We start from the raw sequence: 60,948 nt of genomic DNA on the forward strand, positions 1-60,948 counted from the left end.
GGTCTATATGGCAGCTATAGGAGGAGGAGCCTAACACAACCCACTGTCCCAAATTTCGGCACAATTGGACAATAAATGCGCCTTTTATGGGCACAAAACCTTAAATCGAGATATCGGTCTATACGGCAGCAATATTAAATTCTGTACCGATCTGGGCCAAATTATTGAAAGATATCAAGTGATCTAACACAACTCACTGTCCCAAATTTCAGCAAAATCGGATAATATATGTAGCTTTTATGGGCCTAAGACCCTAAATCAGCTGATCGGTCTATATGGCAGCTATGTCCAAATCTGGACCGATCTGGGCCAAAATGAAAAAGAATGTGGAAGGGTCCAACACAACTCACTGTCCCAAATTTCAGCAAAATCGGATAATAAATGTGGCTTTATGGGCCTAAGACCCTAAATCGGCGGATCGGTCTATATGGGGGCTATATCAAGATATAGTCCGATATAGCCCATCTTCGAACTTAACCTACCTATGGACAAAAAAAGAATCTGTGCAAGTTTCAGCTCAATTACTCTATTTTTGAAGACTGTAGCGTGATTTCAACAGACAGACAGACGGACATTAGATTTTTTCGCTGATCAAGAACATATATACTTTAGAGGGTCGAAAATGGATATTTTGAATGACAAAATGAATACACCCCCATCCTTTTATGGTGGGTATAAAAATGGACGTAGTCCGCCCATTGTTTATCTGCGATAAGGTTAAATCGTATAAAATATCAAAATTCGAAGTAAGACAAAGAAAGAAGCTAATGGGACTCAACAGATGGAATCCTAGAGATGTTAGGAAGATTAAAATCATCCAGAACGATGATTAAGACCCCAGAATATGTATTATGATTTTCATGCCTAATCTTCGTTGCATAATGGTTGTACAGTTCAGTATGTTTGGTTGAGGATAGGCCAACAAATAACAGACATGTGTGCATAGTATATATACCCAGAGATAGGGAATTTCTATGATAAAACCTTAGATCATAAAATGAGCACATGTTGGAACACTTATGTAGAAGTAAGCATTTGTATTGTTTATCATTAAGTGTATCGTTTATCAGTAAGTGATTTTCTAATCATTAAGAGTACATGTGTTTCAACTAAGGCAGGTAGCTAGTTCACTATGTAAATATCCTGTGGATGGAAATAGGATCAATGTGTGTTGTATTTGTTGTCCTTAGATATTTAAGATTGTACAGTTTACAGAAGTTTAAGTATGTATTAGGTGTTAAGATAGTTTTTGTAAGAAATAAAGAGCAGTTCTGTTCAAGACACCAATCAACACGGTCGTTTCTCTAATTTCTCGGCTAAACATTTGGTGACCCCAAGTTTTACGAACGCGCGGAAAAAAAAGAAAGTGCTTTTAAATGAAAAATTCTTAAAAAAAAAAAAAAAATCTTAGTGTTTTGTTTTGGAGCGTGAAAATTTTTTTTTGTGTTGGTACTTAGTGAAAAAAAAGCAAGAGTGATAATAATAAAAAAAATATTTCAAAGAGAAATATTCAAAAGAAAAAGAAGAAAACATAAGATGAGTGTTAGCGCCAGAATAGAGCGACAGGGTGTTGTAGGGCAAAATATTGCTGGCTTGTACACGAAATTGAGTCAGGCGGGTGCAGGTATAAGAGAATCGGAGTTGGTGGCGATGTGGGCGTGTTTCAAACAGTTAGTCGAAGAGTTTGAGAACACTGATGACGAAATCAGGCCGCCGTCGCATACGATGCAAAATGACGCATACTTCACAGGAAATTTCGTAGACGGAGTGCGGGATTCGATGAAGAAATTTGAGGTTTTATATTATCAGGTCAGAGATGGCATGGGAATCGATAATAGGCTTGCGACAAACGCTCCGAAAGCGGTAGGAGACGGTAAACCATCCAATTCTAAGGGCCAGAAGGGGGTGGAAGTTGGAGAAGATGCGTCCCTGAGTCCCACATCTGAGCAAACTCGAATGATGGAACCCAGGAAAGACTCAGATGGTGCTGGAGCGTTCTCCTTGCCCACATTTGGCGTGGGTGCTAGACAGACCCAGGAAAGGCGGGATGATATATTTGGGCATATCAGCCAAATGCGACTAGGACGGCCTGCTGATGTAAGGAAGAGCACTGGTCTTATTCGGAAATTCCAATATGTCTTGGACGAGCTAGAGGCCAAGATTGAGGGGTTGAAAAGTAAAAGGGTTTCTGCTGATGTGGTGAAGGAGAAGTACAGGCTAGCTGAGACTGTATTTTTGCAATACATGGAAGAGTTTCCGGACGATGACTTGACGGAAGTTTTCTATGGCTTGAGGGATTCCTACTCGGACATTCCTGGAATAGAGAATAAGGCTACAACTCTTCCATTTACGTTGCCCTCTATAGAAATTCCTGTATTTACCGGAAAGTTTGTAGAGTGGGAGACGTTTAGGGAGTTGTTCGAACAATTGGTGATGGAGCAACCGATCTCCAATACACAGAAGATGTGTGTATTGAAGTCGAAGATAAAGGGAGAAGCGGCGCGGAAAATTGCGAAATTGCCGGTTAGGGATGAGAATTTTGAGACGGCATGGAATTTGTTGAGTGAACACTACTCAAATAATAGAGCGACGACATCACTCTATTTTAAGTCCATATTGGATGCTCCTGGCGTATTTTTTAACTCACAAAGTGTGAGGAGATTTGTAGAGGTTGTAAACGAAAGTTTACAGGGTTTAAACGCACTAAAGCTTGATGCACAAGAGATGTATCAAGCTTTCTTGTGTTATGTGTTGCAGAGAAAACTGGATGAGAATTTGAGGATCCAGTTTGAGCAGCACTTAGGAAAATCCCGTGAGATTCCAAAAGTGGATAGTCTCATGGAATTTTTGAATCAGATGCAGTATTCCTTGGAGGCAAGCCAACAATTCATTCAAAGGAATGAAGAAGGGTTGGTAAATCCTTCGGGAATAAAGGTATCGGATGGTGCCCAGAGGAAGGGTGATTTCCAAGGGGAAGAGATACCGAATGCTAAGGAGCAGACGACTAAAGGACACAAATGTGTTCTTGGTTGTCTGACGTGGCATCCACTCTACAGATGCTCGAGATTTAGGAACCTTGAAATCAAGGAGAGATGGGACAGGGTAATGGATAGTGGTGCTTGTTCCAGATGTTTGGGCAGTGGTCATACCAAAAGGTTATGTACCACCAAGTTCAATTGCAAAAGTTGCAACGGTGAGCATCATTCACTTCTTCATAGGGCGAAGACTGGACAGAAAAGCGCAGTGGTAAGTGACAAGATTGTTAAAGATGATACATGTGTATTATTGGCCACGGCGGTTGTTCAGGTGAAGAATGGAGATGGACAGTGGATAGACTGTCGTATCCTGCTGGATAGTGGGTCACAAGTGTGTCTTATGACCAAAGAATTTAGGAACAAATTGAAGTTATCTGGTGAAAGCACCAGAAAGGAAATAGAAGGGTTGGCGAGTCATAAATCCGTGATTGATGAAAAGGTAGGAGTCAATCTTCGATCGCGAACGTCAGATTATAGCGCTAGTGTGGATGCGTTAGTAATAAAGAATATTTTATCAAATGTTCCGGAGTCGAGGGTTAGGACGGAGAGATTTTCGCAGAAAGTGTTACTGGCAGATCCCCAGTATAATGTTCCAAGGGGTGTTGATATGTTAGTAGGGGCGGAAATATTTTTTGATGTTTTGGCAAGTGGTCAATTGCGCAGTGAAAAGCGTGGGATAAGAGTGCAGGAAACTTTGTTAGGATGGGTAGTAAGTGGCCCTGCAATAATGGACCATTCAGATTCAAGCCCTAAAATTGTGGCAACGATTCACAAAGGTGATGAAGTGCTGAGGAGGTTTTGGGAGATAGAAGAGGTTCCACAAATGAGGAGGTTAACAGTGGACGAGAAGGAGTGTGAGGAAATTTTTGACAACAGCGTTAAATTGGCAGCGGATGGAAAATTTCAAGTGAAGTTGCCATTGAAAAAGGGATGTAGTGAATTAGGAAGCTCGGCGGGAATTGCAAGGCGACGATTTTTTGCTCTCGAGAGAAAGCTTGAGAAACAAGAATCGTTGAAAGCGCAGTACCACGAGTTTCTTCGGACATATCTAGACATGGGACATATGAAAAAGTTGACAGAGGTGCCCAGATTGGAGGATGGATATTATTTGCCACATCATTGTGTATTACGCCCGGAAAGTTCGACTACAAAGTTGAGAGTGGTATTTGATGCGTCGTGCAAAACCACTTCAAATGTGTCGCTGAATGACGTATTATACACAGGTCCGAAGGTGCAGGAGAATTTATTTAATATTTTGCTCAGATTTAGGAGGCATAGGTATGTGTTCTCTGCTGATATTGAGAAAATGTATCGACAGATTTGGGTAGAAGGCTGTGATACAAAGTTTCAGCGGATATTTTGGCGTTGGAACGATAACGAGCCTATTGGAACATATGTCCTCAAGACGGTTACGTATGGCACTGCGGCAGCTCCATATTTGGCAGTAAAATGTTTGGAGACAATTGCCAAGTGGAATAAGGATGAATATCCGATGGAGTCTGAAGCAATTGGATGTGATTTTTATGTAGACGACTTGATGACAGGAGGAGACTGTCTTGAGTCTGTTAAGGCATTTCGAGACAACATTGCACTCATTTTACAACGGTATGGAATGCCTTTGAGGAAGTGGTGCGCAAATCACGAGCTAATATTGGAAAGTGTCGATGAAAAGGATGTGGAAAAAACATTTAAACTTGAATCGGGCCTGGTTAATTGTGTAAAGGCTTTAGGTATAAGTTGGAGCCCATCAAGAGATGTATTTAGCTTCAACTATCACCGTGAAGAAATGACAACTGTAACGAAAAGGACGATTTTGGGTGAAATTTCAAGATTGTTTGATCCATTGGGGCTGATTGGTCCTGTTGTGGTGTTGACAAAAATACTGCTGCAGGATTTGTGGAAATTGAAAGTCGATTGGGATGATGTGATTGATAACGATGTATGTGCAAGATGGGTAAGGATAAAGGAGAATTTGATATGTCTTAATGAAGTAAGGGTGCCGAGGCATGTATGTTGTGTGAAACCAATGAAAATTCAACTATGCGGGTTTAGCGATGCGTCAATGAAAGCGTATGGTGCAGCTATCTACGTCCGAACTATTGATAGCGAGGGCAATGTAAGTAGTAAGTTGGCGACATCGAAGTCAAGGGTAGCACCAATAAAGGTGATAACACTGCCACGTTTGGAATTGTGTGCTGGTGTGTTATTAGTTGAGCTCATGAAGGCGGTGCTGGAAAGTTTAAAGGTAATGGTGGGATCTGCTGATGTTTATTATTACACAGATTCGACAATTGTTTTGAACTGGCTAAGATTGGATCCGGCAGTATTGCAAATATTTGTATCAAATAGGGTGTCTTTTATACAGTCTATGACAGAATTGTCACAATGGAGGCATGTAAAGTCTCAAGAAAATCCTGCGGACTTGTTATCTCGAGGGCTGTTGGGACGTCAGATCGTGGAAAATGAACTATGGTTTGAAGGTCCGGTTTTTTTGAAGGAATTGGTTGAGAAAGAGACAACGTTTGAGCAGATTGTGGACGTACCTGATGTTAAGAAAGCGGCGAAGATTCTCGTTATTCAAGAAGGAATTGTTTGGTGGAAGACCATTAATCACAGAAACAAGTTTTCTGTGCTGCAAAACGTAGTGGCGATGGTCTTGAAATTTGTTAATATTGCGAAGAAAAATGGTCATAAGTCTATTGTACATTACAGAAAGGAAGCACTCAGGCTAATAATACGGGATGTTCAACAGGAATATTTTTCGGCCGAATTGGAGAAGATGCTAGCAAAAGGTAAGGTACATGAAGCATCTCATATTCGCACATTATGTCCTATACTGGACAGTTCGGGAATTTTAAGAGTAGGAGGCCGGTTGGAAAATAGCGCATTGCTGTATGAGGCAAAGCATCCTATGTTGTTGCCATACAAATGCAAAGTTACAGAGATGATAGTGGAACAATTACATAGGGAGCATTTGCATGTCGGTCCGCAAGGGTTGTTAGCAATAGTAAGACAGCAATTTTGGCCTCTTCGTGGAAGATTATTGGCGAAAAAGATAGTAAATAGGTGTTATAGATGCTTCAGGGTAGAGCCAAGGAAAATTCATCAAATGATGGGGAATTTGCCAGGAGACAGAGTTATAAGAACTCGCCCGTTCTTGAATGTGGGCATTGATTATCTTGGTCCAATAGAAATACACCATAAAGTTAGAGGAAAGAGAATAGACAAATCGTATGTGTGCGTTTTTGTCTGTTTTGCCACGAAAGCAGCGCATTTGGAAGTGGCACCAGATTTGACGTCAGCGGCGTTTATTGGTGCATTAAAAAGGTTTGTAGCAAGGCGCGGATGTCCAACTAGGATTTATTGTGATAATGGGACTAACTTTGTAGGGGCCTCAAACAGTTTGCACGAAATCTACAAATTGTTTGCAGAAAAACAACATAAGGAGAAGATTGATGAGTTTTGTCTGCAACGGGACATAGAGTGGATTAATATTCCTGCACGATCACCGCATGTTGGAGGACTATGGGAGGCATGCGTGAAATCAGTGAAGAAGCATTTTCATAAGGCGGTAGAGGGAATAATGACATACGAAGAGTTATGTACATTAATCGCTCAAATTGAGGCCGTTTTAAATTCCAGGCCGTTAACACCATTGTCTGAAGATCCAAATGACAATAGTGTATTGACTCCGGGGCATTTTCTAATAGGAGAGGCCTTTACGACAATAGTTGATTCGTCGGAGAACAAATGCTATAAAGGGCTGCGAGACCATTGGAGGGCAGTACAAGAAAATGCAAATGCGTTTTGGGAACGTTGGTCGATGGAATATCTGTCCGAATTAAATAAGAGGTACAAGTGGAATAAACCTCAATCGAATATGCAACCGGGTACTTTGGTTCTTTTGAAAGAGGATAATCTGCCACCTCTGAGCTGGAGGCGGGGCAGGGTCATCCGAACGATCATAGGTTCGGATGGGTTGTGTAGAATGGTGGACGTAAGGACCAGCACGGGAGAAACAAAAAGATCGATCCAAAATGTTTGTCCTTTTCCCACTGAGAACAATGAGGAAATAGTCGGAGAAGATGAAGCTACGATATTGAATGCAGCTTACAATGAAAACAAAAAGCCGACTATATGCAAACGAAAAGGTTCGGTCTCACCGACCTTAAGAAGAGAGAGGATAAAAAATAAGAATTTCATAGTTTGTATTATAAATTTATTGTGTCTAATAAGCCCAATTAGAGCTAAAATTGATATTATTAAATTCACGGAGAAATCTAGCATATTCTTCGAAGAGGTTAGTACAGTGGGGCTAACGAAATCATCGTGGGATATTGTGGTGCATATCAACATATCAAAATATGCAGCTTCAATGACAACTATAAATAATGCGATGTCGGATTATGGAGTTTTTGTGGATAAGGTGTTGGAAAAGCAGCAAGTCTTTCTGCGGAACGAGCTGGAAGAAGCATATCATCAAGTGCAAAATAGGAACGAGCTTATAATGTCATCAATGCCTGATAGAAGGTCGAAACGAGCGGCACTTGCGTTTGTTGGAGGTATTTTTCATTCACTGTTTGGATTGATGGACGAAGAACACGCTGAAGTTCTTTCTGAGAAGATACGGAATGCTGCGGAAAATCAAGAGTATCTATTGAGTTTGGAGAGGAATTATACTTCTATTCAAGACATTACCTCTGAAGTCATTAAAAAGCAAAATGAGGTAATATTCGACAACATCCAGAAGTTCAAAGGCTCTTTCGATTCCTTGAATGCACGGGTGAATAATCTAGCCGACCGAGAAGCTATTGTGAGGAAAGCAACAAGCCTATTAGCAACATTAGAAGCGTTTGGAGAAATTCAGAAGAATTTAATCACTGTGATGACGAACACGAAAGGAAGCTTACTGCATGAATTAATTTCTGTTAAGAAATTGAAGGACGAAATTCTGCGGATAAGGTCCACAGTCAACAAGAGGTTGCGATTGCCTACTGAGAGGCCAATGGAGCTTTCAAAACTGGCACATGTTACAACAAGAACAACAATTGGGTTTATTCTGTTCAACGTACGATTACCGCTAATTAATGCTGATTTGTTTACTTCATATGCAATTCATGCATATCCGGAGATGCATGATGGTTTATCTGTACGAATACAACCTAGTAACAGTTATATGTTAATTGACGAGAGGAAAACAATGTTTTATTACATCAGCGAAGAGAACTGGGCACATTGTCAGAAGACTGAGGATATGATGATCTGTCCTCAAACTCATCCCTTATACAACACACGAAATACGCAAAGTTGCGAGGTGCAATTGTTTCTGAAGACTAGACGAGTACCAACTAGTTGCAAGGTTGAGATCAAGGCTTGGGCAAATTATTGGAAACAAGTTCAAGCTCCAAATACTTGGATATTTTCGATTTCGACACAAATGGGAGCTGAAGCTGTTTGCGACAACAAAAGGCATGCTGTTATTATAGAAGGTCAAGGGCTGATAAAACTACAGCCAAATTGTCATCTCGAAACTGAAGAGACCACTTTATGGGCGTACGACAGGTACAGCAGCGATGCTGATTTTATGATTCCAAACATCAATTTGACGTCATTTTTACCTCCATTGTCACATTTGAAGTTGGATAACGAGATTGCAATTTATAAACTCTCAGACATCCCTAAGGCAACTTCAATTCTTGGCTGGCCCACGCATTTAAATATTCATCATCTGGCACATTATGGCTTCAGCGTTACTACATGCATTATCATCATTGTCATCATTATTGCCGTGATATGGATTTTGAAGAAGGTATGCAACATGTCATCAAGATACCTGCCAGCATCCATTGTACTACCTCGTTTAAGATAAAACAAAATAATTGCTATATAAATGTACAGATATATATTACTTTGCTCAACTTTATTCAACTTAGACTGTAATTATAAGTAATTTTTCTGTATGTAACAATTCAATGTTCAATAGATATAATACTCATAAAAAGACTAGGATCTTTTAAGGCGGGGAGAATGTACAGTTCAGTATGTTTGGTTGAGGATAGGCCAACAAATAACAGACATGTGTGCATAGTATATATACCCAGAGATAGGGAATTTCTATGATAAAACCTTAGATCATAAAATGAGCACATGTTGGAACACTTATGTAGAAGTAAGCATTTGTATTGTTTATCATTAAGTGTATCGTTTATCAGTAAGTGATTTTCTAATCATTAAGAGTACATGTGTTTCAACTAAGGCAGGTAGCTAGTTCACTATGTAAATATCCTGTGGATGGAAATAGGATCAATGTGTGTTGTATTTGTTGTCCTTAGATATTTAAGATTGTACAGTTTACAGAAGTTTAAGTATGTATTAGGTGTTAAGATAGTTTTTGTAAGAAATAAAGAGCAGTTCTGTTCAAGACACCAATCAACACGGTCGTTTCTCTAATTTCTCGGCTAAACAATGGTGATACAGAATCAGATCGGAACCAGCAGCAATGTACAAAAATACCAAAAATAAATCAAGGCTAAATATTTTGACTTTGACACAATGGAACTCGCCCCCAACATTACCTGGAACTTCATGCACAGGCGAAGGCTAAGAACAATAAACTGCTATAAGCACTGCCTCCACCTTTGCACAAGAGGCAGTCTTTCGTAAAAATATGAAACTCATCTCAAAAAATTTCCTATTAAGTGTGCGAGGTTTAATCCAGGTTTCAGTAATGGCAAGAATTTTAAAAGCTAAAGTAAAACCAGTAAGGAAGTGCAAAAGTCGGGCGGTGCCGACAGTATAATATCCTACACCTACCCTATAAGTACATTGTATGAGTTATATCCAATTCTGAACCAATTTGATGGAGATGGGTTAATAAAAAATCGGTATCACATTTCTAGCAAATATGCTCAAACTGTACAACCTACTGTTGACAAAGCATATAAATGGGGGCTATATCTAAATCTGATCCAATTTCGAGCAAACTTCCCAGATATTGTGGTAGTTGTGGAGGAAAGCGTAGTAGGATTAGTCAATAAATGCACTCCAAGAGTCACTGCAGTGCATTTATTGACTAATCCTACAGCTATATCTAAATCTGAACCGATTTCTATGAAATTCGAGAGTCATAAGACAATTCTTCCTGCCAAATTTCAAGAGAATCGGTTAACAAATGAGCACTTTATGGCAATATTTCCCAAAATCGGACGGACATATATATGGAAGCTAAATCTGAACCGATTTCGAGCACAATTACCAGATATTGTGGTAGTCGTCGAAAAGAGCGTTGTGCAAAATTTTGGCAATATTGGTCAATAAATGCGCTTGCTGTGACTCTAGAAGATAAAATCGGCAGATATATATATATGTGAGAGCTATATCTAAATCTGAACCAATTTCCATGAAATTCACTAGTAATGCCGAGAGACAAGAGAAAATCCTTTCTGCCAAATTTTGAGAGAATCGGTTAACAAATGGCCATTTTATTGTATTATAACTGCAAATCCGACGAACATATATATGGAAGCTTTATCCGAATCTGAACCGATTTCTTCCAATTTCAATAGGCTTCGGCACTAGGCCGAGAAACATGTCTGTACCAAATTTTAAGATGATCGGATGAAAACTGCGACCTGTATTTTGTACACAAATTAACATGGACAGACGGACATAGCTAAATCGAATCAGAAAGTGATTCTGAGTCGATCGGTATTCTTATCAATGGGTCTATCTCTCTTCCTTTTGGGTGTTACAAACTAATTCACTAAGTTATAATACCCTGTACCACAGTAGTGGTGCAGGGTAATTTACCATAATATTGTCATTTGTCAACCGCAGTTTTACAGTTTGAACATATTTGCTCACCGAGGTCTGTCAAAATTGGTTCAGAATTGGATATAGCTCCCACATTGTACTTATAGGGTAGGGTATTATACAGTCGGCACCGCCCGACTTTTGCCCTCCCTTACTGGTTGGGAGATGGATTCATTGACCCCCTTGCGATATTAATTGCACCGTAACCGCGATATGGGTGGTCTTAACGCTTGTTTCTGGTAGTATGTTATTCCCTACCCTATGGGGTAGGATCTAAAACTTGTAGGACAAAGACATTATAGTTAACCCAAAACTCGTATATAATGCCATTGGATTGAGGCAATTGAAATGTTTACCCTCAACATTCCAGATACTGAGGCATTGTTTTATATGACATTGGTGACATCTCTGACTAATTAATTTGAATACATACACGAAAAAAATGTTAGGATTCAAGCCTATCGGCTTAACCAAAATTATCATGTTCTAACTTAGTGGCTTACTCAACCCCGACGATAGGTCAAGTCCAATATTTTATAAATTGAAACTTAAACTCTGTTTATTTCGAGAATAAAATGAAGTCCATTTCCTGACAAAGGAACACATCATTGAATAGATACTAGAGAGTTATAGCTGCATAAAAACTTTTTCATTTCAGTACACAACCCCAATACATGGACATGTAAGCAAAAGCCAAACTTATGCAGAGAGTTGAGAGTTTGAATGAGAGCACAATGTAGAACTCCATACAGTGGGCTTAAAAAGTCACAACACCAGAAAATATTTACAGACTATTGGGACGAATGCAAAACAGTCCATGAAATCATGCATATTCTGTTCAAATACTATGAGTGTGTGTGTGTGTCTGTGTGTGAATGTAAGTGCTTTACAGCAATGGCAGCACACCAACAAACAATGGCAACAACAGCAGTGCGACAGCGTCGACGGGCCAAAAACCCAACAAACACTCACTTGCTTTGTAGCCAAAGAAATCCAGTGAAGCGCCTAACGCGAGCATTTGACTTGCAACAACAGACCGCCTTAGACGCAACACAAAAGCCACCGCACCAGCTCCAACAAAACTCCAACGCTCCATTGCTTCAGCGCTCCAGCATAAAGTACGAAACATTAACAAATGAACAGCCACTTTCGAGTTATTTGCTAACAAAACGGGTTGTGCGGGGCTGCAAACGCGCGAATATACAAAAACAAAAAAAAATATACCAAATCGAAGGTTTCATCCAAAAACCATTCAAAATTATCCGACTCCTTAGTGGAAGGGCAAAGTATTCTTGGAGCATTTTCGCCTGAAAAATTTTGAAAACAATTGATTAACGACTCCACAAAGGCCACAACGAAAGCGATTAACGCAAACGGCCGCAAACACAGCGCGAAGGTGGCATTTTTCTCGCTTTGTGGAGTGAGACTGCTCGCAGTTGGGCGCAGTTGATCTGCATTCCTTAACGCTGGACTATTGAGCTATGCAAAGTGGCAAAGTAATGAAGTGATCTGCAGTTGTTGGTCAATTGGTCGCTTGATCGGAATTTTGTGTTAATTTCATAATCATACTCGACCGGTTGGACGGACTACGACGAGAGTCGCTAGATCGGAATGCCAGTTGGCCTTTGAATGTTGGTGTTCGGAGTTCGCTAAAAACCCAAACCAAAATTAATAAAATATATATATATACGTATATATATATAAAAAAATATATATAAAAATTGGAAACAAAAAAAAAACAGTCAGACAGACAACCAAAGAAGCAAAGAGCACCAACAAAACATAGTAGTGGAAGAAATACTAAAAGTCGATCCAAAGTTGTGCATTGGTGGTGGTGGTGCTGGTGCTGGTGATCGTAGTAACAAGAGCTGTGCGATTGTCGTGATCTCGTCTCGGGCGCGTTGCTTGTCGGCTTGTTGGCTTGGCTCGAATTGCTGCTATCAGCAGGCTGGTTGGTGGTGGTTACTCGTTAACGGATGCAGTAGAGTGTGTGTTTCATTGAAATCGCTTTTCGATATTTAAAAAGCTCATCATTTTGCCATTTCTCGTTCGGCTGCCAAAGAAATCGAAAGTGACTGCTAGGCAAGCGCACCGCCAAGCTAGCTACTCGACTACTTAATTGTAACAACGCCGCAACACCTCGCGCAGTGCATCTTGGTACAGTGCAAAAAAAAATCTAATCAAATTTCAAAGAAAAAAAAAGAAAAAATTGCAAACAAAGCAACAAAAAAACAATAAAATTGTAAAACTTCAACAACACACAGACAGACACACTAAACAACAACAAAAACACAAATCCATTCGGATACATTCGGATACATTCATTCATTCATTGCCACAAACAAACGGCCGCACATGTGAAAAAGAAAAAAAGTCACCTCCAGCCGCACACATTGGAACCAATAACGATAAATATTTTTGTTTGAAAAACATTTGACGCTCATTTGTTGACAATTGGCAATTGGCAATTTGCAATTGTCAAAGTGAAAGTACGAGTGCAAGTACTTGGACGCGGTTTCCTTTCGTCGTCAACTGGCGTGATACATCTGTACAAGCACCCATCTATCGATCGATCCACACTGTACCAGTCAATAGAAGCAGTAGCAGTAGCAGCAGCAGCAGCAAAACACTCCTCTCAAGCAAACAACCTGCCAGCCCAAAGCACATCAAATCAATTACAAAAATGATTTTCAAAATGTAAGTTATTTTTCTTCATGTTTTTCTCCCTCCCTATTTTGCTTTCCTTCGTTTTTCAACATTTTCGTGCAGTGCTCCCAAGCCTTCAGTTGGGATGATATTGAACAGCATCGATCAATTAGTCATTGCATGATTTCTTTGCAACATCTTCCTGCCTGCCTCCTTAGTTTCCCATAGAGGACTCGCTCAGAAGGGATGGAAGGGGTGCACGGGTAAAACATAGCACAAAATCATTGGACCATTGATTATTGCGCTGCACAAGATCTCTAGCGCTGTTAGTTAGCGGTTCATGTGCCTTGAACTCGTTCATGTGTATAATTCCCACATTCACTGCGTCTATCCAAATGGAGGCGCATGCGCGGCAGCCTATTTGAGGAAAATCTTAAAGCGTTTGCAAAGCTTGAAGATTCATCATTTCTTTCTCTTGTGTGTGTGTGTGTTTTTTTTTTTTTTTTCTTTTGTTTTGGTGTGCCTCCAATTCTTCGCAAATCTTTGGTTTTACCACTGACAGCAGCACAGCAGTGTGAGTGTATGAGCGGAACGGCCCCAACATGGGCGCACAGGTGTAATTAAATTATGCCATTGGCAATTAACAAACTCCACTTACACACAGGTACACACACACACACGCATACGCACACACCGAAACAGACCCACATCTAACAGTGACATAACATCCGTTGCCACCAATCTCGGTGTGCGCTTCCATCACCGCCTCAGCCATGCGTCTTCTGTTGTCTTCTTTTTTGTCTGCATAATATTCGCATATTACGATGATTTAGGATAGTTTTTTTTGTTTTTGCGTAGTCTTGCCTTTGTCTAGATTTTGATGTTAATGTTGCTGGTGATGGCGGTGATGATGATGATGATAATTCGAGCATTACAATTGTCGATTGTATTTTGGGGGATTTTCCCCGAAACTCGTTGGCAAAAAGCGTTTACAACCGAAACAAAAACAGTGACGCCAATTTGCTTCAAATTTGGCTGGAGTTCCCACATGTATGTATATCAAATGTGACATTTCACTTCGAGTCTGGTATTAGTCTTAAATGTTTCCAATTGTCCACATTAAACTATCCATAAAATCACCTGTCACCGATGTTGTGGTTTATGCAGCATATGCAATTTATGGAGTAAAAGTCACCATAGCCATAGTCGAAATGTAATGATCTTCCTTCCGCTCCACACTCTCCTGCAAGTCAGATGCACTCCATACCTCTACAGTACAAGCTGCGAAGCCATCGATGGCAAAAGAAAACATTGGATAACTCGCACCTTTTGCAGCATTTATCCATACCCATCACCACAGTGGATGTCAGTCCAAAGCAGTGTAAAAGAAGTCTGAGAACTGCAATTTAAAAGTCTGAGGAATACAATTAAGAAGTCTGAGCAATACAATTTATTGAAATTCATCGATGGTGGTCAAACTTGAAACTCTAACACATATGCACGCAAAACACGCCAAGCAGCCAAAACAAATTCAAAAATTTTATTTTTTTTATTAAAATTTTTGAAAAAATATTTCATGTGTACTGTAATGCATACTTTTCGGTTTTCGCTTTCATATGATATGACGTTTTTCTCTTCCAATTTCATTGTTTTCATTAAATTCTACAGCATTGTTTCTCACTCGCACAGTGGTAAGGCTATGAGAATGAACATTTTACAGATAGTGGTCGCCATTTAAGTGAGTGAGTGACTTTCGTTCATTCGTTGAAATTGTCACACACCTTACTGGTCTTGGCTGTTAATCTCTGCTTGCCTTTCGTTTTCATTTAGTTGCTCATTACTAGTCGATAATATTGTTCTTTAATTTTACAGTTTAACGTATTTACATTGATCATGTTGTAGTTATCATACAGTAAGGTAACTGGTTTCGGATTTAGCTTCTCTTAAGCCAATCAATATATTGAACACAGTTTTCTGACCTAAACTGTCGACTAGTTGATTTGCATAAATTGCCAATATATTTACATACAGTAGCACAAACAACACTTCAGACGCATCCAAATATGGAATTGAGATGTTACACGCTACGGCAAGACATGGATGGATTAATCCAAGGTTATCGGAAAGTAAATACGGAGATATCGAATGAATTTGTTTTTGTTTGACCCAGTTTTTTGGTTTTATTTTCTTACAGTGAGTGATTTTGTTGCCTCTGCAAGCAAAAGTTCTGTTTTTTACATTGAACAAAACATTCTGTAGTGTTCACCTCCAATGGTATAAATTGAAAATTGCAAATTTTTGATATTGTAATGGGGTTTTTTTTTGCCACACTCATTCCAAAAATAGGAAAAAAATTGTGAAATGCAAATTTTGCCCATTAACATTCTACTAAGGAACAGGAGCAAAGGAGGAAAAATTGCAATTTTCTGAAAACAAAAATTCAAATTAAAAAGTTGGTAAAAAAAAAAACAAATAGATATATCTAATTTTTTTTTTTTCAATTTTCAGAAAAAAGTTTTGTTAAAAAAGGAAATAAATACTGCCCGAAATTGTCCACCAAAATTACTATTTCGGGCAGAGATGATTTGCAAATCGGCATTCTTTACTAAATTGGCTGTGGAGGCTACGAATCTTGTTTAGATCACATATGAAGTAGACAAAACATAAGCCCAAATAAAGGACCTGGACTTGGCTCTTTGTGAACACAAGACGTTTTTCAAATTTTTGGATAAAAAATGTAATGTTTTTACTGTTTTTTTACTACATTTAACATAAAAAAATACTCAAAAATTCCTGAGATCAGAAGACATATTGTAGACCTGACTGACTGTTGTCAAGCTGACTTCGAACCATTAACATTTTCAAAGATTTATCTCTACAAGCTCTCAGACGACAGATTTTTTACTAGTTTTATTTCGCTTCTATCCCCATGTGAGTTGTTTGCAGCAGCCAAACCGAAATTGTTTGGTGTTTGTTGTAATTGGGAGAATTATTACTCACATTTGTTAAACATCGGAAAACCTATAGAACACTTTTTAGGACCAAAAGACTTTTAATACACTCGAAGAGAAAACTAGATATATAAACTGCTACAAATGTACACTACAAGACATCAATCCCAAGGCAGCCGGTTGTACGTACCGGATTGACCCGATGAAGTACTTCATCGGCAAGGGCTGCCGCCTCAATGTACAACACACTGCTACAACAACAACTACAAGACAATAAACTTTGCTTTGTTAAAATCCGTCTACCCAACACAATTTACAAGACAACAGCAAAAAATACTCGCCCTAAACGCAAAATTTCGTAGATGGTTGCACCGATTTAAGCGAAATTTTGTATGACACCTTATGGTACCTCAAAAACACAAAATTGGTATAAAATTCTTTCGTCAAATAACCTGGGAGACGCCCAAATACATAGGGTGAAATTTGTATACCAAATTCGAACTCTAGTCTCTAGTCCAAATCGGTTAACATGTTTGTCCGGGTGGGTTTTGGGATGCCACCCGGACAGACATGTTAACCGATTTGGACAGTATGGGTATCAAACGAAAGGTATTTAAGACTAGAGTTCGAACATGGTATACAAATTTCACCCTATGTTTTTGGGAGGTCCCCCAACCCCAAAAAACCCCCAGCAGGACTTTTTCACCCCTTTGGCAATATGTGTATCAAATGAAAGGTATTTAAAAGTAGTGTACAAATCAGACATAAACATTTATTTCTTGGTGTTTGAGGGGCCTCCCCACCCCAAACCCCACAGCCGGACATATATACCGATTGGGACAATATGGGTATCAAATGAAAAGTGTTTGGGAGTTAAGTTCACATACGTTATAAAAATAAGGAGTCAACGGGGCCTTCCCAAACCCAAAAAAAAACCCAAACGGGCACGAATGTCCAACGTCATAAAATGGGTATAAAAAAAGGTCTTTGGAACGGCCCACCAACTTAATATCCTTCAATAGAACGTCCTGCCATCCTCATGTCAGCACGACATGTAGATCGCGACAATAAAGAACTCAAATAAACTGTATTTTGGGTATTAGCGTCGGGGGGACCGACCCTCTCCGCCCAATAAAAACAAAACCAAACTGCCATGTAGGATAATCGAGAATATATTTTACTCAAATGAAATGATGTGTCAGACGGCAATCCCCCTCCCCTTATCCTAGCCAAAAAAAAAAGAAACTAAAAATAATATAAGAAGGCCGATCAGGATAGAATAGGACAGTAATAAAAAGTCATTGGTAGTAGAGTACACTTTTTACCCTCAAATTGGGATAGACACAGGAGGACCTGGGGATCTTTAAAAATATGGTATCCCAAGTGGTAGCTTTGAAATATGATTTTGAATGAAGATAACCAATACAAAACAAGTAAAAAGGCAGTAAGTTCGGTCGGGTCGAACTTTGGCTACCCACAACCTCGGGTATATATGTTAACTCCCTTTCGTCACAATCTGGTGAAAACTGGATAACTTAAGCACCCAAATTCGGACATTGAGTGGTCTAATATATATGCCACTATTCAATTTTGTAGTACAAAATATTGGTCTTTTTGGCAGCTATATCCAAATATAAACCGATCTGAACCACATTAAGGTCGGATATCGGGAAGCTCAGAAAAACTCATTGTTTCATATTTTAGCGAAATCGGGTAAAAATAAAGCTTTTATGGGCTTCAGTCACCTTAACGGCAGATCGGTCTATATGACAGCTATATCTAAATATAGTCCGGTCTTAACCATATTTGGTTCAGATGTCGGAAGGCTTAAAATATCCCACTGTTTCAAATTTCAGCGAATTCAGGTAATAAATAAAGCTTTTATGGGCTTCAGACCCTTTATCGGCACATCGGTCTATATGACAGCTATATCTTAATATAGTCTGATCTGATCCATATTTAGGTCGAATGTTCGAATTTCAGCGAAATCGGTTAAAAATAAAGATTTTGCGGACATTAGACCCTTTATCGGCAGATCGGTCTATATGACAGCTATATCTAAATATATTCCGATCTGTACCATATTTAGGTCGGAGGCCCTGTTCCCCGAATATCTTGATAGCCTCCTTCAAAATGCTTGACAGGGTCAGCCCCCTAAACTTCCTTCAAACCGGGCATGTTTCCCTACTATGGCAATAAATAATAGGTAAACTCCCACTAAACCAATGCGTGGGTCACTCTATTTACCCCAAAACTAGACATATTTGTGGATTATGGCAAAAAGGGGCTCAAATATGATATATGTTTAATGGCCAAGTGCTTCAGGGACGCCTCATCTCATAAACCACACATATATACCACCTATAGCAATATATAGCTCAAATGTGATTTTTGAGAGTAGAGTATGAATCTGATATCCATTTTCGGGGCAAAGGGTTTGGCTTCGCCAATCCACTACCAAAACTAAGCGAATGAAGTAGATCTAACATTCAAACTATAAGGGGCTGGCCTTCCCCTTACCTTATTTCCAAAAACGCCAGATCTCTAAGAGGGGTGGGGCGATTGAAGCGAAATTTAGTTTGTTTATAATAACTCAAAACCATAATTTTTTATTCAGGGTGGGATATCGAGGGGTACCGCGTTACCTCCGAAGCCCTTAAAATAGAAATTTAAACCGATAGTGACAATATGTGACTCAAATGAAAGGTATTTGGGAGTAGTGCAGCAATATGATATCCATATTGGGGCGAAATATCTGAGAGGCCCCAACATCATCCCAAAACAGGACTTCCAGAACGTGCCACTATAGGCTCAGATAAAATAAAAGAGTCAAGACGCAGCGGAGCGGGCCCTGTCCAGCTAGTAGTTTATAAACTGAGATTTAGTGCAATCTTTTGAATCCATGCGAGTATGCTTGAAGTGCACTGAAAATAATTTTTTTCGCGTGAATTTTTTTCAACATTTTTTAACATCTACTCTCCTGCTATAATACCAACAACATTCCAACATCACTTATTACTTCTGTTCATGAAATTAATTTCGAATAATTGAAAAGTGATTTTCCGCGAAATATTCTAGAAATTATTTAACACAATTTCAAAATAATGTTCAACGTTCAAATGTAATTATGGCCTTGTTATGCTCACGTAAACATACTGTAAATGTAGGAAAACGTGTCAGCTGGTTTGCTTTGCCTTATGAAAACACATGCAAACGATTACAGATCAAAGTGGTAATCAGCAATCAGACCCACTTAGATGTTTTCGTCCATTTTGATACCACCGGAACAGGAGAAGAAGAATGCCTTCTAGTTCCTAACGTTGAACCATCTAGACGCTGAAAAAGAGACCCTCGGACAAAGGAATTTCTGTGTGTTGTTGCCCATCTTCGATCTTAAACCACATTAAGCACATTTTTCTTAGCCACAATAGAAGAACGAAAAATATTAAATGTCGGAAAACCCTTTCGAAAACACTGACTTTTATTTCATCAAGCATATAAAATTCGAGCTACTTTTTGTACACATCAAGTATACAAAGTCAAATTATTATTCGTAACATGATAAAGGTGACTTGTTTGGTCACAAAAAGGAGCTGCTTTTATTCGCAAAGAACTGCCAACGCCCAAAACCATTGAATGCATTAATATAATGGCCAGTGACTCATATGGCTCATTACCAATGTTTTGGAATGACTGCTCTGTAAAATTGCATTTATTATTCCCGCCATGGCTTCCCTAATTGGCCTATTAATCACATCACTTTATTAACTTTGAAAAATAAAATCAGATTTTTGCTCGTCACACTTAAGTTAAACGGCCTTTATTTTACGCGGACAAAGCGTACAATGTCTTCAAGTAACATAAAGGGAATACATCGTTTTTAAATTCCAAACACTAAAAAAAGTGTCGATGTAATACTTCCATGACACGGCATAAAAATCTCTTGAATCAATGAATTACAAGGCTGGCTTTTATGTAAGCAAATCTGCAAATAATGAAAAGAGTTTCTTTTGTCACCTACAATTGAATTAAAATAAACAAAGGCAAAAGATAACACAAATCGCACAAAATAAGGCTTCACTATTAGACAACAAACGTATTCATGATTTTATTATCCTATCCAAAAGGTTCGGATGGAAATTATGATATTTTGTGATGTTAACCACTTTTGATACCCAACACCGTAGGATAGGAGGTATATTCATTTAGTCATTCCGTTGGCAACACATCGAAATATCCATTTCCGACCCTGAAAAGTTTAAACATTTCGGATCGTCGTAAAATTCCAAGACGATTTAACGATGTCCATGTGTCTGTCTGTCTGTCCGTCCGTCTGTTGTAATCACTCTACAGCCTTCAAAAATTGAGATATTGAGATGAAATTTGGCACAGATACGTCTTTTTGATGCACGCTGGTTAAGTTCTTGAACGAGCCAAATTGGACCATAATTGGATATAGCTGCTATAGAGACCGATTTTCCGATAAAGTGTCTAATGTTCATTAAAACTCTATTTTTCATCCGATTTTGCTGAAATTTGAAACAGTGAATAGTTGTAGGCCTCCCGACATCTGACCCAAAATATGGTTCAAATCGGACTATATTTAGATATAACTGTCATATATACACCGATCTCCCGATTAAGGGTCTGAGGCCCATAAAAGCTTTATTTTTTAACCGATTTCGCTGAAACTTGAAACAGTAAATAGTTTTAGGCCTTCCGACAACTGACCCAAATATGATTCAGATCGGCCTATATTTAGATATAGCTACCATATACCGATCTGCAGATAAAGTGTCGGCAGACCATAAAAGCTCTATTTATTACCCAATTTCGCTGAAATTTGCAACAGCGAATAGTTTTAGACCTCCCGACAACTGACCTTAATATGGTTCAGATCGGTCTATAATTAGATGTAGACCGATCTCCCGATAAATGGTCTGAGGCCCATAAAAGCTTCATTTATCACCCGATTTCGCTGAAATTTAAAACAGTGGGTTATTTTAAGCCTCCCGACATCTCACGTAAATATGGTTCAGATCGGACTATATTTAAATATAGCTGTCATATAGACCGATTTCGCTGAAATTTGAAATAGGGCGCAGTCCAATTTAATTAAATGTAAATTAATTTACATCAAATGTTTAAATTAGATTGTGCGTATCGAAAAGGAGGCCAAGTTCAATTTAATGTTGTAACATGATTCAAACTCCAACTTTTACGAATTATAAGCTGATCTCAGTTTATTTGGATTTATTTCGATGTTATGATACACAATTATATTAAAAGCCTACCATTTTCGCACTACTCCATTATGGTCTTGTGTAATGATCTGCTGTATTCGTTATTCTATTAATAAAACTAAAAATTGTTGTTGTTGTTTTCGCACATTTAAATACCGACTTTGTGACGGATATGTCTTTGTCGCGTAAATGTTACCAAACAATGTATGTGCTTTAGAAATTCTTGTTTTGTTTTCTTTTACCTGGCAGTCGTTTGTGTGTTGGTCTTATGATTTTGATCATTGGACATACCAAAATTTTTGTACCGACATTTAAAAAAATTGTCACTTACCACTCGGCCGAGCTGCTCAATTTACTGACTGCTCTTTGGTTAGTCAAAACAAAAAGGAAAATATGTTGTGTGTGAGAATGTTTCTATAGCTGAGGCAACACACAATTGCAATTATTCGCAAGCATAGGGGTCTGCTTGGAATAACTTTCTTGTGTACGTAATGAGTAATGAGCAAATGCTCATCGTTTCTCTCCAGTAGGACAGACACAAGAGTATAATTATTGGTCCAGTACATGAATAATCGTATGCCGCTATCGAAGCACTTTTGCAATTAAAGAGTTTTTGGTTTTACAACAAAAGGAAGGTCCTTTTACCGTAGACGAAGCTGCTTAAGGGTTAAAGATAAATAAAGTTAGTTACGTTCAATAATACTACCTTTATGGCTATCGTTTGATACGTTGAAGCGAAATGTTACGCTGTTGCAAACTTCATGATGGTTGATTGCAAAGTACTAAAAACAAGGAAGACAATTTAAACAATAACCTGGTCTTTCCAAGATTGAATAAAATCAGTTGTTTCAGTTGTGGTGTTTTACAAAAGCTACTATTTAAACTTAAATCCCACTAGTTTTTCTAGTTCAATACGGCCCTCTGTGATATGTCCATGCAGAACCAAATTTCTCTTAGTAAATCTGGCATTTATACTTTCATCGCGTCATTAATGCTCAATTTCCATACAAGTGGTCCCTACCATTTGTCTACAATTCTTGATGTCATACTTGAACTACACCCATAAAAAAATATTCTGTTGAATATAGCAAACACGGTCTGCTGGCTGTTAGAAGTTAGGTTAGGTTGACAAGAGGGTGCAGATATTAATCCGCCCATGCCACTATGGACGTATACCTAAGCCAGTAATCGGCTTGTTGTGAGCTCTTAAAACTATAAAGTAACTTCGAAGTTAATTTTAGCAGTTAATTTTGATGCTTTTACAGCCGTAGTTGTGTAGTTTCACAACCGCAGGCTTAATGCAGAAAAGTCTGTTGTTAGCTGAAAATTACTCTTGCTTAATTTATGATGGTTTTCTTAAAGAAATAAAACGAAAAGAACTTTTTTGGAAAAAATGAGAAAAAACTGCATTCGTGACGAAAAGATTACTTGAAAATGCTTTAGATATTCTCGCTATGCATCAGGGTAGCTATAACCATAAATTCATGAAAGTTTAAATAGTTGTACGATTTGTTGTACGTTTTGCTTGATTTACGTACTTGGTTTCGAGGCATATTTTCCGGCAGGCCATCTCGGTTCTTGAACCTCATGACATTTTAAGTCAATATAGCCAAATAGGTATATTTTAGATATTGCTCCCATATAAACCGATCTCATGATTATACTTTTTGAGCCACTCGCAATTCTTGTTTAATTCGGCTGTAGTTTTGTATGATGATTTATTCTATGACTACCCATAACTATACTAAGCTTGGTTTAAGTAAATCCTTAATAGCTAATTTGTATAGCTTCCAGGACGATGCCTTTAAATGTTGATGCCAGATCCGTTCCTACAGTAATTAACCTATCATTTAAATTCGATACCAGTTCTGACCGGAATATATATATAGTTCTTCTTGGTTAGTTTTAGTCGGAGTCGACTCCTTCGAATCTTTGGAATGTCAAATTTGTAACTTGCTGGTCCAAACTATTCTTTCGCATTACTTATTTTCCTGAAAAATTCTCATATGAAGAAAAGATTCTTGTTGAAAGTTGGCTATGCCTCCCATACACGCAGAAATCAAAAATTGTTACTCATTTTTCAATACAAATCTATATCAGCATTTGTAGATACGAATTAGTAATTCAGGCAATTTATGCAAATGAATGAATGGTGTCACTTTGGCTTTAATAATTCTGGTTTTACCAAATCTTATTAAAAACCACAATCTGTTAACTGGAAATTCATTTCAAGGATTTATCAGCTTTTTGTAGTTTTACGTTTTGAGAAGCTTTGCGCCATGTGCTGACTAATTTTAAATCAGTTAAAAGTCACGTCAATCAATGCCTTGGTATTTTACAGTTTTATGCGTCATATACAAGAAGTCCATAGACGCTAATCAGTCTCAAGCATTTCGGGTTGCCCCAATCTTCTTGTTCGAATCATTTCATGGAACGCATTAAAAAACCACGTCGGAGAATATTGTTGTCAAATTCAAAGCAATCATTAATTATGCTTTTTCTTGAAATTTGTTTCATTATTCTTTTTTTCATATAGGCATACTTTCTTGGAATTTACCACATATGCTAACTGAGAAAAGGTTCTAAAATCCAGTTTTAGCATTTCAATGTGGTCAAATTCGATATATTTCCAATTAGCACAGTGAGCATGTTGTGTTTGGGAATCGCTAGGCAAAATCTAAACTTACACCCAAAGAAAGAAATTAGTCTGTTGAAGTCAGCAAACACTGTCCGCTGATAAACATCGTAATGAATCCATTGTATAGAATTTTGAACTTCTAAACATCAATAAAATTAAGGCATTTGCTCTTTATTGAAAAAAAAAATATATATAATTTTAGGCGATGGTTTTTTGTTAGAAAGCATAAGCATAACATTAGCATTCATTCAAAAATTAGCCAATTGTAGATATTTTGAAATATTGTCCGTTATATGCTTGAGAAATTAAAAGATTGGATGGAATATAAAATTGTTTTAAATATTCATGGCATTTTTGAGCTTATTTTTAACTTATACCATTTAAAAACAGCAGAAAATGTTTGCCGTTTTACCAAAAAATGTTACAGCTGTCTTATTTTAAGCAGACTTTTTGCTGTTTTTATTAACAAATTTCTCTGAGTGCGCGGTACATTAGACAAGGGTTTGATTCAAGTAGTTTTATTCAATTACAGTACTAGCACAATGCTAAGTTTAACACTCTTCACGGAAGCAGTCGAACAGCGTCCCACAATCGAACAATTAAACCTCCATAAGGAATATTGGGTTGAGAATAAGAGACTTGCCCGCGGCAAAGATCATAATAGTTAGCAGCTCCAGATTTTAACATCGTGATGACACATGACCACATGATAGTCATTTAAAAACCAAGAATATAAATCCCATTGTGATAGACTACAGGCATTTACGCATCGTACCATCGATCCAAATAAATCCTGCAAAAATGGGATTCGTTTTTGTATAACAAAAAAAAAACACAGGATTAGCACTTAAATCTCGAAAAGGACATAAATCTGGATTTACTGGCCAATGTAAACGTACTTGAAGATACAGATAAAGCGGAGGTATGAAGAATATTTTTAAATGCAAAATTGGCTCACTTTTTTATCATACCACCCCACCATCTTAAAGCCAATATGGCTAATATTTTTTTGATAAATTTCAAAAGTTTCCACATTCCCGCTTATTTTTCCCCTTTTTTGTATAAGAATAAAAGCTTGAAATGGTCTATATATCCTAGCCGACTATCAACCAATGTTTTTCTGAATGTTAAAACCCAAGTAGAACATCACATTTTATTGCAAATATGAATAATACACTTTTATTCTCTATCAGAAACACAAAAATATCTATATTCTATTCGATTTTATGCCTCCGGCATTATCAACGACCATTTTTCAAAAATGTATAATTTTTCAAATTGTGTTGTTGTCGTCACCATTAAACATGAAAGAAGACCACCTACCCCAAAGCGAAGTCCATCTAGACTTCGCTAAATTCGGTGCAAAACTCTATTTGTGAAATGTACCATAGAAGCTAGTGTAAAATATCGATCGATTCGTCAATGGATTATACTTTCGCCAAGCCGAGAAAAAGTTCTTTACACAATGTGAATTTCAGAGCAAAAATACTGAAAATTGGGGGTACGTTAATATGGGACCTGCATTTAAAGTTGAACCTATCGATATGGACCATAATCCATATATTCGCATTTCATAGGCTTAAAATGTTTATTATGGAGATCGATCTATATGGTAGCTACAACAAAATATTGACTGGGATGAGTATATTACTTTACTCTACTTAAATTGACCATTACAAAAAATTTATTCCTCTAGCCAAACGTAGAATAGGTGCCCAAGCGCATCGATCTTCTGCGGCTCTTCTCCAATTTCTGACACCCAATTTCGAGATGTCGATCTCCAATTGGTCACTCCATTGAAGTTTTGATCATCGCCTTTTGCCTTTATCTTTTATGGTCGCCTTCTAAAGACTTCTTTGCTGGAGCTTCCTCATCCATTCTGACAACATAACTTAGCCCACGCAAACGTTGTATTTTGATGGGTTTAACTATTCTATCATCACCATACAGCGCCTTGTATATTATAACAAAATTTTTCCAAACTTAAGCAAAATTGGACATTAAATACCCCTTTTAGGACCTTAAGATTTCAAATCTGGAGTCTAGTCTATGCGGGGCATTGAAAAGATATAAGGACTATGTATTTTCAACAGCCCATCCTCGAACATAATGGATAAAAAAACTACATTTGTGCCAAAATTTAGCTTCCATAAACATAAAACTATTTAGATGAATCTGACACATATAATGACGTAATCCCAAAATTTGACTTGGGTATGCTGTATGACTGGAACTTGGAAACAGTTCTTACCTAGCAACCTAGCAGCAACATTAGCAAAGCCAAACTTGTATCTCTGTGCAGCTTTTTTGGACGTTTGGACTTCAAAATGATTATACAGCTTTTTATCATTGGAAGTTGACTTTGACTTTTTACCCAAAAAGTCGAATAATCGATTTGTAGAAAGACCCTCCCAAAGTGTAAAATATGCAAAAGAGGAAATGAAATAATCCCCATGTCCTCACAGCTTTCTTAAGAGGATGCTCCACAAGTAGGTCAGAATGAAAATCGTCCAGTTTATAATCCGCATGTCCTCACCGCTTTCTTAAGTGGATGGTGCACAAGTGATTTAGTGGCGGTGCAAGAAATCTAAAAGTGCTCTTTATCCCTTTGAGTAAAAGCTCTTAAAGTTGCCAAGTTGATCAAATAAGTAAATCCACGGCAGAGAAAGTAAAGATAAAGATATAAAACGATTTCAAAGATTCAATTCAATGTAATTCAGTTATAAATATATGTAATTTTTGTTGCAATAAGAATAGTTTTGTTGAACTGGCTTCAACACTATCTGCTGACTGTTAGCAGTTAATTTTACTGCTATTGCAGCAGTAGTTCTGCTATTACAGCAGTAGTTCTGCTATTACAGCAGTAGTTCTGCTATTACAGCAGTAGTTCCGCTATTACAGCAGAAGTTCTGCAATTTCAAAACAGCAGATTGACTACTGCAATGTCTCTTGCTTGTTGTTTGTTAGAAGAAATAAAATGATAGAGAAGATTTTCGGAAAGAAAATGGGGAAAAGGAGGTTCCGATCACACATACTGGTGTTATCCTTTTGTTGTTGTTTATTGCATACGCTGTGTGTAAAAGAGTTCTGAGCTCAGGCCCATGTGTGCTGTGTTATATGACATACGCACAATACGATACACAATATGTACCCAATACACAACATACATGCTCCAGAAGCACTTATGCTGCATTTCCCTATTTAAAGAACCTTGGCACTGTTGTTGTTCTCCTTTACTGGGCACGAGCGGTGGATTGTTGTGTTATAAGGCAAAATATTAGAAACACCAAACAAATGATTTTCCTCGCAGAAACGGAGAGTAAAAAAGGACAATACGTAGGTAGAGCAAAAAAAAATTTGGCGCAGCCAGATTTAAGAAAGTCCTTGAATGAGTTATTGACAACTAAAGATGCGTGTCTCAGTGGTTGTTTACATTCCATATGAGTTTTTCATATAACATCGATATAAGTAGAAATGAGCTACGAAGCCAGTACCCACGACAGTGTGGGCATTAGCACAGCAAAATTGGCGAGAGTTTTTTCGCCACCTTCCAAAATGAATACCAACGGCCGCAAAGTCTATATATATAAGAATATATTGATCAGGTGATATCCTTTTAGCAATATTCCACAAATTAAATCATATATTCTCTTTCTGATTTGTGATGGTCATTAGCTAGACTCCCTTTGTATAAAAGATTTACGTGACTGACTGACTGATCATCTCGGAGAAATAGTACGTTTAGTACCACAATGGTACGTTCTGGCACATTCCTTGTTAATTGAGCTAAGGCTATGAGTTTTGGTATATAAGCAACCGAAGTTGGGAGTCATGATGCCCTTTTGGACATTTTTACATTCAGGTACTTAAAAGTACCAAAAGGGTAAGAAATAGGTGTACTTTGCAAAAATATGAAAAATAGTATTGGAAACGGGAGAAAGCGTATGTTTAGTACCGTATTTGGTACCATTTCGTACTTTTTTTAAGAACTGAGCTAGAGCTGTGAAATTTTACATGTAGGTACTACTAGGAAATATATGTGAGGTGACTAAATGACATTTTCACAATTCGGTATCAAGAATTACTAATAATCTACTTATCTATTATCTACTTTTACAATGAACGGGAACAGGTAAAATGATCGTAGTATTGACAAAAATACGATAAGTTGTATAAAATACGAAATGCTGTAAGCGCGCTAGAAGTGGAAGTTTCGGATACAGGTACACCTTAAAAGTATATATTGGTCATCTAGATTTTTTTTTTTTAAATCGTAAATGGGACCTTCTTTACGTACCTTGGCAGTATATATTGGACGACTAGAAGATTTTCTTTTTCAAATTTGAAGATTTATGTACTTAAATGTAGAATATGTTACTTTCTTAGCGGATTGAACTAGAACTCTAAAATTTTGAATATAGGTACACCTTGGCAGCACTTAAAATTTGGATACTGTTACACCTTGACTACCGGGTGGCAAGAAAATTTTTTTGAAATTTGCACATATGGTATTATTACGTACAAAATGATACTTTCTTTAGAGAGTGAGCTACAGATCTTAAAATTGGAATACAGATACGTACAAAATGGAGCTTTCTTTACGGATTGAGATAATTATCTCTAAATTAGGATACAGTTACATTTTGCCAGTATATATTTGGCGTCTACAAATTTTAAATTTTCGGGAAATTCGTATACTTAGGTACTAAAAGTACAAAATAGTACTTTAGCTCTCGCAACTGGTATATAGGGACACCTTTCTTTTCTTCACCGATTGAGCAAATACTATCAAAATTAGGCATTAAAACATATTGGAAAAGCAGTGCCAAGGTGAGTGTGTGTAAGTGTTGTTTTTCTTGGTACTTTCGGTTACGTTGTTTACGGATCGACAACAGATTTCTGAAATTTCATATTCAGATATGACAAGACTTCATAATTTTATAAACTGTGTGACTCATCACCTCTCATCTTAGCCAATGTTTTTGAATGTTTTTCAATATTTTGGCAGATTTTTGTATTTAAAATTTAAGATTTTGTTAGCTGAAATAGCAGTACGACACGTTTGCTAAAACAGCAGCCAAGTCTGCTTTCTATTTTGCAGCAAACAAAAACTGCTTTAGCAAACAAATTTCGTTGGATGAAGGATGCCCCTGTACGACCTTGTATGGAAATACCTCTGAAGACAAAACAATCCTACAGTCGGCAGCAACGCGCCATGCAAAGGGAAATTAGAGCAGAATTGAAAGGAATGAAATGACATGAATGCGAACAAATCGATGGTTTGGTGCTTTCGTAATTTCGACAGCGGGATATCCATAATTACGATCCACAATCCAAATTCACATTCTTATGGGCTCTTAGTTCAATGCTTCAAATGGTTATTTACGGAATAAATACAAGCTATGCAAAGCGTAGGCAATTTTTTAAATTCTTTATCTCAATCGTATGGTACTGTAAATCAAGATTTTGCGCTCTTATATGGCATGAAAAGAAAAACAGAATGATTACAAGAAAATATTTAAAATGAAGTGCATAATAACACCGGTTTTAGCCAGAGCGGTGCAGTAATACAATGTGAAATAACTGTGAAAAGGGTTCCTCTGCCGCTGCACCTCAAACAAGTTGGTTGCACATGCGCAGTGTGGCGGCGAAAAAACCGGTTGAATGCAACCACTGCACGAAGTCAACATTACATGAGAGCTTTTATTTTGACAATAAAATGTTAAAAGTTATTCAAAAGGTTCAGCTCTTTTGAATTGCAATTAGCTAATATCGTCTTCCTCCACCGCATCGCCGCCAACGCAAAAACTAAGCCATTGAGCAATGACTAAAGCCAATGTTAACAAATCGTGGATATAATGCGGCAGCACATAAGCCAATTGCACCCAAAAAGAGCTACACAGACAAAACGGTTTACATTTACGTCACTTATGATGGTAGTAATTTCAAATTGCATTCCTTGAAAACTCCACTGCCCATCCCCTGCTGATGAGTGATGGATGTATGCATCCACAAAGTATTTGTTGGTGAAGCACCCATTCTCAGTGGTGCATATTTTTCGAAACACCCTCCAATCAACCATGCCAATGAGTCTTTCGATGGACTTACCAATCGACCGACCGGTTTGACCAATATGCGGTCACCTTAAAACTATGCTGCCGACAGCTGAATGCAGCGCCATACTGCGGTCGCATCGCTGTTAAGAAACTCCCCTGACGACAGAAGGTAAACGAGATAAAACGACAAATGCCAGCCATTAAACAACCTGACAGTCCAGTCTGTTGCCTATTGAAACAATCGCATTTCATATGCGCATGTCAAGATCCCGGTTGCTCTCTATTTTTCGCAATCCAAGACTTCGATATTTCATAGGTACAGACGAGGCGAGACGATGCGACGCAACTGCAAGTGAGAATGTGTGTGGCTGTGATTTTGATTTTGATCTTTCCAAGTACATAGCCATTAGTCTCCATCACCCTGCCAGCCAGCCAGCCAGTCAGCCCTCCCAGCCATAGCTGGTCTTGTCATCATGCCTTTCACAATGGTCAGCTGGCTCATAGGTTCGAGCCATTCATCTATCTGCGCTGCATGGCTTATGTGTAGCATTTAAGTCGGCCGATAGCCTTGAGTTTTAATGGCTAACAAAGCCCAGACCCGTTGCTATCAGCACCCAGTCGCAATGCGCGCAATCGCATAGCCTTTGGCATTTAAATGCGAAGAAAAATGAGAAAAGTAAGGCACGTTAACTGCAAATTGAAACATTTTGCATCAACGCGGCAGTTGCCCATGCTTGGATCCATCTACCAATACATCCCCCCTCCTGACTTCATTCTCTGTTGCTTTAAAGGCACAGAACCGCACTGGTCTTTGGTCTTTCTGGTTCTTTGTTTGCGGTCTGTTGTAACTCACTTTCGTTCACATGGTGAGAATACGAATTGGCAAGCGAGAGAGTAATGCACAATGAGGCACAGTGCGGAATGTTGACGCGTCAGCATTACCATAACAGACCCGTAGCAGATTACAAGCCAATTTGCCTGCCTGCCTTCCTGTCCGATGAACAGTAAAAGTACTTGACTTGAGGCTTCTAGAGTTGCCGGACAGACGAATGCTGCAATTGCATGACTGCATCGCAAGCAAAGGAACATGTTATTCAAACGAACATAATAGCATCTTCAAGGACGCCATTGGGTAATTAATCCTGTTTTCAAGCAGCATCTGGAGGTTAAGAGCATCCAAACTGGTCTCGACCATCCATGCACATACATTTGTCCGTCCGCCCATGTGGCCCTTCATCATCTGCTTACACTTCACTTGAAATCGAATCTCATCTCAATCACAAAATGTTACTGCTGTGTAAAAATATGAACTTTTGAAGGGATTAAATGATGGTTTCATCTTAAATTACATTACAACAACAGTAATCTTCAGTGGACTTCAATCAATGGAAGAAGGATAATTACCATGCAGTTAAACGGATAAACAAAATAGGAAGAAAACAAGTACATATGGGCTAAAGTCGACCATTTGATACCTTAGACCAGATTATTTGAAATGTGGAGTTTCGACCAAAATCCCTATATATGGCAGCAGTCATAGAGGTTATCGTTGTGCCAAAATTTGAGAAGATCAGCTGATAAATGCAAAGGCCCCACAAGTGAAGATCAGGGGATACATACATTTGGGAGCTACTTGCAAATCTGAGTTGATTTCGGTGAAATTCAACACTGATCAACAATTTTAGGAAGATCGGCTAACAAATTGCCAAACTATTGCGGTATTAGCCAAAATCGGACAAATATGTATATGGGGGCTTTGTTAACATCTAAACCGATTTCAAACTAAATCGGCACACATAGGTAAAAGCCATAAATGAAGACACTATGCAAAGTTTTGAATTATCCCTCTTTCTTCTGGATGTTACAAACAAATGCACAAAGTTTTTTTCCCCTATACCACAAAAGTGGTGTAGTGTATAAATATTGCAAAGTTGAGACATAACTCGAAGTTATAGTATATGCGAAGGTACCTTCCTTTTTCTGTTCCTGTGGTAACACAATGGACGAAAACGTCTAAGTGAGACTGATGGCAGACTGCCTAAGCTAACCTATATGCGGAAAAAAGTAGTGGAGAATGTTTAAATAAAGTACGAGTGTATTTAAGAGGCTTCTCAGCATGCATTTATTTCAAACTATTTTCATTTTAAATGCTAGTTGGAAACTGCTCCCCCTATGGGCTCAATATTAAAATATGGAAATAATCTATATCCGAATTGGCTGAAATCTAGCATGCCGAATGAGTTTCTCATCCGTCTTTAATGCAAAATCATTCTTTAGACAACAATACACCATCATTCCATTGGCAACACATCACTACCAACAAAGTATTGAATAAATATTCTTTACAAATTTTTAAGGCGAATTTTCATGACAAATTTCTAAGGCGAATTAGAGTTTTCCATGTATTTGTCGGTAGTCCGCCTGTTGCAATCACGCTACTTACTTTAATTGGCTATGAGAGAACATTTGCTCCACTAGTCGAACGTAGAATAGCGTTCCAAGCGCCTCGATCTTCTGCGCTCATTCTACAATCTCTGACACCAAGTTTAGAGATGTCTCCCACCACTTGACCTTTCCATCGGGCTTTTGGTCTTCCCGGTTCTTCGCCATTGTATTTTGATGCGTGTAACTATGCTATCGTTGTCATACAGCTCGTGGTTCATACGTCGCCTATATTTTCCATTAACGCGAACTGGTCCATATATTTTATGAAGAATATTTCTCTCAAACACTCCAAGTACTGCCTCATCTGCTTTCACAAGTACCCATGCCTCAGAAACATATAACAGCACGGGTTGTATCAGTGTCTTGTATAGAGTAATCTTCGTTTGTCGAGAGGTGGCCTTGCTTTTAAACTGCCTACTTAGTCTAAAGTAGCATCTGTTTGCCAGTATTATTCTTCGCTTTATCTCAAAACTGATGACATTCGTTTCGGTTACGGCGGTGCCGAGGTAGATAAAGTGGCTGACCATCTCAAAGTTGTGGTTCCCAACTTTCTCCAGTTTCTTCTTTCTTTTCTTTCTTTTTTATCTCCATTTACTGCCAGACCCATTTTCACTGACTCTCTTTCGATTCTTTCAAAGGCTGCAGTTACTACTTCCGGTGACCGACCTATGATGTCGATGTCGTCGGCATAGGAGAGTAGCATGTGTTCTCAGTGTGATTAATGTGCCATATCTATTCACTTCTGCATCTCGTATAATCTTCTCCAGCAGAATATTAAAGAGATCACACGATAGGCTGTCTCCTTGTCTGAAACCTATTTTGGTATTAAATGGTTCGGAGAGATTCTTTCCTATTCTCACTAACGAAAGCGTATCAGCAAGTGTCATCCTGCAGAGTCTTATTAATTTTGCAGGGATACCAAACTCAGACATGGCTTGAAATACCTTTGAACATAAAGGAGTATCGAAAGCGGCTTTGTGGTCAACAAAGAGATGGGTGGTGTTGATTTGCCCTTGTCGGGTCTTTTCCAGGATTTGGCACAGTGTGAATATCTGGTCCAGGGTAGATTTAACAGGTCCAAAGCCCCATTGATAGGGCCCAATTATCTCATTGACTTTTGGTTTTAATTTTTCACACAGTTCGCTCGCAAGCACTCTACAGCCACTGTAAATTGAGATATTGAGCTGAATTTTAATCTCTGAACCGGCAACAACGAACCTGACTTGCGTTGGAATCTATGAAATGTGCATTTATATACCGATTTCGCTGAAGTTTGAAGCAGTTAGTTTTTTTTTACCGCTTGAAAGTTTCGCAGTATATGGTCCAGATTGGAACCGATCGCCCTATTTGGAGTGAATTTTTTTAGATTCCTCGTCAATCCCTGTCAAATATGATACAATTATTATCCAATGTTTAAAAGAGTGAGTTGGACTCCTAGATATCCGTACCACATAAAATCAAGATTGGACTATATTGAACACAGCTGGCGTAGAGACAGATCCCTAAATTTGTGGCATAAGCCCATAAAAACGCTTTTTAAATGCTTTTTGCTGAAATCAACAACACACATCGATTATTGACAAAATATGGAACAGTGAGTTGGTCTAGATCGAACTATTTCATGTGTTCATTAAGGGTCTTTTTGTCATCCGATTTTAAACAAATTTAGATAAGCTATATACTCATTGAATTTTTTAATTCCCAATGTACAGAATTTACAAGGTAAGGCCATTTAAATCAAACCTATTAATAGAAGGCCTACGTGGCGCAGAAGATAGCATGTCCACCAATGACGCCTAACGCAGTGGTTATCCCCTTACTAAAGCTGGCTACATTTGTGAGGTATCTCGACATGTTAAAACTTCTTTGCTAAGTTGTGTTCGGACTCGGCATAAAAACGAATGCTCCTTATCATTGAAATTAAACTTGAATCGGAATATGAGAGAAGTATTCCCTGTTCCTCAGTGGATTGTTTATGGAAAATTTAGTATTTTGTACCTAAAAATAGTGGGTCATCACAGTAAACAACGAAATCACCTCTTCATTATTTTTTGCATTTAACCTCCACTGGTAATTATAATTTATCGCTTAACCGAAAAATGTGGTCAACATTATGCAGATAAGCCAAATATCATTCTTAAACTTGTTATTGGTAGAGGAAACATTGTACCAGTTTACCCAGTTGTGGTAAACGATTTATGCAAATCGTTCACTTTTAATTTGCTCATCTATCGTAAAATGGAATTCGTTATCGACGTCATGCTGTGGTCAATGAAAGAGACTTGAAAAAAGTAGAAGCGGAAGGTGAAACGGAAGGTGAAAGAAGAACATAAAACTTTATGTCTATAAATAACAATATCTAAATGTTTTATACCTCCACTATAAAATGGGGAATAAAGCAGCACCATTTATTACGCAACCAACTATTGTTCTAAGACCCTAAACATATATGCACTCGTACACCTTCTTGAACGGCATGATCTATGTCGATCTGGTTATGTTCGTGCATCCGTTTGTCATTTCTTGAGAGCACACTAACATTCAATGAATTAATTTACACGGCCTAAAGATTACACTCAGAAAAATAATTCATTCACCATAAACGAAATATTCGACAAGTACACCTTGCTTGCGAAAAAGGCTTGGACTTTGTTTACGATAAAATTGCTAGATCTTTTATGATAAATTCATGCAAGAATTAGAGAAGAATACAAAGTTTCATTGCCCAAAAAATGGCATGTGATTATTAAGGAATTACATCTGGCTTTTCTTTATATCCTCATCAGTAAAATTGTCTTTTATTATTCCCACCACCGTAGGATGGGGGGTATATTCATTTAGTCATTCCGTGTGCAACACATCGAAATATCAATTTCCGACCCTACAAAGTGTGTATATTTCGGATCGTCGTAAAATTCTAAGACTATTTAACGATGTCCGTGTGTCTGTCCGTCTATTGTAATCACTCCACAGGCTTCATATTGAGATATTGAGCTGAAATTTGACACAAATACGTCATTTTGATAGACGCTGGTTAAGTTCTTGAACGGGCCAAATCGGATCACATTTAGATATAGCTGCTATATAGACCGATTTTCTGATAAAGGATCTCATGCCCATAAAAACCTAATTTTTCATCCGATTTCGCAATTTGAAACAGTGAGTAGTTTCAGGCCTCTCAACTTTGAACCTAAATATGGTTCAGATCGGACTATATTTAGATGTAGCTGCCATAGAGACCCATCTGCCGAAAAGGGTATGAAGCCCATAAAAGCTTTATTTTTTATTCGATTTGGCTGAAATATAAAACAGTGAATAGTTTTAGGCCTACCAACATCTGACCCAAATACAGTTTAGATCGGACTATATTTAGGTATAGCTGCCATATAGACCGATCTGCCGACAAAGGGTCTGAAGCCCAAAAAGGCTTTATTTATTGCCCAATTTCGCTAAAACTTTAAACAGTGGATTATTTTAAGCTTCCCGACATCTCGCCTAAGTATGGTTCAGATCGGACTATATTTAGATATAGCTGCCATATAGACCGATCTCCCGATAAAGGGTCTAAAGCCCATAAAAGCTTTGTTTTTTAACCGATTTAGCTGAAATTGGAAACAGTGAGTAGTCTAAGGCCTCCTAATATAGGATCCAAATATGATTCAGATCGGATTGTATTTAAATATAGCTGCCATATAGACCGATCTGCCGATAAAGGGTCGGAAGCGCATAAAAGCTTTATTTATTACCCGATTTCGCTGAAATTTAAAACAGTGAGTAACTTTAGGCCAACCAACATCTGACCAAAATATGGTTCAGATCGGACTATATTTAGATATAGCTGCGACATAAACCGATCATCCGCCAAAGGATCTGAAGCTCTATTTATTACCAGATTTCGCTGAAATTTTTAACAGTGGGTAGTTTTAGGTCTCTCGACATCCGCCCCAAATATGGTTTGGACCGGACTATATTTAGATATAGCTGCCATATAGACCGATCTCCCAATAAAGGGTCTGAAGCCCATAAGAGCATTTTTTTATCCAATTTCACTGAAATTTTAAACAGTGGGTAGTTTTAGGCCACCTTCCATCCGACCCAAATATGGTAAAAATGGGACTGTATTTAGATATAGCTGTCATATAGACTGATATGCCGGTTAAGGGTCTGAAGCTCATAAAAGCTTTATTTATTACCCGATTTTGTCGAACGAAATCAATTATGTGTTTGTGCGATGTTCTGTTCTATTCCTTATGCTATAAGAAAAGCAAAAAAAATAGTTTTGAGTTGTCATTTTATTTTCGTACATACTTTACGATCAAAAGATCTTTGTCGCGCAAAATAACATGAAGATTTTGTATGCGCTATAGAAATTTTTGTTATCTTCAGCCTGGCTCCTTTTGATGCTGATAACTACTCAATGAAAAACCGAAAAATTAGAAGTTTGAGTATACACCTCCAAGCCCAATCAAAGGAGTCAGCGTTTATTTGTATCTAGCGCCAAATACCAGCGACATGAGAGCCCAAATTGACGCAAACTCTTGGATTGAGCTTGGACTATTATGCACCCTCTCTTTCTCTCTCACTCTCTCTCTCATTCCCTCTTATTCTCTCTCCCTCTCTCTCTCTCTCTCTCTCTCTGCCAAATGGCAGACATACAAGAGATTGCTTAATCGAATCATCTTCAGAGTTGCCGTTTCGGTTCCTTCTACCAAGTTCGGTAGGATTTAGATGACCAATAACCGGAAAGGAAAGGCAAAAGTCTGTCTACTGAGTCTGCGTACTGCTTTAAATGCATGGAACCTATGTTGAAATCTAGTCAGACTTTAACTTTGAAATATTGAATAGAACCTTGTCCGATTTTCTTACGATAGGACCCAAATTGTGGCTACTACAGCCTTAAGGACCACATCAAATGAAAAATACATATGGGAGCTATATCTAAATCAGGACAGACTTTGATAAAATGTAGCACCCGTACTAGGACGTCAGGAACCAATTTAAATGAAATTTCGCAGGAGTATGGTACGTCCAATAAAACATCTCGTGCTCAATTTTGTAAAGATCGGACCAAATATGTGCCTACTGCAGCCTCAAAAAGCCATATCGTGTAAAAGATATATATGATAGCTTGTCTAATTGTGAATCGATTTTTTTTTTAAATTCTACACACATATTGGGACGTTAAAAATGTTATAAAGATCGAACCAAAGTTATGGCTTTTATAGCCTTTAAAGGCGATATAAAATAAATATATTTATGAGCTTTATATAAATTTTATCCGATTTTGATCTAATTTTGAATATGTATTGGGACGTCAAACGAATCATCTCATGAAAATTTCATTAAGATCGAACCAAATTTATGGCTACTACAGCTTCAAAATGCCATATCGGATGAAGTACGTATATTTTTTTCAAAAACCATAGCTTTTGTCCTTGGACCAAAAAAGGAACTTGTGCCAAATTTCATGACAATCGGACAGCAAATGCGACCTGTACCTTGATTGCAAGAATATGCGGACTGACAAACAGACGGACATAGCTTAATCGAATCAGCAAGTGTTCTAAGGCGATCGATATACTTATGAATGGGTCTTACTCATCTCCTTCTTAGCGCTGCAAACAAATGCACAAAGTTATAATACCCTGTACCACAGTGGTGGTGTAGGGTATAAAAACGAGTTTTTTGCGGAAATATATTCCGAACGTTTTATTTTTTCGCGTGTAGCAGCAAAAACTCCAATGCTAAAGCTCGTTGTTGTTTTTGCCGAACTTGCAGTAGAAGCCAAGACGTCAGACAAGGTGCCGTCTAGACGCAAAAAATAAAACTTTTGGAATATCTATAGAACAAAGAAATCTGTTTTATTGGGGAAGTACTATTTTTATAAGAACTGTGCCTCCAAGATTAAACGTTAGTCGTGAATTTGCTACTGTTTGATGTTAAAGTCCCCTGGTTAATGGTAAAACCTTCAACGACTTCGTCTGTGGTACGAATGGCTCTTTTACTCGTAAATTACAAAACTTTTTTACACCAAAAATGATTCGCTTACAGCGGAAGGTGGCTTGTTACACGAAAAATTGATTCGCTTATTTATTTATCTCTTGTGTCTCTTCAATTTGGCAAAGAGTGTAAGCGCGTGATCGCAAGGAGATTTTTTTTTCATTGAGTAAGGGTCTTTCAGGCAGCAGTCAGTGGGAAAATGTACATTAGACTGTCCCATGCTCTAAAGGAGAAATGTTTGTTTAGAAATAGAGCATTGCATTACCTGCATCTTTTACTTTTGATGTCAATACGATAACACCTTCCGAGTCGTCCAAAGTAGATGAAGTGCTTTCTAAGGAATCCCGTTGAGTATCTAAGCATGAAATTGGTTTACTAAGTACACACTTATAAAGAATATGTTATTAAAAGATAAACTGTACCCAGCAACACTTCGGTGGCTATGAGAAAAAAAATGATTCGATACAGAAATTTCTCCTGATTTGGCTACTCATGTTTTTGTACCGTTTGTCGTTTGTTTGTTTTTTTTTTTTTTTTTGTTATATAGGTGGAGATCGCATTTGTTAGCCAATCATCGGAAAATTTTCACAAACTTTGTATTCGTCACAAATTCTTGCATGTAATTTATCGTAAACAAAGTCCCAACGTTTGTCATAAAAGAAGTTTACTTGGCGAACATTTCGTTTAGGGCTAATGAATTATTTTTTTGCGTGTATTTTTCCGAAGAAGGATTTTTGATTTGCCAAAAACTACCCAAGTCGGAAACATTTTGATGCACGCTCATCTAATTTGTTTTGATACTAACTCTAATGCTTATCTTCCTTTGCACCGCTTAAGAAACTTCTATAATTGGATCGTTTACTTGCAGCTCCAGTCATTGCGTTAATCTTTTTGTACAGCTTCTCAATTTTCGTTTGAAACTTTTACACAAAATTTCGAAGGGCTCCGCAGTATGCGCCATATTGTCATCTCACGAGAAGTACATGATGTTACTTGAACAAGTCTGGATTACTATACCGAAATGAGAGAATTCTGGGACTATGGGTTTATCCATAATCGAACTTCTGATCAAATTGCCTTGAGCTGAAGAAGGACCTTGACAATTTTTCATAACCAATGAGAACATTACAAATTTCAAAATTTTTCTACATGTTTGCTAATAAGGCAAATCTTTCCTTTAATTTTGTTAATTAACCTTTACAACATTTACACTGCTAATCATGTACTTCATTTTTTGGTTCGTTTTGCAGATTTGTCCTTTGCCTTCTGGCATGTTTAAGTTGGGCCGATAATTCCGTGGAACAACCAGTTGTGCCAGCCGAATCGGCGATATCTTTCGAAACATCACACAAACGTCCAGGAGAAGTGGGCGATGATGGCTTCCAAACATCACATCGCATTTCCCACTACGATGTGGAGAACATGAACCTACTGCCAACCAAGGAGAAGCCCGAATTAAATCCGGTACTCAGCGCCCTCATCAATGAGGATGTTATGAAGAGCATCGAGGCCAAGCGAGCCATCGAAGAGGCAGAATTGGAAATCATCAAATCGGAAATTGCCGCCGAGGAGGAAAGACTCAAGGCCGAAGCCGCAGCCAATCAGGAAACGGTTAGCACCACAGAGAAACCTGTGCTCACCACCGGAGCTCCCCCGAAAAAGGCCACTCTGGATGGCGAAGAAGACATAAATGTGGGCTTTGTGGATCAGGCCATCGCCCTGGACACGGCCGGTACCGAGAATAATAAAAAATCTCGCATTGAAATCAAAAAGGGTCCCAATGGCCAAGATTATGAATACGAATACGTCTACTATTACGATGACGAAGGTGAGGATGAAGAAGAAAAGGGCGGATCAGCAGATGAGAAGGATAGGGAAGAGAAAGCTGAATCTCGTGGAAAATCTCGTTATACCAACATTGAACGCAGTACTGCGGCTACTCCCAATGACAACAGCTTGGTGACAGGTAAGGCCAAGGGTCGCTCCTCTAATGTGGAGGAGAACATCGAAACGGAGCGGTTACCTCACAACACACGCTTCCCAAGTCGTGGCAAGTCTGCTGATGTCACCCCTACACCCGCCATAGACTCGCTGGACTCAGCCGCCGAAAAGAAGAAGATCAGCGTCAAGCGACCCAGTTTGGAGTTGGTCGACAGTGAAACCTTTAATACGGATGAGAAACAAGCCAAGGGTTCCCGCAATGCCGAAAATGACACCAAGACAGCTATTGCCATCGAACAGGAAATGGCTGCCGCCCAAGCTACCAAAGACGCTGAGGCTGAGAAAATGAAGTCAGAAAGTGAGGACGCCGCCATGGACGACGATGAGGATGTCGAGCAGACCACTCCGGCAATGGAGAAGGCGGCTTTCGATTTGTATGCCATCTTGGCCAATGAGAACAACAACATGGAAATGACCACCGACTCTGATATGGATGTCACAACAATGGTTCCCGATACCACAGACATGTACGGCGAAGACATGATGACCACAATGGTGGAGGAGGAGTCGAGTACCACGACCACTACGACCACAACTACCACTACTGAACCGACTACCACTACGACAACCACCACCACTACCCAGGCATCATTGTTCGGTGGCAAACGCGGAGGTGCGAGTGGCGGTCGCAATCGTTTCAAGCTGAAATCTGGAGGAGCATCGACCACCACAACAACGGAAGGCCCCGCTGCTGCAGAAGCTCCCAAGACAGGCAAAAGTAAGTACATTGTTGTTGCATTGACCATGGGACAGATGGCCTAAGATTTTCCTTCCATTTAGATCGTTTCTCACGTCCTCCCCTTGGTGGTCGCCCTCGTCCAGGTGCAAGAACAACAGCCGCACCCGCAGCCGAAGAGCAAAATGAAGAAGAAGTCTCTGTTAAAGAAGTCAAGCCCGTCAGTTCGGGATTCGGACGTAACAAACGTAAGTTCAGATTAAGCTGCAGTACCGTTGAGCCACATGCATGCAATTTCCTTTTACAGCACGTAATCGTTTTAACCTACGAGGCAGTACAACAGCCGCCGCTCCTGTGGCCAAGAGCGATGATGCCGCCGAAGAAACAGTATCGAGCACCACAGCCCGTGCAGTGCGAGGTCGTCCAACTTTGAATTTGCGCGGACGCAGTCGAACAACTACCAGCAAAACAACACCAGCCGACGAGGAAGCTGCCAATGACAGTGAAAACAGTGTGGACGAGAAGGCCGCCACCCCCGCTGCTGCTCCCACAAAGGCATCTCGTTTCAATCTGAACCGCGCCGCTGGAGGCCGTTTGCCTGGACGTGGCAAACTTGGACGCACCACCGAAGCCCCAGCAGCCACTGAGGACTCCGATGCCGACAGCAGCCATCACAACGATGTGAAGGGAGAAGGCGAGGAATCTGGCGACAAGCCAGCTGAAGAGAAGCCATCTGCCAATTTGGGTGGCCTCAACCGTTTGAAGACACGCCCACGTATTGGTGGCCCACAAAAGACTGATAGCCTCAGACCAAAGGCGGCTCCTGCTCCACCGCGCAAAGTCAATCCCCTGCTTGCCAAGAAACGCATGCAGTTGAGCACTTCAACGACAGGTGAGTCTCGCAAACTTCTCCCTTATACTATGTCCTAATTGTAACATACCTTGTCCATGCCTATAGAATCCACTGCCGATGAAGATGGCGCATCGTCTTCGGAAAACGAGGATGCCCACGAGGAAGCCGCTGATGCGAATGAGGAGAACAAAGATGAAGCTCTCGCAGAGCCAGAGACAACAACCAAGCAACAGCCCCGCGGTTTGGGACTCCTGGGTCAAAGAAGGCCTCTGAGAAAGCCAGGAACATTATTGTAAATAATCTCACTCCCTCTCTATCTCCCCCTCCCCCCCCCCCACCCCCCCTCCTCAAGCACTCACTGTCACTCATTGAGTACTCAACGCAATGAAATGCTCATAACTTAAATACTTCTATTCCTACTTTGTATGTATGTATGTATTTTATATGATAATGTCCTTCTATATGTCCATATACGCCCCCCCCGTCCCCATTTCCTTACTCGCCCTCCCTTTTCCTTTGAAGGAAGTGGACAAATCCTTTAAGATTAGTTTTGTTTGCCAGGGACGCCCAGATTCCCAAAAGCAAATTTCGGTAGTTTAAGTGCTTCCACCAACACTCACGAACAGAAGACAGGAAATCCCCCACTCCCCAGTTCTTAAACAACAACAAAAAGAATTATTTTGATTATATTTAAGTTTCTTAAATTAGGTACGACATTTAAAGCCCCTTTTTCAATTTCGATATTCAATACACACCAGTATGTGCACATGTTTGTATGTTGCTGTGGGTGTGTGTGTGTGTGCGTACCCTTGTATTGTAAAAAGTTTGTTATAAAAATTATTTCGATAAATAAAATACAAAAATTACAAAATTACATCGGCTGGCTAGCCATGGGCCGGCCATCAACGTTTAATTGATGAAAGGCAAATTCCTTGGGCGTGTCTTTTTTTGGTTTTTTGCATTGCCCAAGGACCAACGCTAGGATAATCGGAGTGATTACAACAGGTTATGATGGCCTTTTAATTGGTGTTTTCCAAAATACTCTATAGTCGGCCAATATGGAGGTATTGGAAGGTTTAGAAAAATCCCAATTTGATTTTACATCGAGGAAAGATTTTGATTAAATGGTGATAATCGCATTCAAATAACAGAGTATAGCCAATGGGAATGAACATCAAATTGCCGTAAAGTTTCAAGAGGATGCGGTAGAGGATTGTTCCATTTTGTTAGATGGGCCTCCAGTGCCCTATCTCTGACATGAAGACAACGTCTTATACGAGTCTGCTTTGATTATTTCTTTTTACATCCACCACTGAAGAATGGCGGCGTTTTCATTTTGTCATCTCCGTATGTAACATATCATCCATTTCCGACCCTACAAAGATATTCTTGATCGTCGTAAAATTCATAGACAATCTATCCCGTCCGTCTTTGGATATCGTTGCCATATTGCCTAGATACAGTTCCCCTAAACGATTTTATGAAATATCCTTGTCAAATATGCTCCGTAAAAACTTCATGGGTTCATAAATGGAGCATTTTTTATCAGATTTAGATGAAAGTGTTGGTCGCTCCGGATTACCAGTGTGGGGGTCGTGGGCTCGATTCCCACCAGAGGCCAGGTCTGTTGCTACAGTGGTATGACAATGAACTAAAATATTCCCCGCGAGTCTATTTATAAAAAAGACTGCCCTAGCTTAGACGAAAATTCATCTTAGATTTCGCACTGGCAAAGTGCTAATAATGCAGGTGCAAAAAGGCGATGTCGGTTCACATTGATCCTCAAATTGAACTTCTTGAGACTTCTTGAGGCTTCTAACCTCAATTTTGAATTATTTGGATTATTAACGCAAAACGACCGGTCTATATGGCAGCTTATTCAAATCTGGACCGAACTGGGCCAAATTGAAGAATGAAGTCGAAGCGCCTAATTCAACTCTTAAGTTGGAAAAGAGCAACGCTCAGTATCACTCATTAAAAGTAAGAGAGTTAATTTGCGAGATTGAAAAAATGTTTCAAACGTTTAAAATGTGAGGCGAATTTTTTCATTTTCAGATAGTTTTCCAATGCAGGATACGCGATAACTATGAGCACCACACAGAATGGAACTTTGAGCTCCGACTTGTGTGGTGTCCATCGTTATCACGGGAAGCTTAGCTGAAAGCTACCGAGCGCGTCCACAGGTTGCAGATGGTGGAAAGCTCCGTTTTTATGCGGAGTAGCTGCAAATGCGGCCGCGAGCAGTCAGCGATTTTCGAGAGGAGAGTCTCAGTGAGGAGTCGGGTGGCACTGGGTCTTAATTAAATACTGAGTGCCAATGATACTCGACGACCAAGAGTGTCGAGATGCTACTGAAGCCAAGAATGCCAGATATAGAGCAACGCACCAGATGAAGGAGAGATATCGGGAGAAAAGAAGAGAGGAGAAACGTCTATGCCGCAGAAAGAAAAAGGAAATGGAAAGACGTGAGTGTGAGCGAATTGAGATGTACAGGAGTCAGAATGAAGTCCGGAAATTCTACCAAAGAATTCAACATCAAACCGATGGCTTTGGTGCAGGCACATCCTCCTGCAGAGTCAAAGGCTGAGGATATGGAAAGAACATTTTACCCAACTGCTAGTGTCCGACGTTGGCGGCGAATAGGATACCGCAGAACCAATCGCTGATGATGGTGTAGAATGTTTACCTGCTAGTTAGAATGAGGTCCAAGTAGCAGTGACCCGACTAAAGAACAACAAGGCAGCAGGAGCCGACGGGGTACCCGCTGAACTATTTAAGCCCGGAGGCGACACGCTGATAAGGCGTATGCATCAGCTTATCTGCGCAATCTGGCTAGAAGAACGAATACCCGATGATTGGAACCTCAGCATACTATGACCCGTACACAAGAAAGGAGACAAGACGGAATGTGCCAACTACAGAGGAATAAGTCCCCTCCCCATCGCATACAAGATACTCTCGAGCCTACTGTGTGAAAGATTAAACCTAAAGTCAATGAGATAATTGGGCCCCATCAATACGGCTTTAGACCAGGTAAATCCACCCTAGACCAGATATTTACACTGCGCCAAATCCTGGAAAAGACCCGAGAAGGACAAATCAACACCTACCACCTCTTTGCTGACTATAAAGCCGCCTTCGATACTCCTTTACGTTCAAAGGTATTTCAAGCCATGTCTGAGTTTGGTATCCATGCAAAAATATATAAGACTCTGCATGATGACACTTGCTGATACGCGTTCCTCAGTAAGAATAGGAAAGAATCTCTCCCAACCATTTAATACCAAACGAGGTTTCAGACAAGGAGACAGCCTATCGTGTGTTCTCTTTAACATACTGTTGGAGAAGATTATACGAGATGAAGATGTGAATAGATATGGCACACTAATCACAAGAGAACACATGCTACTCGCCTATCGATATCATAGATCGGTCATCGGAAGTAGTAACTGCAGCCTTTGAAAGAATCAAAAGAGAGTCAGTGATAATGGGTCTGGCAGTAAATGGAGATAAGACGAAATGGATGGTTTCAACTCCCAAAAAGCCTTGCACAACCGAGCAGATAAAGAAAATGGAGAAAGTTGGGAACCACAGCTTTGAGACAGTCAGTAACTTTATCTACCTCGGCACCGCCGTAAGCGGAACGAATGACACAAGTTTTGAGATTAAGCGAAGAATAATACTGGCAAACAGATGCTACTTTGGACTAAGTAGGCAGTTTAGAAACAAGGCCACCTCTCGAAGATTACACTATACAAGACACTGATACTACCCGTGCTGTTATATGGTTCTGAAGCATGGGTACTTATGAAAGCAGATGAGGCAGTGTTTGGAGTATTTGAGAGAAAGATTCTTCGTAAAATATTAATGGAGAATATAGGCGACGTATGAACCACGAGCAGTATGAGCTATATGACGACGATAGCATAATTACACGCATCAAACTACAATGGCTGCGTTGGCTAGGTCATGTTGTCAGAATGGATGAAAAAGCTCCAGCAAAGAAGTTTTTTGAAGGCAAACACGGTGGTACACGCAAACCGGGAAGACCAAAAGCCCGATGGAAAGATCAAGTGGTGAGACACACCTCGAAACTTGGTGTCAGAGATTTTAGAATGGGCGCAGAAGATCGGGGCGCTTGGAACGCTATTCTACGTTCGGCTAGTGGAACAAATATTCTGTCATAGCTAATTAAATGAAGGAAACATTTTTTAGATTATTCGATAGTAGTATCATACAAAAAATTCAATTTGGATTCTAAAAACTTTTGCAGTAAAGCGGTTTTTCACCATATTTCACTAATGCGAATTCAATTGCATTGAATAACACCCAAAGTGAATGGTATTTTCCTTTAAGTTTCACTTAAGCGGGATTTTTCACTAAAGCGTATTGCAGTTATGCATTCATGAAACTTTATGGCCATGTTTTAAATACTGCACCAAAGAGATGGTGATGAGCAGCTCTTAGCTCTAGCCACAAAACGTAGGAACTCTGTATATTCAAGTTTGAATGCGAGTGCAATACCAACAACAGATAGTTTCAAATCAAGTGACTTAACATTGGCCACCGTTCTATATGGAATACGGTGCAAGCTGTTGCAGTATACATTGCTCAGACGGAAATACGGCGAAAAAAGATGTATAAATTCCTCAGCAAATTGCGCAAATTAGATTAGTTTCTGCTCCACCACCACCATGTCCTTCGATACTTTGCAAAATTCGCGCACTATTCACAAAATATTGACTTTTGTCGGCCTTTGGATCGAAGGCGATATAAAGCGGGTGCCAGCGCTTGTGATTAGTCTGCTTATACATGTGCCTCTGACATTTACCTACACGCTGCTTATGTGGATGGAGGTTATAGCTAGCACCGACATTACCCAGGCCACTGACGTCCTCTATGTTGCATTGACTGAGACCGCCCTAATTGTTAAAATTCTCAGTATACTGCGCCGCAGGCATCTGGCCAAATCCATGTTCAGGCAATTACGATATGATGACAAATTTCAACTTAAAAATGTCCAGGAGCACATGATGTGGAGGAGATCCTTTAAAACCTTTGGCATTGTATCCTCTTTGTATATTACAACCAGTCTCAGTGTGGTGTGGATTGCTTTTACGGTCCCCCTGTTTCTCAAGGAGTATACGCTGCCGTTTCCATTCTGGACACCATTCGACTGGCGCCAACCGATCTACTACTGGTATGCCTATATCTACGAAGTACTGGCCATGCCTCTGACCTGTTTGTCAAACTGCACCCTAGATATGTGGCAGTGCTACATAATGCAACATTTGGCTGCATGTTTGCGGCTGAGTGCCATGCGCCTGCAAAAGCTAGGCCACGCAAATGAGAACGATGTGGAAGCAACAGAGACGGTGATTTGCATCATACAACTGCAGCAGGAAGTGAAGAGGTTCGAAAGGTTCAGGGTTTAGTCCATATGGCCATAAGTTCTAAAATGCCACCAATTTCATTTACAGAATGTCTTTGATATGCGAACGCATTGTTTCGAGTCCAATTTTCGCTCAGATTTTGCTAAGCGCCTTAGTGTTATGTTTCAGTCTATATCGGCTGCAACATTTTAACATTCTCGACGATTTGGGCAGTTGCCTGGGTTTGATTCTGTACGCCATCTGCATGACACTGCAGATTTACCTGCCCTGCCATTACGCCCATCAGTTAACATTTGAATCTTCACTATTACTGGACAGTATCTTTAGCTGCAATTGGACAACTATGTCGCCATATAATCGGCGCCTGATACTCCTGTACATGAATTATTTGAAGAGACCAATCATCCTTAGGGCTGGAAAGGTATTTAACATTGGTCTGCCGACTTTTACAAAGGTATGCTTGCCGCATCGTAGTTTTAAACTTTTTGAAGTGCAAAAGAATGAACAACCCGTTTTAAATATCTTCTGAACTTCCGAACTGATACAAACTGCTGTTGTCTTTTTTCATGTATTGCAGACTATAAACAACGCGTACAGTTTCTTCGCTTTGCTACTCAACATGGACTTAATGTAATGGGATTCGTTTAATGTTATCTCTTCTATGGCATCGATCTCAAATATAAAAGGATTTTGACTTGGTATCCTTTGAGGACATAGAACACAAATGCATTGTTACTAGAACCTAGTGAACACTCTTTTTAATATTGCAATTCTGCTTTAGATGTTACTTTGAAAAATCACACCCAACTTTATTTTCTTATCGCTCTTTTAATTGCAGTGGAAAATTTTCTCTTAAATCCCTAATATTGGCGAATACCAAAGCTTGTCTAGGCTCATATAAAGGAAAACCTAGGAGAAATATTCGCCCGCCTTAGTACCACTGTGTGTTACAGTTTACTTTGTGCACAACAGATTAATTTAAACTTTTAGGTGGGTAGGAAACAAAGTAAAATCTTTTTCTACACGGTAGACACGTTCCTAAAAAATTCAACTAAATCAAAAAAGTAACAAAAAAAATTCACGGCTCATATGTGAATTCTGAGATACACAAAAAATCGGGGAAAATGAAAAAACTCAAATATATCCATTAAAAACCGTACAAAATACTGACATTACCCTTCACTACACACACGCAAATAAATTTAGATTACAGTTTAAATTCAATCCATAAATAAATTAACATAAACAAGTAAAAGCGTACTAAGTTCCGATCTGGGACTTGAATCTTATATACCCTCCACCATGGATCGCACTTGTCGAGTTCTTTTCCCAGCATCTCTTCATAGGCAAAAATAGGATAAAAGAAAATATTTACTCTGCTATTAGAGCAATATCAAGGCATGGTCCGGTTCGGACCACAATTAAATTTTATGTTGGAGACCTTTGTAAAATGCCAATTCGAAGTAAAATAGAGAGATCGATTTATATGGGAGCTGTATCAGGCTATATACCGATTTAGACCATAATAAATACGTATGTTGATGGTCGTGAGAGGATCCTTTGTACAAAATTTAAGCCAAATCAGATAATAATTGCGACCTCTAAAGGCTCAAGAAGTCAAGATCCCAGATCGGTTTATATGGCAGCCATATCAGATTATTGACAGATTTGAACCTTATTTGGCACAGTTGTTGGAAGTCTTTGCGAAACAAAATTTCATTCCAAGCGGATGAGAATTGCGCCCTCTAATGGCTCAAGACGTCAAGATCCCAGATCGGTTTATATGACAGCTATATCAGGTTATAGACCGATTTAAACCATACTTGGCACAGTTGTTGGATATCATAACAAAATACTTCGTGCAAAATTTCATTCCAATCGGATAAGAATTGCGCCCTATAGAGGCTCAAGAAGCTCAAGACCCAAGATCGGTTTATATGGCAGCTATATCAAAACATGGACCGATATGGTCCATGTTTGGTATTTACAATACCAACCGACCTACACTAATAAGAAGTATTTGTGCAAAATTTCAAGCGGCCAACTCTACTCCTTCGGAAGTTAACGTGCTTTCGACAGACAGACGGACGGACGGGCATGGCTTGATCGACTTAAAATGTCACGACGATCAAGAATATATATACTTTATGGATTCTCAGACGAATATTTCGAGTAGTTACACCATCCTATCCACCATCCTATGGTGGGGAGTATAAAAAGCGGAACATTAAGAACTTTTCAATTATCTTGTATTACCTCATCCACAAAATTATTTGTTAAATACAATGTGTATTTCCCTTAATTTAAACATGGTGTGTAGAAGTGTTCTACAAGGTTGATGATTCAGAATCGTGTAATAAAAGATTTTAATCGACGACAAGACGCAATTCAATATTTCGAGGTGTTACAATTGGAATGACGAGATTCGTATACCCTCTACCCGCCGTAGGTGCGTTTATATGGAGTACAGTGGCCCAAAATCGAAATTCATCGGCCCCAAGTCTTTAACTTAGGTTCTCGTAGGTTCTCAAAAGTCCATATAAACTCCTATACAAATCCATTCTCCCTGCACTTAACTTGTTGAATTCTCCCGAAGATAGCGCGTGATTGTTTGCTGAGGGCACCGTGACCCAGAGGTAAGCACAAACACAATTTGATAAACACATGTATTAAAACCTTCTATTATGGATTTGTACTATGATCTGCCGTATCCGTTATGCTATAAATAAAACAAAATGCACTTCGCACAATAAAATACCTACTTTAGGATGGACGCCTTAAAAATTCTTGTTGTGTTTTCTTGTACCTAGCAACCATTTGTCTGTTGCTCTAATGATGTTTGGCATTGGACATACCAGAAATTTTGCTCCTGGGCGAAACTGTAAAAATTATCTCTTGTTTACCATCTGCATTCGACTGAGCTGCTCTTCCTCAGACAAAACGAAAAAGGAAAACATGTTGTTTGTAGGAATGTGTCTATACCAGTGACGAGCACACAATTGCAATTAGGTGCCAGCCCATGGTCTTGCTTGGGAATATTTGCTTGGGTCTTTTTGCCCATCACTGTTCTATTCGCTCATGAACTCACCCATTTTCTGTAGTAGGATAGACATTTGCGGCTATCGAAACACTTATGCAATGAAAGAGTTTTGGGTTTTTTAGGAAATGAAAGGTTATTTTACCGTAGGCGAAGCTGTTAAACTATTTGCAATAAACAAAGTTAATTACATTACAACAAAGTTAGTTACAAAGTTAGTTACATGCTACGTTTATTGCAAATGTTTGATATGTTGAAGAGAAACGTTAGACGATTACAATAAGTATTTTGTTTGTCGTACAAAAGTCCCAAACGTTTTGTTATTTTGCGTGTAATCATTCAGTTTGTAACACCTCGAAATATTCATTTGTAACCCCATAAAGTATATATAAATATTCTGGATCATCTCGACGTTCTAAGTCGATCTAGTCATGTCCGTCCGTCCCTCCATCTGTCGAAATCACGATAGCGGTCGATCGAATGAAGCCTTTCGCTTCAAATTTTCACAGAGACTTCATATTGATGTTGGTCGTTGCTGATTTCAAATGGGCTACATCGATACAGATTTGGATTTAGCTGCCATATACAGACATCTCCTGATTTGATTTCTTGAACCCTTGAAAGTCGCAATTTTTTTCGATTTGGCTGAAATGTTGTTTTGTTTTAACTTCCAACCACTGCCCCAATTATGGTTAAATCAGTCCATTACCCGATACAGCTGCTATATAAACCGGTCTTCAAATTATATTTATTGAGCCTCTAGTACGTGTAATTCTTAATCTATTACACCGAAAATTTGCACGTAATGTTTTGCTATGAAATCCAAAAACTGTGCAATGTGTGGTGCAAATCGGTTCATTACTTGATACAACTCCTATATTAACCGATATCTCCATTTAACTTCTTGTTCCTCTAAAAGGGGCGCTATTGTCATCCGATTTGTCTGAAAAGTAAAGTTTAGTTTCACACGCCAAGTTTGATTAAAATCGGTTCATAGCTGGATATAGCTCCCATATAAGCCGATCGCTCGAATTAAAAAGGACGCAATTACTATCCGATTTGGCTTAAATTTTGAACGTGTTTTTTTCCATCCATAACTTGGGAGAGGTCCAATATTTTTGAAAAAGTCATTTAAAGAAATGAGATAAGTTCGATTGATGCTGGAGGGTAAAGAGGACTCGGCCATGCTGAACTTAACGCTCTTTTATTTGTTTTTGTTTTTGTTTTTTGGAAGACATAACAAAACCCCTCATGCAAAATTTCAACCAAATCGGATGAGAATTGCGCGCTCTATTGGCTCAAGAAGTCTAGATCCAAGATCGGTTTATATGGCAGCTAATTCAAAACATGCACCGATTTGAATCATACTTAACACAGTTGTTGAAAGTAATACCAAAACACTACGTGCAAAATTTCGGACGTTCGGACAGACGGACGGACATGGCTATATAGACTTCAAATGATATGACGATCAAGAGTATATATACTTTATGGAGTCTCAGACGCATATTTCGAGGTGTTACAAACAGAATGACGAAATTCGTATACCCCCATCCTATGGTGGAGGGTATACAAATATTTGAATTTACGATTATGTCTCTGAATAAACTATGTTCCCATAAACATTGATATGAAATGATCAATGAGTGCAGTCCGATTCAAGTTTAAGTTCAATGATAAGGGGCCTCCTTTTTTATGTCGAATCCAAACGGCGTGCCGCATAGCGACACCACTTAGTAGGAAGGTTTTAACATGGCAGCATACCTCAAAAATGTAGCCAGCATTAGTAAGGGGATAACCACAACGGGAACTTTTTCTGATGTTCACGCCGGGATTTGAACCCAGGCGTTCGACGTCATAGGCGAACATGCTAACCTCTAGTAATTTGTTTTATTGGATTGCAAAGGGTTTTTATTCTATGTCTTTTAAATGATTATATTTATCTTCAAAATGTCTCTTCCTTATACCAGATCTCTTTCGGTCCACATGAATCTTTTGGATGGTCTTTAACGATTTATAAATCGGTTTGAGGTTTTTTGAATGGAGCAGCTTCTGATGAAGTTGGACCCAATATGATTCTCAGATTTATATTGGTGATAGGTCTATGCAGATATTTAAGGTCGTGTCGGCCCCATGACACTTTATTCATAACAGATACGTATTCCACTCCCAAATTGTCTTTATTGTACCAAATAGTTTTGGGTATGGTCCAACGACCCCCTCATCTCGGACTTCGTAGCCCCGAAAGGCTTGGGATTCACTAAATTTACTGATGGAAATCCTTTGGCCTTCACGACAAAATCGTCTGCTCTTTCATTTCGCCTTACTCCGCTATGGGCCGCTAATCTCCTCCTAAAGACTGTTCGCGACTTTACCGTACTGGTTGTTGACTTTACCGTACTGGCGTGATGGGCAGTTTTCTGTCCCTAAAGATGTGTGCACTCGAATTCCTCGCGTCAATACCATATCACCTCACGCATTCCGTGATCGCCCGGATCTTCGCCTTCAGGGCCGTTTTATGGCCAGGCACTCGGGAATGTATCTCAGTCGCTGAGTTCTCAATATAGACCGCAAGCCCGCTTTGTCCTCTAACTTTGATCCATCCGTGTAGCATCCACTTCCAAATAGCAATACCAGAGTTCCAGTCAATCTAAGACTGTTCCTCAGCTATCGGATCGGAAACCTCTGCCATTCCTTCTAGGATTCCTATCGCCCCCTCGATTATACCGCGATGGGGTGACCTCCTATTAAGTCTCATAGCCGCAGTGGCTGCCTCACACTTAATCTGCGTGTCTAAGGCATGATCCTGATTGCTTCGCTTATGCGAAGAAACCATATGTTCTCTGAACCTGTTGTATTATCCTTAGTTTGCACTTTTTCTCCATCGCAGTCCACCAAACTACTGAGGCGTATCGGTCTGATCATGATCCTGTGGATCCAGCTATTATCCTCAGTTTCTGGCCCCATTTCGAATCTACGGCACTTCTATATAGTGTCCAACATCTGTGGACCTTATCGGTACGCACTTTAATGTGACACAACTCGAGTTCAGTTTCCTGCTTGTAATATGTAACTACAATCGTTTTGTTGTTTCTCAACAGAACTGTTTGTTTCGCTTTTCTAGCGAGTCGTGATCGTGCATGAATGTAAGTCGACATGAAAAAGTCGTGCGTAGTTTGGCAGCCTGAACAAAATTTTGGTGTGCCCAAGGGACCAACTTTGATAAACCGCCAATTGGCCCCTGGTTATTCTAGGACACTTTAATCTGTTTCAAAACTTCAGCTACAACCATATTCCATATCTTGAAGATGTCTTTATCCGTTCAAAAATAGCAGACTCATTTCCACAATTGTTTTTCCATCCCACTGTGCGGCGTGCTGGATTTTAGGAGACGATAAAACGAAATCTCCCCGCACTTGACCACAAACTTGGAAATCAGAGTGAATACAACTTTCATTGAAGTTTCAAATTGAGATTCATTGAAGTTTCAAATTGAGATGTGTATAAAAAAACAGATGATGGCCAAACCAAATGAACTAACATAGGTTACCGCTCAATATGCAATACGGTGCAAACTGTGGCTGTATAAATTCCTCAGCAAATTGCGCAAATTAGATTAGTTTCTGCTCCACCACCATGTCCTTCGATACTTTGCAAAATTCGCGCTCTATCCACAGGATCCTAACATTCGTTGGCCTTTGGTTTGATGACGAGATAAAGCATGTGCCAGCGCTTGTGATTAGTCTGCTCATACATGTGCCTCTGACATTTACCTACACGCTGCTTATGTGGATGGAGGTTATTGTGAGCACCGACCTTTACCAAGCCACAGATGTCCTCTATATTGCCCTGACTGAGACCGCACTGATTATGAAAATTCTCAGTATACTGCGCCACAGGCATCTGGCCAAATCCATGTTCAGGCAATTACGATATGATGACAAATTTCAACTGAAAAATGTCCAAGAACACATGATGTGGAGGAGATCCTTCAAAAAGTTTAACCTTGTTTCCCGTCTCTACATAGGATGTTGCCTTTTTGTGCTGTGTGCAAGTTTAGCCGTTCCTCTGTTTGTCGAGGAGTATACGCTGCCGTTTCCATTCTGGACACCATTCGACTGGCGCCAACCGATCTACTACTGGTATGCCTATATCTACGGAGCACTGGCCATGCCTCTGACCTGCTTGTCAAACTGCACCCTAGATATGTGGCAGTGCTACATAATGCAACATTTGGCTGCATGTTTCCGGCTGAATGCCATGCGCCTGCAAAAGGTAGGCAACGCTAATGAGACCGATGTGCAAGTTACTGAGGCGGTGATATACATCATACGACTAGAGCAGGAAGTAAAGAGGTGAGAAAGGTTCGATGTTTAGTCCATATGACTGTAAATTCTAAAATGCCAAAAATTTTCTTTGCAGAATGGCTTTGATATGCGAACGCATTGTGTCGGGTCCAATTTTCGTTCAGATTTTTATTAGCGCCCTCGTTTTATGTTTTACGCTGTATCGGCTACAAAATTTTAACCTCCTAGCGGATTGGGGTTACTGTCTATGTTTGATTATGTACGCCAACTGTATGACATTGCAGATATTTATGCCCTGCTATTACGCCCACCAATTAACCGTCGAATCGTCGCTGTTGCTGGAGAGTGCCTATAGATCCAATTGGATAAACATGTCACCATATAACCGTCGTCTTATACTCTTGTATATGAATTATTTGAAAAGACCAATCGTCCTTGGGGCTGGCAAAGTGTTCAGAATTGGTTTGCCGACTTTTTCCAAGGTTCGTTTTTATATGAAGTCATAACCAAATAACCTTCAGTTCCACCTTAAGGGTGGTACTGTATTCGTTTTTAGCGAAATTGTTTCACGAGTTTTATACGATATGATCGTTTGTTCTCTTTCGAGACGAACTCAGTGATCGGAGATTTTCTTTGCAAATGGAATAGCAAAAACCAGAGATCGCAACGCATGTGAACCACTATGGAATGCGTTTCGTCATTTGGTTAGAATAAATCATCGGCCATATTAGGAGTGAAGGCTTCAAGGGCCGTACGTTGGTATGTTGTACTAATACTAAATCTAGTGCGAAAACGCCTCTATGATATAAATACCACATTAACCACGCTCGACAAGCCTGTCTATTAGCAGTACTTTTCCCAATGCATGTGTTTTTGTGTAATGTGAGATTTTTTTGTCGACACAACTGTTGGAATTGGCATCGTTGGATAAGTTGGATTTGAATAAGGGAAGTAGGATTTGATTTGTTAAACCCACCACCGAAAGATGGGGGTATATTCATTTTGTCATTCCGTTTGCAACACATTGAAATATCCATTGATCAGCGTAAAAATCTAAGATGATCTAGCCATGTCCGTCCGTTTGTCGGTTGAAATCACGCTACAGTCTTTAAAAATAGAGATATTGAGCAGAAACTTTGCACAGATTCTTTTTTTGTCAATAACCAGGTTAAGTTCGAAGTTGGGCTATATTGGACTATATCTTGATATAGCCCCCATATAGACCGATCCACCGATTTAGGGACTAAGGCCCATAAAAGCCACATTAATTGCCTGATGTTGCCGAAATTTGGGACAGTAAGTTAAATTAGGCCCTTCGACATCCTTCGTTAATTCGGCCGAGATCGGTCCAGATTTGGATATAGCTGCCACATTGACCGAATTCTCGATTTAAGGTTTTTGGCCCATAAAAGGCGCATTTATTGTCCGATGTCGCCGAAATTTGGGACAGTGAGTTAGGTTAAGCCCTTTGACATACCTCCGCAATATGGCACACATCGGTCCAGATTTGGATATAGCTGCCATATAGACCGATCTCTCGGTTTTAGGTTTTGGGGCAATAAAAGGCGCATTTGTTGTCCGATGTCGCTGAAATTTGAGACAGTGAGTTGTGTTGGGCCCTTTGACAACCTTCTTCAATTTGCTCCAGATCGGTTCAGATTTGGATATAGCTGTCATACAGACCGATCTCTCGATTTAAGGTCTCACGCCCATAAAAAGCGTATTTATTGTCCGATTTTGCCAAATTTCGGGACAGTGAGTTGTGTTAGATCCGTCAAGATCCTTCTTCAATTTGGCTCAGATCGGTTGAGATTTGGATATAGCTGCCGTATATACCGATCTCTCGATTTAAGATTTTGGGCCTATAAAAGGCGTATTTATTCTCCGATATCGCCGAAATTTGGGACAGTGAGTTAAGTTAAGCCCTTCGACATACTTCTGCAATATGGTACAGATCGGTCCAGATTTGGATATAGCTGTTATATAGACCGATCTCTCGATTTAAGGTTTTGGGGCCATAAAGGCGCATTTATTATCCAATTTCGCCGAAATTTGGGACAGTGAGTTGTGTTAGGCACTTCGAAATTCTTCTTCTATTTGGTCTAGATCGGTTTAGATTTGAATAAAGCTCCTATATAGACCGATCTCTTGATTTAAGGTTTTAGGGCCATAAAAGGCGCGTTTATTGTCCGATTTCGCTGAAATTTGGGACAGCGAGTTGTGTTAGGCTCTTCGACATTCTTCTTATATTTGGTCTAGATCGGTTTAGATTTGAATATAGCTGCTATATAGACCGATCTCTCGATTTAAGGTTTTTAGGCGCATTTATTGCCCGATTTCGCTGAAATTTGGGACAGTGAGTTGTGTTAGGTTCTTCGACATTTTTCTGCAACTTGGTTATGCCCCTCGACATCCTTCTTCAATTTGGGCCAGAGCGGTCCAGATTTGGATATAGCTGTCATATAGACCGATCTCTCTGTTCAAATTCAGATGTGTGCTTTACAATCTACACTAGTTGAAATGGTTTAGGTAAAGCACCATGATCCATTAGACATCGTCCGCTGATGATATTTCGTGGTCGAAATTGAAATCGCGATACGGAATACCCAGTCAAATGCTTCTAGCAACAACACGCTTCTCAATTTTTGTAGAGTTCCAAAAAAAGTAATCGTGAAAACATGTGTTTCATTCACCCGAGAAAAACGAGTATAGTACTAGCCTTCAAATTACAAAAGAGAAGAGCACGGAGTGGTATAAGAAAACGACATATTCTATTTTTCATATTTCAGACAATTAACAACGCCTATAGTTTCTTCGCTTTGCTACTCAATATGGATGTGAAGTGATGGCAATCCTTTGACGAAGGCATGCAATAAAGAAATATTAACGTTTGTATTAACCTGAAAAACGCATGAACAGCGAGGCACCTTCCTCAAAAACAAATGTGTGGTTACATTGAAAGCACCTAGAAACCTAGATCACGTTAAAAAAATAAATCCAATGTAACCAGCAGATGCACTCTTCATACCTTTTTTAACAGGTTTGGCATTTGGTGAAATTGGGTTTTAAACCGTTTTTTTTTATTTTTGTATTTTACTTACCAAGGGGTTGCTATAAAACGTTGTTTTCTTAAGCTAACTACTCTATTCGCCCATTGGAATACAATAGTTGTGAAAAACTTTAACAAAATGTCTACACTTGCTGGAAAAAGTATTCGTACACCCTGACCGCAAAATTTCAAACTCATCAAAAAGTTGTTGTTATTAAGGCTCCGTGCCAATTGATAGCAAAGTTGAAGGATTTGTAAAAATATGGCGTTTGGTGTGGTGAATAGTAAGACTTTTGACAGAAACAAAGAGAAAATTTTGACGTTTATAGAGCCGAGCACTATTATTATCCGATTTTGCTGCAATTTTACACAATGACTTCAACTATGGTCTTCAACATCCAAACTAAGTATGGTCCGAATCGGTCCACAACTTGGTATAGCTTCAAAAGCATAGCAAGCAATTCTTATCCATATTCCTTTGTTCGCCCATTAAGAGATACCGGGCAAAGAACTTGACGAATGCGATACATGGTGGAGGGTATATAAGATACGGCCCGGCCGAACCTAACATGCGTCTACTTGTTTATGAACTTTTTCAAATAGCTAAGCTTGTTTTTGCTCCGGCAGAAATGTCTAAAAATTGCATAGGGAGAATGTCATCGTTTGGCACAGCAAAATGTATTTTTTTTCTCACAATTTTAGCATCTTACATAGGAGTTTCACTTCGATTGGCATTGAGTTTCATGTCGTTGCCATTCGGTGTTAACATCTGATGTCCAACAAACCGACTTGCCCGGGATAAAATTTTTCGTTCTATTTTGATATACCCTTATAAGGTTATTAAAACGCAAACATTTACTCAAATATCTTTACATTATTATTTACTTACTCCCAACGATCTGTCATCCCCCTATCCACTTGTTGGCGTCGAAATTAGGCATCAGATTTTTAATCCTGTTTGGGGCTGTTTTTAGTTATGGGGCAGAGCCACCAGAGACCCATAAAAGGGGCATTTATTACCCGAGGTAGCTCAAATTGGAAAACACCTCCCTATTATATAAACGCTATTTGATGTTTAAATTGATTCTTTTTCGGGAAATTGATACTCACTTTCAGAACAAAGTCCCTGGGGTCCACCCCACCCTCAAACAGAATTTATTTACCGATCATGGCATTATGGGCCTCATATAAAATGTATTTGAAAGTTTAGCACGATTTAGCCAATTGTCTCTCTAAACCGAAAATATTTACCATTACGATAACGTAGGATTCAAAAGAAAGGTATTTGGGAGTGGAGTTCAATTCTCAAACATCAATAAAAGCTTTCCGATTCAAGTTTAAACTCAATGATAAGGGACTTTTTTATAGCCGATTTCAAATGGGGAGAATTTTTTACGTCACTATTCATTTTGTCCGATGTTATCTCGTCAGGATTTGAACGCAGGCGTTCAGCGCCATAGGCGAACATAGGCCACAGTGGCACGAATTCGATATACATATTCAGGGCGAAGTGTCCTAACCCTCAAATAATATTAGAGAGTTAAAGAAGGCGCTGCGAAGCGGGCCTGGTTCGGCTAGTACAGTATAAAACTAAGATATTCGTAAAGACAACCACACCTTGAATGGTTTGAAAGATTAGGATCGGCCTATAATTGGTGTGTTGGTAATCAGTACAAATTTCGACTTTGACTTTATGACCAAATGTCACCACCGATGGGTCAGTTGCTGCACCCAATAGCGATCACAATTTTCAAAAAAAAATTGAGGTATCATTATAAATTTCACAGTAAATTTTAGCAATTTTCGATTTTGACAAAATGGGTGGAGTGGGCTACGTCCCTGGTGGGAGCGATATCTAATTCTGAGCAAATTTTGATGAATTTTTGCACACGTATTAAGATGTTACACGAAACATTTCATGCTAAATTTTGTAAGGATCGGACCACAATTGTGGATACTTAAGACTTAAAAGGCCGAATCAAATGAAAGGTATATCTGAACGGTTTTTAACTAAATTTTGCACACACATTGGGATGTCAAGAAAAAAACTTGAAGCCAAATGTGGTAAAGATCAGATTAAAATTGTGCCTTCTATAGCTTTAAAGGCGCATATCGGATGAAAAATATATATGGGAGCTATATCAAAATCTGGACGGACTTTTTCAATAGCGTTCGTCGTTGGACCAAAAAAGTAGTTTGTGCAAAATTTTATGAAAATCGGACAACAAATGCGACCTGTACATTGATTACAAGATTACATGGACAGACAGACGGAGGGAAATAGCAAAATCGAATCAGGAAGATATTCGAAGCCGATCGGCATATTTATCGATGGATCTAGCTCTACTCCTTCTTAGCGTTGCAAACAAATGCACAAAGTTATAATACCCTGTGCCACAGTGGTGGTGTAGTGTATAAAATGTCGATGAATTAATTTTCCGCATGAATTTAAATTTAAAAATCTTACTATATTTTGCCCTCAGTAGTAGCTTAGGTTTGCACGTTTGGTGTAAGTTTTAGCTTTACTTTTTTTTTTCTTAATCTTAAAATTTTACAATAAAGCTGTTAGTGTTTCAAGAAAAAGTTTTTTTTGTTTCATGTTCAACTTCTTCTTCTTTGGAATGTTGACGGCACGGCACGCAGTAGCCTTGTATGTAGTTGCTCTTTTTATTTGCAGGTTTCTATTATTATGCGACCCACTCTAATATCATACCAATGAAGACTGATCGAGAGCTTTTTGTGACATGCATGCGTGGTTTGTGTCATCGATTAAACGAAGGCTTTCAACAGCGCAAAGCCATAAATG

At 39.2% G+C, this 60,948-nt stretch overlaps 3 protein-coding genes across 3 annotated transcripts; all 3 read left to right on the forward strand.

Moving 5' to 3' along the window:
• Window positions 1-13,158: 13,158 nt before the first annotated feature.
• LOC106088336 (uncharacterized abhydrolase domain-containing protein DDB_G0269086) lies at window positions 13,159-43,230 on the forward strand. The gene is made up of 5 exons (XM_013253801.2): window positions 13,159-13,544; window positions 40,077-41,545; window positions 41,608-41,751; window positions 41,811-42,395; window positions 42,462-43,230. The coding sequence occupies exons 1-5, from the start codon at window positions 13,531-13,533 to the stop codon at window positions 42,650-42,652; spliced, it is 2,403 nt and encodes an 800-aa protein (XP_013109255.2). The 5' UTR covers window positions 13,159-13,530; the 3' UTR covers window positions 42,653-43,230.
• A 3,820-nt stretch (window positions 43,231-47,050) lies between these two features.
• On the forward strand, window positions 47,051-48,926 carry LOC106088332 (odorant receptor 94a). The gene is made up of 3 exons (XM_013253792.1): window positions 47,051-47,769; window positions 47,837-48,203; window positions 48,327-48,926. Exons 1-3 carry the CDS (start codon window positions 47,051-47,053, stop codon window positions 48,381-48,383), a joined length of 1,143 nt encoding a protein of 380 aa, XP_013109246.1. The 3' UTR covers window positions 48,384-48,926.
• A 5,496-nt stretch (window positions 48,927-54,422) lies between these two features.
• LOC106088331 (odorant receptor 94a-like) lies at window positions 54,423-57,939 on the forward strand. Its single transcript, XM_013253791.1, has 3 exons — window positions 54,423-55,141; window positions 55,209-55,575; window positions 57,883-57,939. The coding sequence occupies exons 1-3, from the start codon at window positions 54,423-54,425 to the stop codon at window positions 57,937-57,939; spliced, it is 1,143 nt and encodes a 380-aa protein (XP_013109245.1).
• Window positions 57,940-60,948: the final 3,009 nt, after the last annotated feature.

Source organism: Stomoxys calcitrans, chromosome 4 (genome assembly GCF_963082655.1).
Source record: "Stomoxys calcitrans chromosome 4, idStoCalc2.1, whole genome shotgun sequence".
Classification (NCBI taxonomy): Eukaryota; Metazoa; Arthropoda; class Insecta; order Diptera; family Muscidae; genus Stomoxys; species Stomoxys calcitrans.

Coding starts and splice junctions, on each gene's coding strand:
- LOC106088332 (XM_013253792.1), top strand. CDS start 47,051: ATGTCCTTCGATACTTTGCAAAATTCGCGCACTATTCACAAAATATTG. Junction 47,770..47,836: donor CTGCAGCAGGAAGTGAAGAG/GTTCGAAAGGTT, acceptor TTTCATTTACAG/AATGTCTTTGATATGCGAAC. Junction 48,204..48,326: donor GTCTGCCGACTTTTACAAAG/GTATGCTTGCCG, acceptor CATGTATTGCAG/ACTATAAACAACGCGTACAG.
- LOC106088331 (XM_013253791.1), top strand. CDS start 54,423: ATGTCCTTCGATACTTTGCAAAATTCGCGCTCTATCCACAGGATCCTA. Junction 55,142..55,208: donor CTAGAGCAGGAAGTAAAGAG/GTGAGAAAGGTT, acceptor TTTTCTTTGCAG/AATGGCTTTGATATGCGAAC. Junction 55,576..57,882: donor GTTTGCCGACTTTTTCCAAG/GTTCGTTTTTAT, acceptor TTCATATTTCAG/ACAATTAACAACGCCTATAG.
- LOC106088336 (XM_013253801.2), top strand. Junction 41,546..41,607: donor AGCTCCCAAGACAGGCAAAA/GTAAGTACATTG, acceptor CCTTCCATTTAG/ATCGTTTCTCACGTCCTCCC. Junction 41,752..41,810: donor GGGATTCGGACGTAACAAAC/GTAAGTTCAGAT, acceptor TTCCTTTTACAG/CACGTAATCGTTTTAACCTA.